The sequence below is a fragment of the Polypterus senegalus genome, chromosome 3 (assembly GCF_016835505.1).
Source record: "Polypterus senegalus isolate Bchr_013 chromosome 3, ASM1683550v1, whole genome shotgun sequence".
Lineage (NCBI taxonomy): Eukaryota > Metazoa > Chordata > Cladistia > Polypteriformes > Polypteridae > Polypterus > Polypterus senegalus.
The window spans coordinates 155,420,007-155,492,095 of NC_053156.1; the positions used below are offsets into that span (position 1 = coordinate 155,420,007).

General features: G+C 38.7%; 1 protein-coding gene across 1 annotated transcript; it reads right to left on the reverse strand.

The window, feature by feature from the left end:
- Positions 1-20,158: 20,158 nt before the first annotated feature.
- On the reverse strand, positions 20,159-35,596 carry LOC120525645 (cysteine-rich venom protein TEL1-like). Its single transcript, XM_039748113.1, has 9 exons — positions 35,516-35,596; positions 35,051-35,119; positions 33,957-33,960; positions 29,722-29,822; positions 29,398-29,488; positions 27,146-27,288; positions 23,440-23,534; positions 22,043-22,125; positions 20,159-21,404 (listed from the first exon to the last, which is right to left on the reverse strand). The coding sequence occupies exons 1-9, from the start codon at positions 35,516-35,518 to the stop codon at positions 21,394-21,396; spliced, it is 600 nt and encodes a 199-aa protein (XP_039604047.1). The 5' UTR covers positions 35,519-35,596; the 3' UTR covers positions 20,159-21,393.
- Positions 35,597-72,089: the final 36,493 nt, after the last annotated feature.

Consider the following 72,089-nt stretch of genomic DNA (forward strand, 5'->3'; position numbering starts at 1 on the left):
AGTTGTCGGCTGTGGTACAAACACAGGACTAGTGGGCCAATTCTGAACCAAGGTGTTTAGCACAACGAGTATGCATATGGTGAGCAAACAACTCTAGGGGTGACCTACAAGGGGAATGATGAGAGTTGCATAGCTTTGATGTCTCATGGTGGTGATGCCAGCCTATACTGGTAAAGGCTGATGGCAGTCAAGAGTTGCACCATGGGTATGAAAGTACAAGAGGCAACTAAACCAACCCCAAATGTGTGCAGAGGGGCCACAAATGTTGGTTTGTGAACAGTTTATGCAGTGGCACATGTGCTCTCACTTGGGCAGAAGTGGTTGTACTGGCACCTGTGGCATGTTACCTTTCAAATTTTGATATTAACTGTACAGCTGCATATGCTTAAACAGATAGTTTGGGACAGGGGTCTAATTAGCAGTTAGACAGAGAACAAGTACAGATTAAGAATTCACACAACAGACTAAATTGCGGTGGGCTAATTTAGTGGAAGGTGTGGACTTGTCTCATTATGAACCACCAGATCTGATGACATATGAAGACTGCAGAGAGCTAAAGAAACAGTTGAAGCAAGCCGGAGCAGATACAAGTCATCAGGAGCACTTCCAAGTTCTTCAGATTGTCTTTGAAATAAAGAAGATATGTAATGGACAAATGGTCATGGACAACTTTTAACACTGGGAGAGCAAATACTGCAAATCAATGCACAAGTTATGCATCAGACTATTTAAACAATTTAAAGACATTCTTTATAAAGACATTGTACAAAACATTCATCGGGGTGGAGTGTTGTGATGTAATATTTTGCATATAATTTGATAAATGTTTTGTATGTCTTTATTTATAATTTAGGCAAAGCAATGTAATTTAGTGTTACTTTGGTGAGAGGCATTCGTGTTTGCCCCCCCTTTTACGACTAAGTCTCTTTGTAATTTTATGACAGGATTTGGGAGATGTGTCTTAAACCAGTTTGGCGAGTGTTTCTTTGCTAAAGTCTTTCTCTCATCCCCCACATAAAGTCAGGTTAGCTTAACAGATGGTCTTGGGGGAGTGGCAGGTGTTAAGATGTTCTATTCCCCCATTAGTCTGAGGTATGGCTGTTTGGAGTTGGCTTGTCTCAGAGGCCTCTAGGTACCATGATGTCCTAATGGCCATAGGGGTTGAACAGAAAACCCATTAATCTGCTTGTTCAACCACATTCTCCGTCTTACTAACATCTGAAAAAGAAGCATCTCTTGCTGACCTGTGATGATGAAGACAACACAATGAAGAGCACAGCTCAGCAGCCATATTGAGGCAGGCTTGAGGCCTGTTCTGAAGAAAGTTGAGCACCAATGATGCCTTAACTGGAGACATTTTAAGTAACTACAAGTCTGTGTGCCACCTGAGCTACACATCACCATTTGATCAGGTTGTATGGTTGCCAATATTCAAATGTACTTTGCATTTTGTTATTATTTATGAATATTATCAGTAATACATTATTTCATGTGTAACTTAACTCCTGCTTGTCTTTTTACTACATCTAATTACCTGAGGTTATAGATATAGAAGAGAAGGTGGGGATAAGTTATTTACAATAATACCTTATAAACAGTGGTAAGTCTGTGAGATTAGGCATTCTAAGGCTACATATTAATAATACAATAGGGGAAAGTAGAGCAATATATATTACTCTACCAAGATAAAACAATGGCTTTCTCATAACTTCATTTTAATTTAATCCTGATGCTCTGCATATTCAATTAATTATCATTACTATTCATGGTGGCTCCAAAATTCGTACTAACCCCTACTCTCTCTTCTGTTCTTTTTCCGGTTTTCTGTGCTGGTGATCTGCACCACCACCACTTAATCAAAGCACCATGATGTCCCTACATTGATGGATTTAAGGCCAGAAGTCCACGTGACCGTCATCATCAAGTCCTTCCATGAGAACCCTGAATACAATGAGGACTGATCATTTATGTTAGGTAAAATGCCTAGAGGAGACAGGGCGATCTCATGGCCTAGAACCCCTGCAGATTTTTTTTTTTCTCTCCAGCCGTCTGGAGTTTTTTTTGTTTTTTCTGTCCTCCCTGCCCATCGGACCTTACTTTTATTCTATGTTAATTAGTTTTCTCTGATTTTAATTCTTACTTTGTCTTTTTTCTCTTTCTTCATCATGTACAGTACTTTGAGCTAGATTATTTGTATGAAAATGTGCTATATAAATAAATGTTGTTGTTGTTGTAGTTAAGGTTTGAAGTAGGAAAGGCTCATGATTAGCACCATCTAGTAGTGAAATTTCAACATTTCTTTACTTGAACAGCCTGTCTCTGGGCAATGATGTCATAAAGCTGTGCCCCAGAGAGTAAAAACCATAGACATAGAATTACTAGACGCCGCATGACCAGCAGCATTGTACATCAACGCCATCTCCATATTGCGAGTGGTACTGCTGTGCAGTAAGGTAATGGATAAAGATGCCTCATGCATGTGCTGCTTGGGCTTGTACAAACCGTTGTACGCTCCAATCCAGATATCGGGGGATTACATTTCATAGGTAAGGCTGAACAATTGTTTTGGTTATATTGGGCCATTAGAAAATCCCATTTTATAATCTTAACTTTAGCTGTGCCAGGCTAAGCTAGCAAAGCTATGCATTTATGTGCTCAACTGAGCCTCCAAACAACGTTTTGGCTAAACGTATTTAGTCACTAACTATGTAGATTGTTGTTAGCTGTTAACATTTCTCAAACTTTGAAGGTTTCCCAAAGGAATCCACCTCAGGAAACAGTGAGATGTAGCCCTTAGACCTGATTTTGAGAAAGCTGTCCTGTAATGTTTGCCGTGCTAGTTTCATAACAGATGCTGTACTGGCATCATATGATCAAAGCTACCACTTGCTCACATTAAAAAAACAAAGGAGGTTTGATGATTCCTTCTGAGGGTACAGTCAAGGTGGTCAAAGTAGCTGAGCGTGTTATCCGACAGTCGACATTAGGGCAAGCTGTCAGTGTATCTTTGATCAATCAATTTGTTCGAGATGAGATTGGTTCAGATAATGTGTTTTTTCTCAAGGAGCACATTGAGGAGACACAGTTTGAAATTCACAACCATCATTTCATGCTCATGTCTTTAGTTGTGTCTGTCTTCCACAAACTAAGGCTATTAGTTTGTGCCAGACTGAATACTCTTAAAGTAAAGAGTGGCAACACATGGAAAAAGCTATGTAAGACAATTCTGTTTCAAGGATTTTATATCCTATACTTGATATATTTAAGTAACCACATTGTGTGTGTGTGTGAGAGAGAGAGAGAGAGATAGAGAGAGAGAGGAATAAGTGAAATGTTTTCAGAAATTATTATGCCAATTTGCATACAATAAAATTGTTTATTTTTGTCATTTAGTGTATCATTTCACTGTTAAAAGAAAGACCAGACTGCCAGTTGCAGTATTACTATTTTGACTTTCAGACATTGGTCAAGTTTTCGTCTCAATAATTAATAATAATAATAATCTTCTTAATACATTTTATTTTATGGGCGCCTTTCTTAGCACTCAAGGTCACCTTCCAATAAAATTAAACAACATTAGTAAAATTAAAGCAAGAGAATGATAAATTAATAAGCAGTAATTGGCAAACAAACCAAGATAACTGACAGTAACAGTGCAAAATTCACAATTGGTATGCCAGTTTGAAAAGATAAGTTTTGAGGTTAGTTTTAAAATGTGTTATTGAATCGAGCTGACGTATATGAAAGGGAAGAAAATTCCAGAGTTGATGGGCAATACGCGAGAATGGTCGAGCTCCCATTGAACAGAGTTTGATGTGTGGTACAGAAAGTAGAGCTGCAGAGGAGGATCTGAGTGAGCAAGAGGGAGTGTAAGTCTGTAGGACAGCGTTTCTCAACCTTTATGTTTTTGCGACCTGAGTTTTCATAACAGTTTTAATTGTGCCCCCTAACGTTTTTTTGAAAGGAGCCCACTAATACCAATTTGTTCGTTTTTAATTAATGATATATCATAGATGCATATTTTATTATACCTACTTAACTTTTATCGACATTTATCTAACTCTATATATATTTTTCTAGTATCAGAATGTATTTTAAGTTAATTTGTTTTGGTTTTAATAGATGTATTTTTCATATTTTTGATTCTTGTTTTCTTTTTTCACATCTTCGCGCCCCCCCCTTTTGTTACTTCGCGCACCCCTAGGGGGGTCCGCCTCACAGATTGAGAACCACTGCTGTAGGAGATCAGTGAGGTAGGGGGAAGCTTTAAATGTTAAGAGCGATATTTTGTATTGTATTCTGTAGTTAACAGGGAGCCAGTGAAGTTGAGAAAGAATAGGTGTAATATGTTCAGTGGATTTAGAACAGCAGGTTATTATCCTGGAAGCAGAATTTTGAAGAAGTTGTAAGCGATAGATAAGTTTTTGTGGGTTGCCAGATAAAATAGCATTACAGAAATCTATACGTGAGGTGACTCAGGCATTAACCAATACTTCAGTACTGTGTTGAGTAAGAACAGGACAAAGTCTAGAAATGTTTCGGAGATATAAGAAGGCAGTCCGAGAAATGTTACTTATATGGGAGGAATTACTTAATAATAATATTAATAATAATAATTATTATTATTATTTAATAATTGACACTATTAGTGTATAAATGGATATAAATAATTCCATTTAAACAATTCGCCAAAATATGTTGCATGTAAACTATACTGTTTTAAACGTTATTGATTTTTCATCAGAAAACCCGGTTTCCACGTCTACCTGTATTAGTTTAAATAGCAGTTTTGCCACTCGCAATATGGCGGATGCACTGATGTATTGTGTCGACTGGGCAACACAGTGAACGCGGCGTCTACCTATATTTGTCTATGGTAAAAACAAATGGAGAGCACACTTTCTTATGCTCTGAATGTTCAGTTTGGCTTTGAAAGCCTTGTCGGTACGTAGAAATGTTTATAGATGTTTATTTCTCTGTATTGATGTAAGTTTGTGAGTTATTTTGAAGGTAAAAAGTTCTAGCAAATTTTACAGCTCAAGCTCCTTTGAATGGCTATGGCAACAGTGCAACAAATAGGCTAGCAAATGGGAACAGCACTCAACCCCAAGCTACTGCTCACAGCTACACATGATCACATCAGGCGCACCCAGATGAGAATACAAATATGTTGGACTTTGTCAGGTTTCTTGCCCAACCTGAAATTATATTTACTGGCCTTATTCAGTTTAATGATCGACCAGAGAATTATAGAGTTTGGAGAGCATCCTTCCTGAATGGCATCAGAGGCCTTTACCTTTCAGCTAGTGAGGAAATGGATTTGCTGGTGAAGTGACAAGGCAATGAGTTGGCAGTACTTGTCAAGCGGAACAGAGCTGTTTATATAAATTATCCACAACAAGGGCTCAGAATCGTATGGGGCAGGCTGTGTGAATGCTATGGTTCTCGAGGAATTTATTGGGAGTTCCTTATTTAAGAGGCTAGAGAGTTTCCCAAAGATTTCAAATAAAGATAATCACAGACTGAGAGAATTTGGAGACTTGCTTATGGAACTTCAAGCAGCCAACGCTGATGGTGATATGTCAGGTCTTTCTTATCTAGACACACTTCATGGAATCAATCCACTAGTACAGAAGTTGCCATTCTAACTGCAAGAGAAGTGACTCACCACTGGCTCTAGATATAAAGAAGATCATGGAGTGTCTTACCTACCATTCAGTTTTTTCGTAAATTTTGTAGTCAGCAAGCAAGGATGTGGAATGAAGAGCCATGGGGACAGATTAGACAGTCTCAAAAACATAATTCTCAGAAAGTCATTGCTGTTCATAAAACAGAGGTCTCATCTCAAAGCATACCTGCTGAACTTTTAACAAAGACTAAAGCAGATTCAGCAAAACAGTGCAGCTCCATAACAAACTTCACCCCCTTCCTAAGTGCCATGGATTTAGGGAGAATCCCCTTGAAGAAAGGAAGGCATTCTTAAAGTCTTCTTAAATTCTCTTTGTGCCAGCAAAGCAGTGGGTCCAGATGGTGTATCGCCACGACTGCTGAAGGCCTGTGCATTGGAAGGCTTTGGAAAACATCTTGTATCACCCCAGTCCCAAAGGTATCACGTCCTAGTGAGCTGAATGACTTCTGGCCTGTTGCTCTGACGTCACATGTGATGAAGACCATGGAGCGGCTGCTGCTTAACCACCTGAGGCCACAGGTCCGCCATGCCCTCAACCCTCTGCAGTTCGCATACCAGGAGAAGGTGGGAGCGGAGGATGCCATCATCTATATGCTACACCGATCCCTCTCCCACTTGGACAGAGGCAGTGGTGCAGTAAGAATTATGTTTTTGGACTTCTCTAGCGCCCTCAACACCATCCAACCTCTGCTCCTTAGAGACAAGCTGATTGAGATGGGAGTAGACTCACACCTGGCGGTGTATACACAGACCTCAATATGTGCGTCTTGGGAACTGCAGGTCTGACATTGTAGTCAGCAACACAGGAGCGCCGCAGGGGACTGTACTTTCTCTGGTCCTGTTCAGTCTATATACATCAGACTTCCAATACAACTCGGAGTCCTGCCACGTGCAAAAGTTCGCTGATGATACTGCTATTGTGGGCTGCATCAGGAGTGGGCAGGAGGAGGAGAACAGGAAGCTAATCAAAGACTTTGTTAAATGGTGCGACTCAAACCACTTACACCTTAACACCAGCAAGACCAAGGAGCTGGTTGTGGATTTTAGGAGGCCCAGGCCCCTCATGGACCCCATGATCATCAGAGGAGACTGTGTGCAGAGGGTGCAGACCTATAAATATCTGGGAGTGCAGCTAGATGACAAATTGGACTGGACTGCCAATACTGATGCTCTGTGTAAGAAAGGTCAGAGCCGACTATACTTTCTTAGAAGGTTGGCGTCCTTCAACATCTGCAATAAGATGCTGCAGATGTTCTACCAGACGGTTGTGGCGAGTGCCCTCTTTTACGCGGTGGTGTGCTTGGGAGGCAGCATAAAGATGAAAGATGCCTCACGCCTGGACAACTTGTTAAGAAGGCAGGCTCTATTGTAGGAGTACAGTTGGACAGTTTAACATCTGTAGCAGAGTGACGGGCATTAAGCAAACTACAGTCAATCATGAATAATCCACTGCATCCACTGAACAGTGTCATCTCCAGGCAGAGAAGTAACTTCAGTGACAGACTTGTCACTGTCTTGCTCCACTGACAGACTGAGGAGATCGTTCCTCCCCCACACTATGCGACTCTTCAATTCCACCCGGGGGAGTAAATGCTAACATTACTCAAAGTTATTGTCTGCTTTTATATGCATTTTTATTACTATTTAATTTAATATTGCTTTTTTGTACTGCTGCTGGATTATGTGAATTTCCCCTTGGGATTAATAAAGTATCTATCTATCTATCTATCTATCTATCTATCTATCTATCTATCTATCTATCTATCTATCTATCTATCTATCTATCTAAAGCAACATGAGATTTGTTACAAATGCTGCAAGTCTGCAGTTCATGTAGCTAAGAACTGTAATGCTGCCACCAGGTGCACAGAGTATGAAAGTGAGGCTCACATCTCAGCACTGCATCCAGGACTAGCTCCATGGTTGTCCATGTCACAAACTCCCACCCCACAATATGGCGGGGAGAGAATTGATAGTCCTAGTGAAGCCAACATTACAACATTACTTTCTCTGTAGAGAGAATCAACCAAGGCGCTTATGTTCCAAGATCTGCCTTGTAAAAGTAAGTCTGGAGGGTCGCTCACAGGAAGCTGTTTTCCTCTATGCAGTATTGGATGATCAGATCAACAGGTCCCTTGTGAGGTCAGAGTTCTTTGATCTCTTCAGCATATCTGGATCCATATCTTCATACACCTTAAAGACATGCACTTTAACTGTTGAAATCACAAGATAGGCAAGCACGCGGCTTCCAAATTGAGTCAATAGATGGAAGTATCACTCTTTGACTACCAACAATGATTGAGTGCAATGACATTCCAAATAATCGATCTGAAATTCCAACCCCAGAAGTAGCGCTAAACCACCCACACTTGAGACACCAGGCGAAGTGGATACCAGAGCTCCACCCACAAGCCCCTATTATGTTTCTATTAGGCAGATATGTCATTAGGCTCAGTAAAGTACATAAGCCAGTAAATGGACCACATAATGCTCCATATGCACAGAAGTTGGATCTTGGTTGGGTGATCGTGGATGATGTCTGTATTGGAGATGTTCACAAACTGGACACGGTAAGGGCCTACTGCACTAACATTTCAGAGAATGGCCAACCTTCATTCTTTAAGCCCTGCCTAAACCACTACATTGTTAAAGAGAGATACTGTGACTGTAAACTGCCGCTGCACATCCTCCATTGTAAGGTCTGCTCCGCTGAAGAAGTGCAGATGATCTTAGATCAAGACTTATTACAAAGAACAAGGGACGATGACAAGGTAGCTTATTCTATTGAAGATACACAGTTTTTCAAGAGTATGGATCAGAGTGTCTTTCAGAACGAGGAAAATAGCTGGGTAGCTCCATTGTCATTCAAGGTTCCAAGGCAACGTCTTCCTGATAACAGGTCTATGGCTGTACAGCATTTAAAGTCATTACAATGCTCCTTTAGAAAGAGTCCTGAAATGAAAACTCATTTTGTTGCCTTCATGGAGAAGATGTTTCAAAATGATCATGCAGAGGTGTCCACTCAGATAAAACCTGGAGAACAATGCTGGTACCTATTTATTTCCCTGTATTGATGCATGTTTGTGAGTCTGTTAAGTATTTAAAGTTATTTTGAAGATAAAAAGTTCTGGCAACTTACCACTGTTATCAGAGTTTTCACTGCATTATAAAAGTATTTATGAACACACCTTTTTCGGACTTTCTTAATAGCTTTGCCAGTGTGCACAGATAATGTTTGCTATTCAAGTGAACATTATTTATTTATTTTTTATACGTTTGTAAGGAATAAGTAATTCTGTCATTAAGTTTATTGTGTGAGTTTGTGCGTAAGAATTTCTCACATTATTATATTTATGGTTTATTGTAATTTTTCCCTATTCCAACTGGCTTCAGTAAAGAAAGCAAACTGGAAACTCTTGTCTTCGCGGTCCATTGGAAGGGAGTTTATCTGACTGTCGACTCAGACAGGGCGCTTGAGGCAGAGGGCAGGATAATATATACCTTGCTTATCATAATCAGTAGAAAGTGCCTTTGGTTAATTAATCAGAAATGCTGGTCAATCTTCTATGGCTCCTTGATACCTTCCTCCAATGAAACTGTTTCTCTCATGAATGGTACCTTGGTTCCAGTTCTTTGATAAGTGTGTGTGTACTACCACTACAATAAGCATACAGGGAACAGAAACAAACTCGTCACCTTTGCATGTTTTAAATATATCCTCCATCCAACTCCCTTATTTTAGGACATGCTTTGAATAGTCCAGGATAATTTAAAACTGCTGAAACAAAAACACTTATCTAAAACCTATTTTAAATTTAAAAATCAAACTAAAACACAACACAGATAGTGCAGATGCAATGCAAGGTGGTGCAGAGATTAGATTGTCGGTTTTACAATTTAAAATCAATTAGACTTAAAGTACAGGTCTGGGACATCAACAAAAGCTTTGGTTGTTAACATCACAAGCACATTTCCTAGAGCATTCTTTGGAAACAGTGGCCAATATGTCATAGATAGTTCATGTGCTGTATTTGGGAAATATTTTTTTATTTTGAAAATAATCAAAAAAAAAAAGCCACAAACAATAACTGCCTTATCTGAAAGCTTTTGTCGCCTGTGCTTTGTTTTTCTGCCTTTTCTCTGACCATATCCCATATCTGAACCCATAAGGTGAATTATTTCAGCACAGTAAGCTGCTCACTTTTCTCTCTGAATCTTCAATTTAAGCTTAATGCTACTCTTTCTCATTGCATTGGTTGTTGCCCAGTAGATAATACAATCACATCTTAGCTCTGTATAAAAACTTTGATTTGATGTCTTGTGTTTTCTACAAAAATGTAATTCTTAATTGCTTTGTGACAGTACTAATTGTGAGAGGTGCAATTCAAAATACAAAATAATCAAACTGACCAGTTATTTAAAACGTCCCCTTGTAATTTTACGGATTTATTTGTGTTTACTTTTTTCATCTGATTTTAGCTGTGTAAAATATCTGATGTTTGTTATCAGTGGGAAGTTGTTTACCTGCTCTGTTTTATGATTAAAGAAAAATTAAAAAACAATAAATAACCTAAGCTCATATTCATGTAGACATTTTAGCACTAATGTGGAAGCTTTGCAACACTTTGAAGCTAAATATACAGTAGGTAAGAAGATAAGGAGAAAAGAGTGCAAAGTTACCACCCCAATGTTACATTTTCATGCATAAGAAGAAAATGTAGCTTTTCTCATTTATATGCTTATTTAATATTTATTTGAACAAAACCTGAGATTTGTGGGATTGCCAGTTGCTTTCTTCTCACTGGAGGTTTAACTGGCGTAAATACAAAGAGAAGAAAGATGTGAGGGGTGTTGGGGTTCCAGCCAGGAATCCTCAGTTTAATTTCTGTAAGGCTACAAAAAACAAAAAGTAAGGTTTGTCATTTTCCTGTCATTAGACAAGTTTCTCTCTGTAGTGTTGATGCTCAAGTTTGTGAGCTAAGCACCCTGCAGTGGAGGCATTACTTTTATAGCAGCAGGTGAGAAGGGGTACGGCTAGTAGTCAGAATGGAGGTGCATCACGCTTCTTCTGTGTCCTCCATTTAAAGGCAGAAATGGAACATGCGTTAGTGACTACACTACCACTCAAACATCTGGCACTTGTAACCCAAGTGAACAGAATAACTGGTTTCAGTGGTGCAAAGGCAATTAATAAGGTTTCTCTAATAATATAATTTATGCCTAATTAATTAAGGATAAGCTAAGGGAGTTGACCATTAGGGCAATGAATGAGTGGGTATTAAAAATGGGGCTCTGCAGTCAAATGCAAATAATAAATTTATAATTAATCATGGGTGGCACGGTGGCGCAGTGGTAGCGCTGCTGCCTCGCAGTTAGGAGACCGGGTTCACTTCCCGGGTCCTCCCTGCGTGGAGTTTGCATGTTCTCCCCGTGTCTGCGTGGGTTTCCTCCCACAATCCAAAGACATGCAGGTTAGGTGGATTGGCAATTCTAAATTGGCCCTAGTGTGCGGGTGTGTTTGTGTGTGTCCTGCGGTGGGTTGGCACCCTGCCCAGGATTGGTTCCTGCCTTGTGCCCTGTGTTGGCTGGGATTGGCTCCAGCAGACCCCCGTGACCCTGTATTCGGATTCAGCGGGTTAGAATATGGATGGATGGATAATTAATCATTTTAGACAGTAACAGCTATTAGCAACACTAGTGATTCTTGACTACATTTGTGGACCAATTGAATTGTATCTGAAATTTAAAAAAGGTATGAATTCCTAATAAAACCATGCACATTTCTTTGTTTCTAGATTTCCAACTGGTCATGTATGTGTTATGGAGTGTATAATCATCATTTTGGGACTGCAGGCTCTACATTTAAAATCAAGCTACAAATTGTCTCTCCCACAGCATGTTCAGATCTGCTGCCATGAACTGTATATAAACTTGTAGCAGTCACAGAGAATGCCACAGGGATGGTGATTTATTTATCTTTTTACATGGGAACTCCAGGAACACACCCAGCCTTGGCCTGACTTGCACTACTCACACATAGGCACAGAAACAACAGGTTTAAACAGTAATCAAACTGAATATTTTAGACAAAACTTGAAGTGTTAAAGGTGAAATCCAACTAAAAAATAAACCAAACAATTCCCTCCTCAGCTCCCACATGACGATCACAAATATAACACAACTCGAAACAACAACAAGCCCAATAAACACAAAGTCCTATACATTGTCCAATTGAAGCAGCAACCAATGATTTGGAATGAAGGAAAAATGATCATCTAGGGAACAGCATGTAAACACAGTCATACCGGTATTCTTGATGCAGTGAAAGGTGATGAGATTGGGAGCACACCCTTTGCAGAAGCACAATAAGCAATCCAACTCCAAGTCCTTGTCTGGAGTACTGAGGAGTGATGGGCTGTTCAGGCCTCACTCAAAATCAGTGTTTAAGTGGATGGTGTGTACATGTGTCCATGCAAGTGTGTGTGTGTTAAACTTAGGGTGTACAAGAGTAGGCCAACTATAATGAATCTAGAAAGTTCTGCTCGCCCTTTTATAATACTCTCTCAATCTCTCACACACCATTTAAATCACTCACCAGACTCATATGTTTGACATGGGAGGAGGAACAGCCCTCCTTAATTCGTTGACAAAGCATCTTTAAACTCCCACACAGCTGTAAATCAGATCAGAAAGGTGTAACAACATGTGGCAGTGCAGAGCTGAAGTGAAAAGCATCAGGCTGAAACACAAAAGCTGTTACAAGTTAAATTAAAGAACAATGACACTTTAAAACTTAAAAATCAAAAAGGTTTTAAAACACCAAAAGGGAATTGCAGTCTGGGTTTGGTCAGTCTGCCACGGTGTATTTATCTATGCCATGAATGGTTTGCTCTCGCTTTTATCTCTTCTGATTTACACGTAATATTTTTACAACAACAACAACAACATTTATTTATATAGCACATTTTCATACAAACAGTAGCTCAAAGTGCTTTACATAATAAAGAATAGAAAAATAAAAGACACAATTATAAAACAAAATAAATCAACATTAATTAACATCGAATAAGAGTAAGGTTCAATGGCCGGGGGGACAGAAAAACAAAAACTCCAGACGGCTGGAGAAAAAATAAAATCTGTAGGGATTCCAGACCATGAGACCGCCCAGTCCCCTCTGGGCATTCTACCTAACATAAATGAAACAGTCCTCTTTGGATTTAGGGTTCTCACGGAAGGGCTTGATGATGATGATGGTCACGTAGACTTCTGCCTTTTAATCCGTCCATCATTGTTGGACTTAAATGAACCTAATGTTCTCATTGTATGCCTGATCTACTGATAGTTATGCTGACATCTTAATTTATTTATCTTAATTTGTTAAGACCTACTGCAAAATGCAGTTTGGTTAAAATAAGCAGAATATGGAACAACATAGAAGTTACTGCTTATTTATACTGTAGAACAGAGTGATTTTCACTGGCTGTTAACATATAAATGTAAAATGCTCTCCATTGAAAGATATGTTCCCTTTGTTAAGTGCTCACGCGATTTTGGTACACGGTGGTGCGCATGTGCATGTAAAAGATTTTTTTTTATAATAAAAAGGAGACTGCAGGGTGTATTTAACCCTGGTCAAGAAGCTTCAGAAAGTGTTGTTATTCTTCCGACATCAGTATATTACCCAAGCGTACGCTGTTAATAGTTTTCTTGCCATTGCAAGGACATTTAGTCTACATGTCAACAGGTTATGGGCCCTGGACATGCATGAGTTAATTGGAAAGAAATTTTGAGTAAAACGGCATGGCGGGTACTGCAGATGCATGGGCTACTGGAATTAAAAAGAGAGAACAGGGTAACTGATGGGGTAGGTTAGTGTTCGATGGAGAAGAGAAGAACTATGAACTGTGGGAAACAAAGTTTTTGGGCCATTTGCGGTTACAAGGGTTAAAAGAGATGATACTGCATGAGCCAGGTGAAGATGAAGACAGAGAGGAAGACAATGTAAGAAATGGTGAGGCCTATGCTGAATTAATACAGTTTCTAGCCTCTCCCTCATTATGCGAGAAGCTGCAGATGACGTCAGAAAAGCACTAAAAATCTTAAGAGACTATTACGCTGGTAAGGGCAAGCCACAAATAATTACTTTGTACATTGAGTTGACCTCATTACAGAAGGCACATAGAGAAAGTGTAAACGATTATATAATATGCGCAGAGAATGCCATTACAGCGCTAAGAAGTGCAGGGGAAACATTAAGTGATGGTCTCCTGATAGCAATGATTTTGAAGGGCCTTCCAGAAACATTTAAGCCGTTTACTGTGTATGTGATGCACAGCAATGAGACTATGACCTTTGCAGATTTTAAAGTAAAACTGAGAAGATATGAAGGCATGGAGAAATACAGTGTTAGTGCATCAGATGATCACGTGTGGAGAGTACAGATACAAGAGAAGCCCAGTGCTCCAGCACAAAGCCGGGCGGATATTATATGCTATAGTTGTGGTCAGAAAGGACATATAGCCAGAGCACGTCTTAAAAAACGTTCTGGACAGACCCAGTGGTGCAGCTATTGCAAAAGTAAGACACACAGAGATGCAAACATGCCGAAGGAGATGGCAGGACAATGACAATGCAAAGCAGATGGCTGAGGAGAACACCGAACACACTTATGCTTTTAAGACAAGTGAAAACCTGAGCCAGCCAAGGCTGAAGCTGAAAGGCTTGATGGTCGATACAGGAGTAACATTCCATATCATTACAGACATCAAAAGGTTTAAGACATTTGATGACAAGTTCCAGCCAGGGAGGCACACCATGGAGCTGGCTGATGGAACCAAATTCAGAGGAATCGCACAAAGGAGAGGAGATGCGGAAGTGGAGCTGATTGACAGCAGAGGACGACAGTGCACAGCAACACTCAGAGAAGCGCTATACATTCCCTCGTACCCACAGGACATTTTCTCAGTGAAAGCAGCGACGGCCAGTGGAGCCAGCGTGATCTTCCAGCAAGACACAGATATAATTCAGCTCAAAGATGGTAATTCATTTGACATCAAAGAGTATAACAGACTGTAATTCTTAAACACGGTATGTGATAGAAACGATGACAGTTGTAAAAGTTGTCAGGATGTGCAGACATGGCATGAAATTCTTGGCCATTGTAATTATGATGACATATTGAAGCTACAACATGTTGTTGATGGGTTAAAAATCCAGGGTAAAGGTGATAAGACCAGTCTTACATGTGAAGTTTGCATTCAGGGAAAATTTGCCCAGAGTGGAAACAGATGTCCTGACAAAAGAGCCAAAGAAGTACTTGAATAAAGTTCACACAGATTAACAGGTCCAATTGACCCAGGATCAAAGGGGGGATATAAATATGTGATGGTATTCACTGATGACTTTTCCACTGTAATATTTATATATTTTTTAAAGAATAAAAGTGGTACCATGGTAGCTTTGGAGAAGTTTATTGCTGGCAGTGCCCCTTATGGGAAAATCAAATGTGTGCAGTCAGAAAATGGTACAGAATTTATGTCTGAAAGCTTTAAATCAGTGCTGACCAAAAATGGTATCAGGCATGAAACTTCTTCACCTTACTTACCTCTTTAGAATGGTACTGCTGAACAACAGTGGAGAACACTATTTGACATGGCCAGGTGCATGCTCATTAAGAGTAACCTTCCCAAAGAGCTATGGAAGTATGCAGTGCAAACAGCAGCGATAATCAGGAACAGGTGCTACTGCAATCGCACCAAACAGACACCATACTTTCTGTTGACAGGGAAAAGGACTAATGTTTCTGGAATGCATAAGTTTTGTTCAGTATGCAGGGGTGGGGGTTGATTTGTTTTCAATCCTATTCTTGTAAAATTTAGCTATTTTTATGGAATGTTGTGTGATTTCAATAAAATCAATAAAATAAAAAAAAAAAGTTTGGGTCAGTATGCTATGCATACAAACAAGACAAAAAGAAGTTAGACAGTAGGTGTGAGAAAGGTATTTTTGTTGGCTATGACAAATATAGCCCAGCCTACATAATCTACTATCCAGATACTGGCAGGGTCCAAAAGCACAGACTAGTGAAATTTATTGATAAGGGTAGGATAGAGCAGAGCACAAACTGACCAGGAACAGATTAATGACAGTGATGATTATGACCTGAGGAGGGATAATACTAGGCAGATTAGCAGAATTATTGGTAGTTCTTACATTACTGATGAAAAGCAAGTACAGGTTCATGGAAGTCAAATTGGAGCAGGTAACCAAGACAATTCACAAGCCAATCCAGGTACACGCTATCCCAGCAGACAGCATAGGAAGCCAGTGTACTTGGATGATTATGTATTTGATATAGATAACAACGACCAAACAACAGTTAATATTGATTATTGTTACAATATTATCCTGAGATGGTTTGTCTTGTTGTGGGTGCGGCAATGCACTGTATCAGTGTGTGCTCCTAACCTCATCATCCTCATTATAAGTAAGGTGCCACAAATATTTACAGAAGCTGTAAATTCCAATCAATCCAGTGAGTGGAAGAATGCAATGAAGGAAGAAATTAACTCATTGAAAGAAAATAAGACTTTCACGCTAACCACCTTACCTGAGGGTAAAAATGAAGTGGGGGGTCGATGGGTGTATGCCATTAAAAACAATCCTGATGTTTCTGAGACATACAAAACAAGGTACTGTATGTAGCTAAAGGGTAGAATCAGGTGGCAAGAGTAGATTATAAAGAGACTTTTTCTCCAACTGCAAATATGTAAAGCATAAGAGTTTTGATCCAAATAACTGCAAAGAATGGTATGTTGTTACATCAGATGGATGTAAAAACTGCATACTTGCATGTGCCGATAGACTGTGGAGTATATATGGAACAGCCAGAGGGGTTTGAGGTTGATTCTGAGAGAGGAGAAAAATTAGTATGCAAATTGGAGAATTATTGTATGGGTTAAAACAGTCAGGCAGGAATTGGTACAAAATTTTACATGATCACTTGTGTAAAAATGGATTCATACAAAATCCAGCTGACCATTGTGTGTGTACCAAAGAAACTGGATATGACAAAATAACAATCATTATTTGGGTTGATGATTTGATACCTGCTGCAAGTGATGAAGAGGTAATGAAAAATGTAAAAGAAATGCTAACAGAGAAATTTAGAATGAAAGACCTGGGAAAACTGAAACATTTCTTAGGAATAAACTTTGAGCAAGTAGATGATTTTGTAAAAATGGTCCAAGAGGGGTATATTAAGAAAATTTTGGAAAGGTTTGACTTGACAGAATGTAAAACAAGAGCAACACCATGTGAGCAAAAGCTAGATTATGACCAGGAATATGATAAGTCAGTTGATCCCAAAAGGTTTAGAGAACTGGTTGGCAGTTTGATCTATTTAATGACATATACTAGACCAGATGTAAGTTTTGTCATCAGTAAGCTATCACAGTACTTGTCCAAACCAAGTACCCAACAGTGGATGACAACAAAACATGTGTTATGATATTTGAAAGGAACTGCTGACTATGCTGTGTGGCAGAAAAGTAATGAGACTGGCAACACTGCAAGCGATCTGGCAACGATGCGCTGTTGTCCTTGCTAGAGCACGTGTATCAGTACCCTCCCATAGCTCAGTGCGAGTTTCAACTCCTTCCGTTAACTACCTGATTTTTGTGACTGCTATTAGCGAAGTTGTGTTTTTGGTTGTGCGTCACACAAAATGGAACAGCAGAATTTGGAGCAACGTTGTGCCATTAAACGGCAAGTGTGACGTTTGAAAAGTTAAAACAGGCCTATGGGGAACATTCTTTATCCCGAGCTCAAGTTTTTCACTGGCACAAATCATTTTTGGAAGGCAGAAAACACGTTGAAAATGAACACCATTCAGGGAGGACTTCAACTTCTAAAACCAATGAAAACATCGAACGTGTGAACACTCTTGTGAGATCAGACCGTCGTTTAACATTAAGGATGTTGAATGAACAATTAAATTTGAACAGATTTACCGTTCATCAAATTTTGACTGAACATTTGCACATGCGAAAGGTCTGTGCCAAAATGGTGCCAAAAAACTGCCCTCTCCATAACAGAATTTTTGACCTCAAAAGGCATTCCTGTGGTTCCCCAGCCCCCTTATTCACCTGACCTCAGTCCGTGTGACTTTTTCCTTTTTCCTAAACTGAAAAATGTCCTCAAAGGACGTCATTTCGGGACTTTAGAAAACATCGAAAAGAGTGTAATGGACATGCTGAAGACCATACCGTTTGAAGACTTCCAGCGCTGCTACCAACAGTGGGAACAACGTCTCCATCGGTGTGTAGCTGCCCAAGGGAACTACTTTGAAGGGGATAACATTGATGTTTGAAAAAAATAAAAACTTTGGTAAATAAAAAATCAGTCATTCATTACTTTTCTGCCACACCTCGTATGTTATAGAAAATGTGAAGATTAATTAAAATTACAAGCCTACAGTGATGCAGACTGGGGAGCAGATGCAGATGATAGATGCAGCCTGACTGGATACTGTTTCAGTCTAAATAAAATGGGGTGTTTAATTTCATGGAAAACAAAGAAGCAATCCACTGTGGCATTATCTATGTGAAGCTGAGTATATGGCACTTACTGCCACAGTACAGGAGGGTATGTATCTCATCCAGCTCTTAAAAGGAATAGATGGTGAAATTCAGCATGAACCAGTGGAATTTATGAGGATAACCAGGGTGCAATTGCCTAGCAAAGAACCCTGTAAGCAGACAGAGGTGTAAACATGTGGACATTAGGTACCACTTTGTCAGAGCAATGTTAAATGATGGAAAAATTACTCTGAAGTACTGTCCAACAGAAGAAATGGTTGCTGATATTATGACAAAACCTGTAACAAAGATGAAATTGGAAATGTGAGAGCAAGTGGGGATGTTAACATATAAATGTAAAATGCTCTCAATTGAAAGATGTGTTCACTTTGTTCAGTGCTTGCGTGATTTTGGTGCACGGTGCTGCGCATGTGCATATAATTTTTTCTTTTTAATAATAAAAAGAAGACTGCATGACTGGTGTATTGACATGGTCAAGAAGCTTCAGAGAGTGTTGTTATTCTTCTGACGTCAGTATATTACCCAAACGTACGCTGTTAATAGTTTTCTTGCCATCGCAAGGACATATAGTCTACATGTCAACAGGTTATGGGCCCAGGACATGCGTGAGTTAATTGGAAAGAAATTTTGAGTAAAACGGCATGGTGGGTACTGAAGACGCATGGGCTACTGGAATTAAAAAGAGAGAACAGGCTAACCGATGGAGTAGGTTAGACCCATAAATAATTGGGATGCAAGCTGGACAACCCTGATTAATTGCAAAGTAACTGAAAGTGTCTATCATTAAGCAAATAAATGGACATAAGGAGCTCCAAGGGGTGGGACTTGCAGAGATGATTTGGCGTAATCAGCTGGTTTTCTGGGGCGCATTCTTGGATCTACAGAGGAATGAGATAAGACAGATAGCGACACCAACCCTTGCGGGAGCTCTGGGGTGGAACCGCATACCTAAACAGTGCCAGCAAGGTGGTCCTCAGATGTGAATGTATGATAATACTTTTATTATGGGCTTATAGTTGTGTTTTTGACATCTAAAACATTATTTATATGGACCAACACATGTCAGGATGTTTCATATGGTAATTCAACTTAAGTGGTAAGCAACACTTCAACAGAGCACTTACATAAGGAGGCTTTATGTCATTCTCTGCTTACATTGTAAATTTGTGATGCACTGCCACCAAAATAGGCCTGTAATGTGTTACATGACAGCTAGCAATAAACAGGATAATAATAAAATATCAAACAATGCAGTCCTTATTTTGAAACACTGTGAAAAATGAACTACTGCATGTACCAAAATATTTACTGTAAATTATATTTATTTATATGTAATGTTAAGTATACTGAAATAACATTAACCTACTTAATGCCAGGGTCACAGGAGAATGGAAGAAGCAATTGTGGAACGCAGTATTCTTGTTTTAAAATTACAAAAATATTATTTTGATAATTTTGATAAGCAGTAAAGAATTCTAAGAGCATAGTGGTTAGTGGTTAAGTTATTACCCAGCAAGACACTCCTGAATTCAAAAATTGCTTATAAATAGTATTCACTCAACCTTGGAAGCTGCCACATTTTATTTATTTTTTTTTTTTTACAATACTTCAGAATTCCTCCTTTAACACATCCTAAAACTGTAAACATTAGGCTAAACACCACACTGTGAATAAGTGTGGATGTGTGCATGAGAATGTGCTGCAAAGGACTAGCGTCCTGTACTGCATTGAGCCCAGAACTTTTGGAAGAGCCCTATAGTGAACCTGAACTGGATTAACCGGTCTTAAAATTGTGTGGGTGGAAGGATTACATATTTAGATTGGGTAAAACAAGAAGTGAAATAATAAACTGATCAAAACTGACACAAAACAACATCATGTAACTTTAATTTAAACACCACTAAATGTCAAAGCAACCCACAGAACATATGTAGTAGAAGCGTCAAAATGAAATTCAAGAAAAGAAGCAAACAGCACATTTGTGTACACTAAATAAAAACAAAAGGGTAAAAAATGAACCATATAAAATAGAAGTTGAACAAACATCTGTCCTTATGTTGTGACCCGTGTTTGATATTTCTTGTCGAGTCCACTCTACATGTACACATACCAATCTGGGACAAGATTTAGTGGTGGTGCCTGAAGTTCACCATGTATGATAACATACAGGTTGTCCAGTGCAGTGCAAGGAGATATCCAGAAGAGGACAGGAATGTCATGAAAATCAAAACTCTACAATCAGTACTCAATATGTACTCAGTTGAGCTATGGTCGACTGTGGGATTTTAATCAATGGGTACAAGAAAATGAAAGCAAACAGGTATTGTATTTTAAAAAACTGGGATATCAATCTTTTGATATTTGTGATTAATAGAATGTGCTTGGGAAATTTAAAAATGCTAAAATATAAAATAAGGCATTATTTTAGTTAAGGGTAACTCATAAAGTAAGTCAAAGTAAATTAAATTTATCTTAAATATTTTGTTTTTTAACTCATTGCTACAGAAAGCTCCTTTCAATTTTTGAAAAACAAGTGAAGAATCAACCCATAACTGTCATTTTAAAGGATTATTTTTCCATTGTTTTCAGGCATTTATTATTCAGTTTACATATATTTGACTTATCTTACTGTTTGTCATCTTGGCTTAAGTCAGGTAATTTACCTGTTGGTAGTCATTGTATTCCAACAAGCAAAGTACTTTAAATCAGCTAAAAGCTTAAAGCACACAAAGAGCCCGTGGTGAAGTGCACATGACAGAGCATCAAGCTTTCTGCTGCCTGTTTCCATTACTGTGAAGAAATACACAGACAGAAATGTGTTTAGCTACAGAAAAACAAAGGAATAGCCATGATGTCTCTGCTAAGGCTTTTATTTATTAAAAAAGCAGGATTTTAAATGCAAATATGAATTTAAATTTCCATGTTGTTAAATCATGTTTTTATTTCTGATTTAAAGTCTTAAAAAGTCAACATTTTATAATAAGAAATTTTAATGGTTGTTACATAAGGCATCTGCTTTGATTATCTTAATTGTACTAAAATAAGAAGACTTTTGTTGCTTTAGATTGGTTATAGGATTTTAGGAAGCAGTTTCTCTTGGCAGACTCAAAGATGAGCTAAAAAAAAAGAAAAAATAAGTATAAGTATGCAAATAAAAAAAATGTACACAGTAGAAGCCAGCTTTACAGGGGTGCAGTTGATATCTGGAGTTTACAGAGCAAATGATTTAAAAGTTTTTAATGAAAAACTATTCTCCCCAGGCTTTAAAATGAAAAGAAAAATTATATACAGCAATAATCTTAAGAGTGGAGCCGTCATCAAGTAATGCTTGGGCTGCTTGACTGCAACAATGCTTATATAATGTAACTTATTTGATATGCCAGCATGAAAATAAGTTTAACACATTATATTTGCAAGCAGAGATAGATAGATAGATAGATAGATAGATAGATAGATAGATAGATAGATAGATAGATAGATAGATAGATAGATAGATAGATTACAGTTCTGATGAGTGAAATCTAAGTGAGGTTCAGAATCCTGCACATATTTAAAAAAGACTCACAAAGTAATATTAAATGTTCAGAGTCAGGTCGGCAATAAATCAAAGACAGTAAAGCTGCTAAGAGAATCCACTCCACCTTAATGCAGTGTAAAAGGATGGCCTCTCAATTTCTGATTTGCTGTTTGAGGGTGATACTGCAATAGTGTTGATTAAAACTACTGTACAATTGAATCATTATATAATACTTACTGCAGAGATTTTTTTCACAAGATTTTGGGCAAGAACTGCATGAAGCACCGAGTGTATATGGATTGGATTTTATAAAATTTCCTCTGTTAAATTCAAAATAAAAAGTAGAAGCCAAGGTTAATATTTTAGCTTTTCTTTACAAGTTACAGTATATACTGTAAGTAAAAATGGGAAATTATGTATTTTAATTCCTATTTTTAGTTAGTGACTATATTGTTGATTTAAAACCTACTATTTTCCTAATAATTAAATTTTGTATATACAGTATTTTAATCAAATCATTTTTGACAAAAAAGTTTGAAATATGACATGAATACATGAAATAATAAGTATAATATATAACAATAAAACATAATAAATATTCTGCTATTATGTGTTCTTAAAAACATTCAGTAACTGAAAGGCTCTAAAATATTACACAAATTCTGTACAAATACCATACACAACCCTTTTGATTATACTCACCATTTCCATCTAAGAATCTCACACATTAAGAAGCATTATTGAAACGAGGAAAATAAAAGATTTTTTGAAAAGCTTAGAAACCTCACTGACATACAGAATGTAACAAACTGGTTGTTTATAATTTCTAATAAAAGAACATGTAGACAAATAAATCAGGAAGTTCAATTCAACTAAATCTTTGCATTTGTGGTGTTTGCAAAGTTCTTAAATTGGAAGTTAGTTATATTTGCAAAGCCTGAGCATTATTCTAAAACCGTATATACTTATTTTAAAATTCATCTATGGCAAGGCAAAATTTGAGCAATGTATGATCTTTTTGATGTCCTGATGAAAAAACTCTGCCAGTCACAAAGTACTGTGGCTATTTTGGAAAACATCTAAATTGCTCCAAGCACTTCTTCTACCAAAGCTTTGGTACAGGTGAAATTGTGATTGTATACTTTATTACTGAAAGGCGTTTTCTAAAGCTTTTTCACATTATTTTAAGATAATTTCCTTCCATCCATTATCCAACCTGCTATATCCTAACTACAGGGTCACAGGGGTCTGCTGGAGCCAATCCCAGCCAACACAGGGCGCAAGGCAGGAAACAAATCCCAGGCAGGGCACCAGCCCACCGCAGGGCTATTTTAAGATCATTTGTACACTTGAAATAAAATTTTTGTTTCTAACCTTAGATATAATTTCACCAAACTTTGAGAGCTGACCTTCCTTATGTGAGACCTATTGTTACAGTCCACAGCTTGTTTGATGTAAAGCACAGGAAACAGCAGACATTTTTTGGTACAGCTTGGGAATTCTTGTCAATCATGCTCAGCTTTTTGCTAATGCAACCTTTAAGAGGACAAGTACTTTTAAAATACCTAATGTTCTTTGAATTAAGTTTTCAAATTTGTTAATGTAAAGCATACTCTACACGATTAAATACTTACGGAGGACAGTATTGGCAGACATAAAAATATTTAAATTGGGAACTGGGGCAGTGAGCAACAGCACAGCCAACCTGATTGGAACTCGCCCATACCAGCTAAAAAGAAAAACAAATACTTTTAATTCACACAAATATTTTAAAGAAGGTGAATACAAAATACATTTTAAATATAAACATTTCAATGTGCTGTGGTGCTTTTTTCATGTATACATGGCTTTTTATTGTTAGCATTTGCCTTTCTATCATCAGCACAGTGGATAAAGAACCAAACACAAGCATAATCATGCATTTTCTCAATGCAGTGCATACTGGAAAGATATTAATGGTTGAAATAAAACAAAAAGAATGTATTGGGTTTTTTTTTTTTACATTGGAGTAATTCAGAACTCTCATTTCAAATTTTGACAGCTTCATCAAAATTTAGCCTTACTTCAATTTTACTTCATGACAAAGGCTTATTTATTGTTACTATTTGTTTGTCACATAAGAATATTTGATGAAAAACAAGAAATGAGAAAGACATTTTGAAAAATTGTGTATTTTTTGACTATCATTAAGTATTTGTACTTTAAGGAGCTGCAGTAGTACAACTAATTGTGGTGTAACACAAACAAATTGTGTGTCAAGATCATTTTACACAGCAGAAACTGACTAAAAGATGGAGTATAGGTAGAAAGTAGTTTGGCACTGTCAGTTATGCTTTAAATGTCATTTAAGACTAAACCTTTTCCTTTGGTTTTGTGTAGCACTGACTGACTAATAGATGCACCTAAGTAGTCCCTATTTTGACATGGTACCTATTTATTAAACTCAAAGAACGTAAAACTTAACGCCCATGCACACATCTACGGCCTCACCCCCGAGTCCTCCCAGAATTTTGCATATTTGAATATATGGTTGAAGGTATTTTGGACCATTCCTCTTTACAAAACATCTCTAGTTCATTCAGGTTTGATGGCTTCCGAGCATGGACAGCTCTCTTTAACTCACACCACAGATTTTCAATTATATTCAGGTCTGGGGACTGAGATGGCCATTCCAGAACGTTGTACTTGTTCCTCTGCATGAATGCCTTAGTGGATTTTGAGCAGTGTTTCGGGCCGTTGTCTTGTTGAAAGATCCAGCCCCGGCGCAGCTTCAGCTTTGTCACTGATTCCTGGACATTGGTCTCCAGAATCTGCTGATACTGAGTGGAATCCATGCGTCCCTCAACTTTAACAAGATTCCCAGTCCCTGCACTGGCCACACAGCCCCACAGCATGATGGAACCACCACCATATTTTACTGTAGGTAGCAGGTGTTTTTCTTGGAATGCTGTGCTCTTTTTCCTCCATGCATAACGCCCCTTGTTATGCCCAAATAACTCAATTTTAGTTTCATCAGTCCACAGCACCTTATTCCAAAATGAAGCTGGCTTGTCCAAATGTGCTTAAGCATACCTCAAGCGAATCTGTTTGTGCTGTGTGCGGAGAAAAGGCTTCCTCTGCATCACTCTCGCATACAGCATCTCCTTGTGTAAAGTGCGCCGAATGGTTGAACGATGCACAGTGACTCCATCTGCTGCAAGATGATGTTGTAGGTCTTTGGTGCTGGTCTGTGGGTTGACTCTGACTGTTCTCACCATTCGTAGCTTCTGTCTATCCAAAATCTTTCTTGGTCTGCCACTTCGAGCCTTAACTTGAACTGAGCCTGTGGTCTTCCATTTCCTCAATATGTTCCTAACTGTGGAAACAGACAGCTTAAATCTCTGGGACAGCTTTCTGTATCCTTCCCTTAAACCATGATGGTGAACAATCTTTGTCTTCAGGTCATTTGAGAGTTGTTTTGTGACCCCCATGTTGCTACTCTTCAGAGAAAATTAAAGGAGGAGGGAAACTTACAATTGACCCCTTAAATACTCTTTCTCATTATAGGATTCACCTGTGTATGTAGGTCAGGGGTCACTGAGCTTACCAAGCCAATTTGAGTTCCAATAATTAGTTCTAAAAGTTTTGGAATCAATAAAATGACAACGGTGCCCAAATTTATGCACCTGCCTGATTTTGTTTGAACAATTATTGCACACTTTCTGTAAATCCAATAAACTTCATTTCACTTCTCAAATATCACTGTGTGTGTCTCCTATATGATATATTTAACTGACATTTTTTATCGTAACAACCAACGATTTATACAGGAAAATAATGACTATTAACAAGGTTGCCCAAATTTTTGCATCCCACTGTATGTGATATTAACCACAAATTAAATTATTTGGTTAAAAAACAAATGCTTTCTATGTACATACGCAGTTTCATTCTCTGAAGGCACCTTTATACTGTAACGAGAGTCACAACGGATTGATTCTCTGCTCTTTTCATGTCTCTTTTCTGCTGACTCACTATCCTTAAAAGGACTGCTTGCCTTTTGCCACACTAGTTGGAAAAAACACCTGCGACTGTGCAGAGCTGTCATTTTTATAGGTTCTCCAGATATATATGATGTAATGACAGCTCATTCTTTTGGTGATTTATCCCTGGCTGAGGTAACTTGCCCAGTGCCATTAAAATATCAATGTGCGTGGAGTTGACTGCTCCAATTACATTTGGAAAACCAGACGTTGCGTTTTCATGTTTCCTAGTTCAACTGCAGTGTAAGGAAATTCTATATGTCTGGATGACAAGCGAATAATACCATCCTATACGGCTGGCATGACTCAGTGATGACTGAGAAATACTAGATCGGTCAGTAAGTTCACGCTGAAAAGCTCCTGTTTTTGAAAACCCAAGAGTGGACAGAACTTTCAAAGTTGGCCTTTTCAATAGGATAGCTCTTGGAAATTGAAATTGACATAGAAGCCTGTCATCATCATCTCTAAATATGCGCTCTCTTCTAATTCTTCCATTTGCGATATCTTCTAACAATGCTAAAGCAGCTATGGTAGCTGAAATGTTTTGGCCATTCCGTGCACCATTATATTGTTACAGGATGATTACAATCAAGTGTATTAAATTTGTAAATGACATGCAATTAATTTCTGTGTATTTGATAAAACCTGCATTATAGATGTGAATCAGAAACATTAGCACAGCTTTGATGCTGGGTGTTACCAGTTTGCAAAACTGAGCAGAAACGTGCATGTGCAAGGTAGTGGGCTACCGTGAAAATATGCGTAGCTTAAGTTTTGTTTTTATACATCTCAAAGTGTTCTAAGATATGCACTCGTATATTTCTAACACTCCATTACATAATGTTAAAGGATCTTGAGCATTATGTCATGAATATTCAGCTAACATTTATTTTGTCACAAATTTCTAAATTGTGGCCTTTTACTGTAAAATTATCCATTAATTTGATGAATCAACTTAATTTAATTTAAGGTTGTAGAAACTGGAGCCCACCAGGCAGAAGGCAGGACTGCCAACCCAGAAGTGGATGTCAGTCCATGACAAGATGCAGTCATGCACACCATTGACAATATAGGTTTTTCAAGTAACCTAACAGAAGTATCTTTGGAATATGGGCACAAAGCCAGAGGATGCAGAGAAAAACCCATGGCAAGCTACATGGATTACATCTCATCCAGGATTTGAACTTGCAGCTCTGGAACTGTGAGCCAGAAGCTTTAACCACCATGCCTAAATCACCTAAATGAATGTATCTATTACTGGATTAAAAGGTTTCTTGGACTCTGTTCTTCTGACTCGAGAATGATAGATAAAACCTACCTGAGTGTAATGCCCAACAACTTTACCAGTTTTTGGGGGTTCTCCAAACACATAATCTTTTTTTTCATCTTCCCATCCCTGAATTGCACTTTCCCATGGTCTTTCATTTGAAGACATGTACAAATTTTCACCACAGCTGTCCTCTAAGTGATGAAGAGACAGGATTAGACAGGAAGAGAAGAAAAACTGTCAGGATGAAGAGTAAATAAATTATATTATTAAGCTTGTGTTAACAAATATATTTACTAACTGACAATTACAAAGCATGAACAAAGTAAAAACTTGGAAACAACTTTGTTTTAGGGGGCTGGGGAGTTATAATTACTCCAAATTGTTAACCAACTGTATATAAAATAAATTTAACTTATAAAATGATCTTACATAAATGCTAAAATAATCGATATGGAATTTATCCATACTGTACTTGTACATGTAAATTACAGTTTAGAGTTTACAATACAAAACAACCAACTGCACTGTACAATAGTGTAGAATAAAATACATTTACTTTTATAATATTTATTATGTACACAAATAAATGCAGAGTAAAATGAACAGGAATTGAATTAGCAACTTAAATAATATTTAATGTTAAATTAAACATATTCGGTGAAATGAAATAGATTTTTTGTCCACATTGCAGGTGCACTGGAGACAACTTATGGGCTTGAGTAAGTGTGATTACCCGCTGAACAAGGGGTTGGTGTTGTGCTCTAATCCTCTCTCTCTTTCCCCCACTTCAGGCGTGCAAATTGCCTACTCTACCACATATGACCTCACTTCCTGTTTCTGCTTTCCCAGAGCTGCCCCTTCCTGTTTACCCTCCATATGAAACAGCACTCAACTTCTGTACTTCAGTTCTGTAAAGACAGGCTTTATTTCATTGCCTAAAAGTCAGGGTTACAAGGTGGAACTGTGTTTTGTGTGTTTTATCTCCGCTATTTATAATGTAGAGCACTTTGTTTGTCCCTGGGGGAAATTAAATCTATCTTGTGTGTGTCTTTATTTGTGTTTGTGTGTGTTCATTTGTTTCTCCTCATCATCAAGTATATGCTCTGGTAGACCAAAGAATCTTTCAGATATTGTCACTTGTAAATTGACAACTATAAATCTGAAGGATATGGGGATAAGAAATGGGCTAAACTGGACCAAAACCAATAGGCATAGACCCTGTAACAAGGCAAACATGATGCAACTTCTTTGAAGAAGATAGGTCCATTTTATCAGAAGTTATCATTGTACATATGTCACAACTCCTTAGTTGTGTTTTTCTTGTTATGTTGATTGTTATATAAATTAGACCACTACTTTTAAGTACAGCTATCTTTGAAGAAAAGTATATAATCACAAAATACAATGCAAAACATTGAACAAGTCATTGGGAGAAGGCCAACACAATATAAGAATAAGTTAAATCTGTCAAGTACTTTGAATAACGTTAACCAACCTTTAAGAATAATGAAATTATGAAGTGAAGTGGTGTAAATCATAAAAAACAATAAACTATTAACTCATGTTTTTACATATGATGTTTCAATTAGAAGAATTAATATCAACATCTCCCAGCAGGGAAACAAGATTTCACAGTTTATGGTATACACCGTTTGAAAGCAACGTACAGCCAATCACATTTTTAGAAAGAAACATTTGTACAATGTGAGCAAAAGCAGGCAGAAATTTCAACTTTTTTATTATACAGTGTCTATAAAAATATTCACTTCTTAGTGATTTTCACATTTTGTTGTTATACAACACTGAATTGCAGTGGACTTGGCTTTTTTGACGGAAAAATACTCTTTAATGTCATAGTGAAAACAGCTCTCTGCAAAGTGGTCTAAATTATTTACAAAAATGTGAAATCTTCCATGGGGGTAATAACATGTTATAGGCAATATATGTTAAAGGTTGAACTTGCCATTTCACCCTTCGGAGCCCAATACAGGACGAGCAAGATGCCTTTATACTCTTCAGTAAATACACTGTTGTTTTGTCACACGAAAGTGCAGACGTTCTGATTTCTCTATTGTATATTGACAAATTCTAATATTTTCAAACCTTAATCTACTTCATGGGTGTGAGGGCGTAAGCGAGTCCCAAGCAGTACTGGCTGCAAAGTAGGAAACAGCTTTGAAAAAGCAGCAAGTCCATCACAGGGCCCACTGACACACACACACACATCCACACTTAAAAAGGCATAAATTTTTAATGATTAGAAATGCAAATAAAACTAATTATTTTGCTGTAAAACATACTACTGATTCTTCTTTGTTCTGAGGGACTATGATTCATCGAGCAGGTTCTGGCCCACCTTTCAGCATTGGCAGCCGCCTCTGTATTCCACTTCTTCAATTATGGAGACAAAAAACAGTGGAAAAGTGAGGACATAATGATTGTAGTCTTGTACAATGAATAATTATTAACCTTTACCAAAAATCAGCTTAAAAACTGGAAAAATGACATGCATTAAATACTCTAATTAAAAATGTTCGGCATGAAGAAAACACTCCTTATCCGTAAGGTATAATATAACACTTAATACAAGCTTTCACTAAATATAACATAGACGCATAACTTACCATTTTTAGCATGTTTGCTGCAGTTGGATGTACCGATCCTCTCACAGCATTATGTTTGTCAACAATGGTCTTCTGCACATTAGGATCAGTAGTCAAAATTTCTGTTGACAAAAAACACATTAATTCTTGTAAAAAAATCAGAGTAAATCATTTTGCATTAAATTTTCCCTTAGTGCTGAGGCTGGGAAAAATACTTTTAGAATGTTTAAAATGTTTTAGACACATAAGGCTGTTATCACTCTACTGTCCTTAGAAGGACAAACTTAAGAGGTACAAGGAAGGTGTATGCAAAATGATAAAAGTGTCAGTTTGTTTCCTTCATCGTTCAGATGTCTTCAGTTATGAAATGGAACCGTGAGTCTAACTGACTCTGCCCACCCTTGTTATGATAAAAAGGGCCCCATGACTATAACCAGATACTCTGTTGACCAAGGGCAGTGAACATACAGATTCACTGAGGAATTAAAACACTGATATATCATAGTGGTTGCCAGCAAGGTGGTTACTTATGTTTAGTATCTAGACATAAGCATAGACATAAGTTTTTCTGATTAAGTATCCATAGGCAGTTTTTATTGATTATGATATATTACGATATATATATATATATATATATATATATATATATATATATATATAGTGAGGTTTCTGAACTGTTTTGGGAAACCAACAAAACCCCTCAACTCCCAACCCAAACAATCGGATGACACGCTAAAGCGCGATTGCTGCGTTTGTGGAAGACTGCTTGTCTGTCACCGAGGCAACTGCAGATTCGCCGCGCCACAGGATGGCACCACAGAAACAACTACAAGCTGATCACAGTCACGCTATACAGTAAGTGCCTGGCGCCTTTGGGTGATGCAAGGAAAAGTATAAATGCAGGGAAATGTATAACTTTGGCACTGACCTGGCCCCAACCCTGCCTGTTTGCTATGTCTGTGTATGGGAATATTGTAGATCCCACTACAATAAATAACCCTGCTGTTCCAATTTCAAGTTGAATAAAGCTGGGTTTGCTAAAGTACTGAGACTCAGCCTCGTTTTTGGGGAGTAAGACAGCGACTCACGTGTCACTATATATATATATATATATATATATATATATATATATATATATATATATATATATATATATATATATATATATACAGTCATATAAAATAGTTTGGGAACCCCTCTTAATTCTTTGGATTATTGTTTATCACTGGCTGAGCTTTCAAAGTAGGAACTTCCTTTTAATATATGACATGCCTTATGGAAACAGTAGTATTTTAGAAGTGAGATTAAGTTTATTGGATTAACAGAAAATATGCAATATGCATCATAACAAAATTAGACAGGTGCATAAATTTGGGCACCCCAACAGAGATATTACTTCAATACTTAGTTGAGCCTCCTTTTGCAAATATAACCTCTAAACGCCTTCTATAGCCTATGATGAGTGTCTGGATTGTGGATGGAGGTATTTTTGACCATTCTTCCATACAAACTCTCTCTCTCTAGTTTAGTTAAATTTGATGGCTGCTGAGCATGGACAGCCTGCTTCAAATCATCCCACAGATTTTTGATGATATTTAAGTCAGGGGACAGTGACGGACTTTCCAGAACATTGTAGTTCTCCCTCTGCATGAATGCCTTTGTAGATTTCAGACTGTGTTTTGGGTCATTGTCTTGTTGGAATATTCAACCCCTGCGTAACTTCAACTTTGTGACTGATGTGTGAACATTATCCTGAAGAATTTGTTGATACTGGGTTGAATTCATCTGACCCTCGAGTTTAACAAGGGGCCCAGTCCCTGAACTAGCCACACAGCCCCACAGTATGATGGAACCTCTACCAAATTTGACAGTAGATAGCAGGTGTTTTTCTTCCACTATCCAAAGCGCTTTTTGTTATAACTAAATAACTTAATTTTTGTCTCATCAGTCCAAAGCACTTTGTTCCAAAATGAATCTGGCTTGTCTAAATGAGCATTTGCATACAACAAGCGACTCTTTTTGTGGCGTGAGTGCAGAAAGGGCTTCTTTCTCATCACCCTGCCATACAGATGTTCTTTGTGCAAATTGTGCTGAATTGTAGAAAGATGTACGGATACACCATCTGCAGCAAGATGTTCTTGCAGGCCTTTGGAGGAGATCATCTGTGGGTTGTCTGTAACCATTCTCACAATTCTGCGCATATGCCCCTTTTACTTGTCCTGCCAGACCTGGGTTTAACAGCAACTGTGTCTGTGGCCTTCCATTTCCTGATTGTATTCCTTACAGTTGAAACTGAGAGTTTAAACCTCTGAGATTTTTGTAGCCTTCCCCTAAACCATAATATTGAACAATCTTTGCTTTCAAATCTTTTGAGAGTTGCTTTGAGGACCCCATGCTGTCACTCTTCAGAGGAGAGTCAAAGGGAAACACAGCTTGCAATTGACCACCTTAAATACCTTTTCTCATGATTTGACACGCCTGTCTATGAAGTTCAAGGCTTAACGAGCTAATCCAACCAATTTGGTGTTGCAAGTAATCAGTACTGAGCAGTTACATGGATTAAAATTAGCAAAATTACGAGGGTACCCACATTTTTGCACAGCCAGTTTTTCACATTTGATTTAATTTCATTACTGCTTCTATAAAACTCTCTGTTCAGAAAACACCCCAGTACTCAGATTTTCCTAGGAAATGAAAGACATACCACTGTTATCTTTTTTGTTGAAAGTAGAGTAAATTATTATGCAGGCTGAAAGGGGTTCCCAAACTTTTTCATATGACTATATATATGTATGTATGTATGTATGTATGTATATATATATACAGTATACACTCACCTAAAGGATTATTAGGAACACCATACTAATACGGTGTTAGACCCCCTTTCGCCTTCAGAACTACCTTAATTCTACGTGGCATTGATTCAACAAGGTGCTGAAAGCATTCTTTAGAAATATTGGCCCATATTGATAGGATAGCATCTTGCAGTTGATGGAGATTTGTGGGATGCACATCCAGGGCACGAAGCTCCCGTTCCACCACATCCCAAAGATGCTCTATTGGGTTGAGATCTGGTGACTGTGGGGGCCATTTTAGTACAGCAAACTCATTGTCATGTTTAAGAAACCAATTTGAAATGATTCTAGCTTTGTGACATGGTGCATTATCCTGCTGGAAGTAGCCATCAGAGGATGGGTACATGGTGGTCATGAAGGGATGGACATGGTCAGAAACAATGCTCAGGTAGCCCGTGGCATTTAAATGATGCCCAATTGGCACTAAGGGGCCTAAAGTGTGCCAAGAAAACATCCCCCACACCATTACACCACCACCACCAGCCTGCACAGTGGTAACAAGGCATGATGGATCCATGTTCTCATTCTGTTTGCGCCAAATTTTGACTCTACCATTTGAATGTCTCAACAGAAATCAAGACTCATCAGACCAGGCAACATTTTTCCAGTCTTCAACTGTCCAATTTTGGTGAGCTTGTGCAAATTGTAGCCTTTTTCCTATTTGTAGTGGAGATGAGTGGTACCCGGTAGGGTCTTCTGCTGTTGTAGCCCATCCGCATCAAGGTTGTGGCATCACAAATGCTTTGCTGCATACCTCGGTTGTAACGAGTGGTTATTTCAGTCAAAGTTGCTCTTCTATCAGCTTGAATCAGTCAGCCCATTCTCCTCTGACCTCTACCATCAACAAGGCATTTTCGCCCACAGGACTGCCGCATACTAGATGTTTTTCTCTTTTCACACCATTCTTTGTAAACCCTAGAAATGGTTGTGCGTGAAAATCCCAGTAACTGAACAGATTGTGAAATACTCAGAACGGCCCGTCTGGCACCAACAACCATGCCACGCTCAAAATTGCTTAAATCACCTTTCTTTCCCATTCTGACATTCAGTTTGGAGTTCAGGAGATTGTCTTGACCAGGACCACACCCCTAAATGCATTGAAGCAACTGCCATGTGATTGGTTGATTAGATAATTGCATTAATGAGAAATTGAACAGGTGTTCCTAATAATCCTTTAGGTGAGTGTATATATATATATATAATATATATATATATATATATATATATATATATATATATATATATATAGAGAGAGATAGAGAGAGAGAGAGAGAGAGAGAGAGAGACAGATGCCTCACCATTTTAAGTAAAAATGATGTTTCAGTAACTACAGTATGGACACCAACACTGTAGTTCCACAAACATATGAACTGTATAGGTAAATGAAAACATGATACTTACTTGACTGTAATTCCAGAAAGTGTACAAAACAACATAAAAAAGGAAGAGAAGAACATAAAAATTAAAATGTTGGATATGAAGGTTAATAAAATAGTATCAATCTGCATACAATATCATTTACTGAGCTCATGAATATTGAAATAAATGTAAAGAAATGAAGACAGTGATGTTCCTTTGAGGTTTGTTTTGAAAATTTCAGCTTACATGGAAAAAATGAATCTGTCCAGCTATTTTTCCTAGACATCCACATAAGCCTAGAGATTACTCTAGCAATATCTGCACAAGGGAAAAAACAATTTTGGACAGGACTGGTTGTCACAGGACACACTCACACTCATTCATTTGTGTTTAGACTTGTTGTAGTATAAAAATTCATGTTCATTAAACAAATGAAATTATTTCAGTTCTGTAATGCTGCAGATCAGCTGTACTGACCACTGTGAACCTGATGGTTCAGTGCTCAAAATGTGCGTCTTCATGGCATTTGTAATTTCAGTATGATGTGATCCTTAGGAATTACATTTTCTTTTAGCTGATAATCTATGACAAATGTTAAAATTGTAATATTATTATTATTATTATTATTATTATTATTATTATTAAATGCTGCACAAAGTTCAGCATTTTGTTCCAATACAAAATTTTAGAATATCCATAATGTAGATACTGCACACCTAGAACAAACCAAAATGTCATGGTGTAGTATTTACTGAAAAGAAATTAATTTTTCATACCCACTTCTTATAAAGCAAAGTTACCAAGCCAGAACCATTTGTGGAATTATCACTAAAAACTCAAAGGGAAGTTTAGAGTCCCTAGTCAATCTAATCTGCATGTCTTTTGGAATTTTTGGGGAAAATGGAATACCAAGAGAAAACTAACCGAGAAATGAGATGAACATGCAGGCTCCAGACAGACTGTGTCCAAAGCAGGCTTTGATTTTGGACATTTGATGCAGCAATGATAATCACTGTACATGGACACCACCCTCATATTAAATATTCAAGACATAAACTATAGTAACTTCTCATGGATCTTGTATTTTCTGGCAAGAATATGTCTATTTCAAAAGAAATGAATTCAGCTTAGTTTACCAGATCATCCCGAGCAGTGGAAATTTGCAGTAAAGTAGTTATTATTCCAGTCAGACTAATGATGGATATCTAGAGAAAATATTTCAAAAAAATATTATAATAATTGAGCTTTTTGTAGTTGTAAATAACATAAAATTGTAAGATATAACTGTATTACTTTTCAGTTTTTAAGTAATGTAATAATAGGAAACATGCCACTTTTTAAAAAAAAAAGTTTTAAACCATAGCAAACATCAAAACTAAATAAAGCAGGTTTAGGTTTTTGTAAAACATTTTGAATTTTGTAAAAGTATTTAAGTAGGCAATGTAAGTAGTTCCCAGCTTCTGCTTATTTATCTGGACATTTTATGAAAAAGCAGAAAACTGTAATTGAGATTCAAAATAACAATGTTAGGTACAGTATATAACCAATTAGAAAAGTTTAAACACTTCAAATAAAAACAAAGTAGTTTTGATTCAGCTTACCATATTAACAGACTGTCAAGGCAGAAAAAGAAGAATCTGTCTCGCAATAACTTTGACAATATGTCCTACACAAACATACAGCAGTATTTATACACTATGAAAACTCCTTGGTAATACACGTGACTGATTAAGTAACATAACATACAGTATTTCAAAATACCTTGCAAGTTTAATGGGATTCTACGGGTGTTTTTTCAGATATGAATTTCCCTGATAGAAAATGATAACATGTTACTAATGGCTTAACTAATAATACTGGTAATCCTATATAATAACAGTTTTGACATTTTCTCATGCTATCATCAGCTGGGCAAAATATGGACAAAATATGTGGCTTACTTTCTAAATAATGACAGAGGAAAGTTGTTTTTTCTTATCACTGAAAGATTTTAGGCCAGACTGCTTTGACTAAAGGTAACCAAAGTCATGTCAAGACATTATTTTAAGAAGTGAGCAATGCCTTCTGGGGTGGTTTTTATTGCTTAAAAAGCTTACACAACAGTCTGCTAAGAAAAGATAACTTCAGGTCATAACTAAGGTAAGCTGCAAATAAGATTGTTCCTTATTTTAGAAGAACATTGTTTAAAATGTGTCTGCATTAGTTTTTATTAGAGAAGTTATATATAAATATATATATAGGAATGAAAGGATACCACATCGTTTAATGGAAATGAAAATTATCAACTTACAGAGGGCTGAATTCAAAGACACCCCGAAAATCAACGTGAAAAAATAATGCAACAAGTTAATCCACTTTTCCGAAATTTCATTGCAGAATCTCAAAATCATACTCAGTAGTTTGTATGGCCCCCACGTGTTTGTATGCATGCCTGACAACCTCGGGGTATGCTGCTAATGAGACAATGGATGGTGTCCTGGGGGATCTCCTCGCAGATCTGGACCAGGGTATCACTGAGCTCCTGGATAGTCTGAGGTGCAACCTGATGGTGTCGGATGGACTGAAACATAATGTCCCAGAGGTGTTCTACTGGATTTAGGTCAGGCAAGCATGGGGGCCAATCAGTGGTATCAATTCCTTCATCCTCATGGAACTGCCTGCATACTCTTATCACATGAGGCCAGGCATTTTAGTGCACCAGGAGGACCCAAGGACCCACTGCACCAGCATAGGGTCTGACAATGGCTCAAAGGATTTCATCCCGATACCTAATGGCAGTCAAGGTGCCGTTGTCTAGCCTGTAGAGGTTTGTTTGTCTCTTCATGGATATGCTTTCCCAAACCATCACTGACCTACCATCAGACCGGTCATGCAGAACGATGTTACAGTCAGCATAACATTCTCAATGGCTTCTCCCGACCCTTTCACGTCTGTCATATGTGCTCAGGGTAAACCTGCTCTCATCTGTGAAAAACACAGGGTGCCATTGGTGGACCTGCCAATTGTGGTATTCTATGGCAAATGCCAATCGAGCTCCATGGTGCCGGGCAGTGAGCAGAGGGCCCACTAGGGAACGTAGGGCCATTAGGCCACCCTCATGAAGTATGTTTCTGATTGTTTGGTCAGAAACAATCACACCAGTGGCCTGATGGAGGTCATTTTGTAGGGCTCTGGCAGTGCTCATCCTGTTCCTCCTTGCCCAAAGGAGCAGATACCGGTCCTGCTGATGGGTTAAGGACCTTCTACGGTCCTGTCCAGCTCTCCTAGAGTAACTGCCTGTCTCCTGGAAACTCCTCCATGCCCTTGAGACTATGCTGGGAGACACAGCAAACCTTCTGGCAATGACACATATTGATGTGTCATCCTGGAGAAATTGGACTACCTGTGCAACCTCTCTAGGGTCCAGGTATCGCCTCATGCTACCAGTAGTGACACTGACTGTAGCCAAATGCAAAACTAGTGAAAAAACAGTCAGAAAAGATGAGGAGGCAAAAATGTCAGTGGCCTCCATCTGTAAACCATTCCTGTTTCGGGGGTCATCTCATTGCTGCCCCTCTAGTGCACCTGTTGTTAATTTCACCAAAGCAACTGAAACTGACTAGCAACCCCCTCTGCTACTTAACTGACCAGATCAATATCCCTAAAGTTTCATTGACATGATGCTATACTCTGCTTAATTTAGTGCCCAAAAGCACCTCAGCCACCATAAACTGGCAAGTAACAATAATAATAACAATAATTACAATAAAGTACACAAATCTCTCCTCCATTCCTCCTCCCAGCAAGCTCTTGTCCTATTGCTTCCCAACTCCAGCACGCTAGATGGGTCTCCAGCAGTCTTTTATATAGTCCTTGACCCGGAAGTGCTTCTCCTCTAACATTCATATGACTTGCCAGCACTTTCAGATCAGATGGTGAACTTGTTTTCTTCTTCAGCCCGGAAGTACGGGGTATGGAAAAGATACGAGTCCCCAGGTCCCCTGGCAGCATCTTCTGGCGGCACCCACGTTATCCAGCAGGGCTTAGAAGCCGAACTCCAAATCCCTTGGTGCTCTGCGCAAATCTGGGGCACCACTATGCTGCATGGAACTTGCCATCTGGTGTCTTGGGGGAGGCAGTGTCCCACAGTAGCTGCCTTCCCCCATCCTTCTCTTCTTTGGACGTCCCAGCCAGGTTGAATATGAATGTTAACTTGGTTCCAGTTCTTTGAGAAGTGTGTATTACAACCATAATAATCATACAGAGAAAAGTATAGACGCACTGATAAGACATGTTCTAATTATTAGTTTAATATGATTACGCTGTGAAAACCAGAACCAGTGTAGTGTACAAGTGATAGGTGGGGATGTTTTCAGCGCAGAGCAAGAAACCGTTCAGATTGATAACAAAATTAAATTATAAATTAGTTGTTTATCTTCCTAGAAATTAATATCAGTGTAATGTTTATGTTTATTGTTATTGCCTCATAAATTTCAACGACTGTGTCTGATGTCGTCACAGAAGGACAGTCTGAAGATTATTTTTGAAGCATTTGTGGATAAAAATCAGAGAATTAATTTTTTTTCATTCATGAGTGATATTTTTCTGAATCTTGCTGCTTACACACAAATTGTACTGAGCCTTTTGGCCAATAATCCTGCTCCTAAAAATGTGCCACCCAGGACACCACTGAGTACAGATGCAAGGTGGTGCAGTGCTTAAATTACTGGTCTCTCAGTTTAAAATCAATTAGAATTAAACTGCAGGTGTGGGACATCAAGATAAGTTTTGGTTGTTGACATCACAAGGATATTTCCTAGAGCATTCTTTGGAAACAGCAGCCAATATGTCACAGACAGCTCATGTGCTGTATTTGGGACATTTTGAAAATAACCACAAAAATAGTGAAGTGCTTCACTGCCTTATCTGGAAGTTCTTATCAGCTCTACTTTGTTTTGCTTCCTTTTCTCTGACCACATCCCTGCCAACTCTAAACCCATAAGGTGACTTATTTGAGTACAGTAAGCTGCTCACTTTTCTCTTGAAATCTTCAATTTAAGCTTTATGTTCATTGTAGTGGGTGTTACATAGTAGATAATACTATCAAATTCTGGGACTTCTTAGCTTTGTATAACAACTTTTATTTGATGCCTTGAGTCTTCTACAAAAATGTAATTCTTATTTGCTTTGTGACAGTACTTATTGTGAAAGGTGCTATTCAAAGTACAAAATGACCAAACTGACTGTAATCTTACGGATTTCATTAGTGTTTACTTTTTTGATAAGTCTTTAGGTAAAACGGTCTGTGTTCAGATGTTTGTTATCAGTGGTTAGTTGTTTCCCCTGCTCTGTTCCATGAATAAAGAAAAAAAAATAACAATAAATAACCTAAGCTCATATTCATTTACCCATTTTCACACTAACGCAGAAGCTAAACATACAGTAGGTAAAAGATAAGCAAAAAGATTGCAAAGTTACCACCCCATTGTTAAATTTTCATGCATAAAAAGAAAATTTAGCTTTTCTTATTTAAATGCTCATTTAATGTTTATTTGAACAAAACTTGAGATTTTTGGTATTGCCAGTTGCTTTTTTCTCACTGGATTGTTTAGCAGCTGTAAATAGAGAGAGATAGATGTGAGGAGTGTTGGAATCCTCAGTTTAAAAACAAAACAAGGCAAGAAAAAAACATACCAAAAAAGGAAGGTTTGTTGTCTTCCTAACATTAGGTGGGTTTCTCTCTGTAATGCTGATGCTCATGTTTATGAGCTGAACACCCCATTCCATTGGAGGTGTTACTTTTGTAGGAGCAGATGAGAAAGGGTACAGCTTGAATTCAGAATGGAGGTGACATCAGGCTTCATTTCTGTCCTTCTCCATTCAAAGGCAGAATGTTAGTGACTACACAGCCAGTCAAACATCTGGACACACAGAAATATTCACGTTTTTGATGGAAATGAATACTTTTTGTTATTAAGATACCATTCAATAAATTTAAAAATATAGGTAAGAGAATAGGCCTACTAATGTTTCTAATGTCTATTAATGCTGGAAATGCTGAGGACTAAGGATAGAAAAAGCAGGGGAACGCCCAGATGCAAAACTGCATAAGAGGATAAGGACATAAAACTATGATGTTTAAAAAACAAAAACTTCTCCTTAATCATACTGTGGATCAGAGTGCTTTGCACCCATAAATACCATAAATAGTTGGGATACCAGCCAGGCCTCCCCATTTAATTGCTGTAACTGAAAGTTTCTAGTGTTAAGAAAATCAAGGGGCACACAGGGGCTCCAAAACACAAAATATTGCTTGTAGTAAAAGGAGGGTTCTAGCTCTTAACTCCATTCTATATATAGTTTGGATCACAACTGAGATGCCACCTAGCAGGGATGGCCAGTTTTATATGCTCTGGTCAGGAAGGGACAGGGCTTGCAGAGATGATGTGTCATAGTCAGTTGGTTTTCATAAGACAGATAGTGACAGCTTCCCCTTTCGCTCCAGGGTGGTACCGCATACCTGAACAGAGCAAGCAAGGTGGTCCTTACACGTGCATTTGTGATAATATTTTTATAATTGGCTTATATGTATGTTTTTGATACTTAAAACATTGCTTATCTTCTTCTTCTTTTGGCTACTCCGTTAGGGTTTGCCACAGTGGACCATCTTGTTCCATATCTTCCTATCCTGTGCATCTTTCTCTATCATACCCATCACCTGCATGTTCTCCCTCACCATATCCATAAACCTTCTCTTAGGCCATCTTCTCCACCCATTCCACCCTGCCTGCACTCTCTTTTTCACCTCTCTTACACAATTCCCCTGTGGCAGACAACCAGGGACTTTGCCCCACCGGGACAGCCTGGAGCAGGAAAGGACCGGGAGAGGGGCAATATCTCCCCTGGGAGCAAGAGGGCAGCTACCCTGATTTCCATCAAGGACCACAGATACAGAGCTGGGACGCTCAACCCTGTGGGGGTCCATGGCCACTCCCAGTGGGCACCTGGATGATTCCCAAGCCCTGGAGGACAGCACTTCCGCCACACCAGGAAGTGTTGCTGGAAGACCATCTCAGAGTACCTGGAGCATTATAAAAGGGGCCGCCTCACTCCATTCGAGGAGCCAGAGTTGGGAGGAGGCAGAGATTGCAAGAGAGCAGTGGAGGCGGCCTAAGAGAGGAAGAGGACTGAGTAATCGTGTGTGAGTTGGTGGAACCAGTTTGTAAATAAGTGTAAATAAACATGTGTGTTGTGGACATTGGTGTCGTGTTTCTCTGTGGTGGGGCTATCTTTTTACACCCCGTACTGTTGATCCCACGTATTTAAACTCATCCACTTTTGCCATATCTACTCCCTGCATTCACACCATTCCACTGACCTTCCTCTCATTCACACACATGTGTTCTGTCTTATTCCTACTGACCATTCCTCTCCTCTCTAGAGCATATCTCCACCTCTCCAGATGGTCTCTTCAACCTGCTCCCTACTTTCGCTACATATCACAATGTCATCAACAAACATCATAGTCCACGGGGACTCCTGTCTAATCACAGGAGGCTGGCTTTAAATGCCAGCCAGGCCATGCTTGCGTGGAATTTGCATTATTTTGAATTGTTTCCTTGAGTTTTCTCTAAAACAGTGATTCTTAACCTTTTTGGCATTTCAGCCAGGATGGAAAAGTAACCAAAATGTTCACCTGAATGGAACACATTAACAAATAACAGTAAATACATATTCAGTATTTACATACAGTATACAACATAATACATGAAATACGCAGGTGTTCACAAAAACTTCACACGTGGGTGTTTATTACTGAATCAAATTTAGAGCCCATTTGTCTTTTTATAAGGTAACCTGGACTTGTGTGATTTTAACAAATTTGTCAAAATCATTGGCAAAGAAAGAGAGTACAGAGAGGAATAATTTACTGCCGGCAGTCTAAAATTCCTGTGTATATACCTATGGCACAAAGCAAGACGAGGGGTTCTACAATTGTGAGCACTTTCTAGTTTTTGGCAATTTGATGTGCAATGAGAGAATAGCTAGAGTGCCTGCTGGCCCTTTGCACAATTTTGCCAGAGTGTCTTTTCGCAAGCCTCAAGATTTTCCCTTTTTCGTTTACAAAAGTCGAACAGTTTACTTCTGTAAGTAGAAAGCTTTGTTTCCAAATACCTTTATAGTTTGGAAGACTTTACGTTTTCATGTAGTAGCACCAGGCCCCATATAATGCATAATCGCCATTGTTTTCTACCATTCATTAGAAGTAAACCTAAAGCTTGGAAAATCTGAGATGCATGTACTTTTAACATTCCAGTTTGGCTCAAATTATCAGCATTAATCTTGTGAGGTTGATATGGGAGTTGGGAGAAAGAGTTGGATCTAGTTTATGCTACAGGACATTTGAGGAACTTGTCCATGTTTATTGGTTATCTTAATGAAGCATGCAGTGCCTAACAGGTTGTTATCTGGGGGGTATTGCAGTACCCCAAAACCAAAACACAACTGTACTGACACAAGTGCCAGGCAGAAATAAAAGATTTATTATAATAATGTACCTCCACAAAAGGCATCTTCATACTAATAATCAAAATCATTACCTTCTTCTTCTCTCTTTTCCTTCTCATTACACTCCTCCTGGTGAGCTTTGTCCTTCTCCACCTGACTACAACTAACCTGGATGCTGCAGAGCGGCTCCTTTTATCTGAGATCAGGGAGTACTTATGGCACCAGGGCATTGATCGTAGGAAGTACTTCCAGGTCAGACAGAAGTCCAAGAAAACAGGGATTATATATCCCTGCAGTGCCCCCGGGCGGCACCCATGGAAACCAACAGGGCTGCACTCCGGGACTCCAATTCCCAGCATGCTCTGTTGGAAGCCTACAGGGTACTGAATCCCTGGTATTCTGCCACCTAGTGTATTGGGGCAGAAAGCACTCATATGTTATGTCGTTTTCTCTCCCAGTCCTTCCACGGCTGGGTATGAATTCCTTTTCCATCCGGCCAGAATGCCAGCCCATGTATGCCATCTATTACACTGCTTATAACGGGACTTAATGCCGGTCACTTCAGTGAGTGAGTGCATATACAGCCTTTCTTTTTTGTATTTTAAGAGGAACAAATCTGAAATCTGCTTTCATTCATGATAAGTGTCTTTGATAGCTGTATAAAATAACCAAATTTACTGAAGAAACAGTTAAAACAGTTTATTTCCATTCATGCACAAATCTGTTTCATCTCACATTATCAAAGGTGATAGCAACAGGATTATTGACAGGATATTAAATCCACTCCCTAATCTAACTGGAAATTGAGGTGATATACAAGCATATATATCTGTATTTTTTGTGACTCAATTGGAAAAGCAATCTACTCAATCCATTATTTTAGAACATCACTATTACAATTGTTTTCTATTTGTCAGTCATTTTATTAAACTCAGCTATTCTCTCTCTTTATGACATGCAATTCTAAAATCACTCAGTCAGCCACACTTACTATTTGGACAAAATTTGTCTTCAGGCTGGCAGTGGATGAGAAGCATGTTCCAGTATTGTTATGATAATGTTAACATTGACTCCCTGCAACACACATTGGATTGGTTCTAGGACAACTTTAGTGGAAAGGACAATAACTTGAGTAAGTGAAAAGTATTAACACATTTTTGTCACTCCTTACAGCAGCACAATTTAAGGTTCATCTCACCATCTATTCTGTTTAGATACTCTTTTATAGATGTCTTCACGTCATTCAGCATGCTTTAACCCTCTAAGTCTCACATAATGATCTGGTAAGTCAAAAATTCAGTACTTTCCAGGTCTCTACTTTTTCTGATTATCCCTGTTCACACTGCAGGTATCAAAATCTCTCAGAATCACTTAAGATTGCCTCCCTCTTCACATTTACGTACTGGAATGGGTGTAGAACCTCAAGTTTACATAAGAAAACAGCTGACATGGTCCCTTAGCACCTCTGACCAGGTGGAAAAGATCCCACGTTTCTGTTTCCTTAGTAAACTGAAACAGGCTCACCTACCTCAACAACTCCTGGTAAACATTTACCACAGCACCACTAAAAGGATCCTCTCCCACTGAGCGATGTGTGGTACAATAGCTGCACAGGTGAATGTGGCTCAGTGGATCATCAGAACTGGCCTCCTGATTCTGGACAATGTCTACAATAGCTGACTGAAGAAGAAGGCTAATGGCATCAGAAGAGACACAATACACCTTACATATTCTCTGTTTGACCTGCGACCATCTGGTAGGTGGTATAGGGTGATCTGATCCTGCACAAACAGACTGAAAAATAAATTTTTCACAGAGCTTCCATGTATTACCTGTCATGTGTGTCTGTATTCTTGTTTTTTATGCTTATGCTGCTGTATGCATTTGAATTTCCCCATTGGATTAATAAAGTTTATCGAATCTAAATGTGAGCTATTTCCCTTTGATATACGATATTGTTGATTTTATGAGAGATGTCACACCCAATTTTGTTGTATGCAAATATAATGACAATAAAGACATCTGTCTAAAATAAATATTTTACTTCACTTGTATTTTGTCAGTTCAATTATCCTCCCCCCTCCATCAAGTCCATACTCTACAAATTCATTTAGAACTGTAGAAAACCTTGGTTAAGGATGGTTAGCATTCTTATTTGTTCTAAAGATGCTTTTGGCCTCTCTTTCTCTGATTCAGAACTTTTATCACCAAGGTTTTGTATAATTCCCTTTTTATCAGGGTTTAATCCTCCTACATTTTCTTAATTGTGTGCCTATTGTTAGCTAATTTAAATTCCATAATAATATATTGTGTGATCTTTCTGTAAAATAATTTTCATTCATTCATTCATTTTAACATTCTATTACAATTTGCCCGACACTTCTGGTGAGTGGTGTCTTGGTTTCAAAACAAGATGGTTCAAACAGTTAACTTCTCTCCTAAAACCATCTCTCCTGATTGGAGTTTAACCTTTTAAGTAACTTTCATGGCCTCTCCAAGACATTCGTTCTTCCAGAGATAATTTCATGACACTGAATTGTGCAATTGTGCACATTTTAGGAGCTACTGCTGCATTTTTACTTTCTCACTTTACTTTTCCTACTCCAGTTACAATTAACTCTTAAAACTAATGGTGCCCGCCATCTGGACTCTATCACCATTAAGGACTCTAATTATTTCATCATCAGTTTCTTCCATGTGAAGCCTGAAAACCATAAAGACTGATTTAGAACATCTTTGTTAGGTAGAATGGCCAGTGGGGTTTGGGTGATGTTTTGGCTTTGGAACCCCTGCAGATTTTTTTTTTCCAGTCTAACTGGAGGTATTTTTTTTCTGTCTTCCTAGCCATTTGACCTTACCTTTTTCTTTGCTACATACTGTACAATATTATTGCCTAATCTTGTTTGTTTATATTTTTATTTAATTTTGTAAAGCACTTTAAGCTACATTGTTTGTATGAAAACATGCTATACAAATAAATGTTGTTGTTGTGCGTAATATCACCCCAGGGGAGGGCGCAGTCACTAACCATGTCGCCTCTTTTTCTCCACATGATGCAACTCCCCGTGAATGACCCACACAGATGAGCCTCTAATGCTACTGAGCCTAGATGGCTAAGATGGCACTTACGACGACTGATTTCTGATCAAGTGCTTGCTTATGTTCAGTTTTTTTTTGGACAACTGCATTAAATGGGGTAGCCATGTTAGCACCCAAACTTTTCTTTGGGATTCCAGTCATCCTTCCATTTATCACAATTCTTGTAGGAAGTGTCACTTGATGGGTCTGGTTTCTAAACTATTTTGCGACTTCTTATCTCTTATCTATCCTAAAGTTTTTGCTACTTAGTCTACAGTCTTTCAATTTGCTTTTCAGTTCTATTAATCCCCATTTAGTTTCTTTCTTACTGATGGCACTTTCTATTTCTTACAATTATTTTAAAAAGGCAGTATTATTTATGGGTTTTACTGTTGCCATAGTTGATGAAGCTTCATAATTGAAATCCTTCCAATTGATAGGCATTAAATATTAGTGTTTATCTTTTATCATTTCATTCACTTGGAGTTTTATCAAGATTGTTTGGTTTTTGTTATTTGGAAATGTTTGCTGTTAAAAAAAATCAATTCAAATTACAGAACCTCCTAACCATGGCAACAGTTTCAACTTCATCTGGGAAAATTCCAGGATGGTCAAATCCATTAAGCAACATATATGATAAAAACTCTGAATTATAAAGACCAAAGTCACCAGTGTAAAAAATACTGCAGACTCAGTCACTTTTCTAGATTCTTGTCGACCTAACTTATCGTCATCCATGTGGTCAGTCCTTGGTTAGATTAGATTAGATTATTTATTTATAAAAGCACATTTAAAACAACAGAGGTTGTGCCAAAGTGCTCTACAAAGTACTATTAAAATAAACACAATGCAAACAATCATGCAGAAGCAGATTAATAAAACAGCCAAATATAACATCCACCACAATCCCATTATACATAATGAAAGGTGGAAGAAAACAAGTGGTTCATTAAGCATCCACCATCATCCATAATGTGAATTACAGCAATGTAACTAATGCCACCTATGAAAGATTATCTGCTACAATTCACCAACCTAACTAAATGGGAGTAACAAAAGACCAACACCTTTAATATAATTCATCCCTGACTCCCCCAGCCCCTTAACACAAATCCCATTAACTAATGTATACGTACCAAGCAAACAAAGGAACTGAATATACTGTAGTCTAAACCAGGGGTGCCCACACTTTTTTGGCTTGCAAGCTACTTTTAAAATGACCAGGTCAAAATGATCTACCTACATTAAAAATTATATATATATATATATATATATATATATATATATATATATATATATATATATATATATATATATATATATATATATATATATACTGAAAATACTTTATACATAAAATATATGTTGTCATACCTTGCATAACTGAATAACCTTTATGGCACAATAACAATTTAATACATTTATGGTTACTACAGTATTTGGATTTAATAATCTTCATGTGGGAAAAGGCTGCCTCGCATAAATAAGTAGAGCCGAATAATGCAGTTAAGGAGGTAGCACGGTTCCTCATGTTTGGGCACTTACTTACTGTCCAAGTGCCCCAGACTTCAGCTGAATGTCATCTTGTTGTGTCAAAATCTCATCCTCCACTGTAAAGGAATTTTAGCTGAAACAGTGTTGCAATTTTTGATGCGGGTGAATCACCCTCAACATCTTCCCTAAATGGATAGCACTTAAATGTAGCAATTGGCTCAAGTAAAGCTGAGTCTTGAAACCGTTCTGTCAAAGTCTGACAGGCAATTTTCAATATGCTCTGTGTAGCGGATGCTGTCAAGTTGTGCACACGCCTTCTATTGCGTCTCCAGCTCTGACGCAAGGTTTTGGATGTTCCCCAAATCAAGGCGCTGCAGCTTTGAGGACAGATGCTGCATTTTTTTTTGAAAGCATTAACTGAGCTAATCATATTGACCATGAAGTTCTCTTTTCCTTGCAGCTGTAAATTAAGCTCATTCAACATGTTGGTCAGATCGGAAAAAAAATGCCTAGTGGCCATTGATCGTTATTAAGTTGCTTGTATTCTACATGTTTAATGACAAGGAGAAACTCCTTTTTTTCCAGCCAGGGGTCTTGAAATCTCAGCAGGAACTTCTCCCTAGCCATCTGTCTCAGCGAAGGCTTCTTTTATTCTTTTATCATCTCTCCATCTTGAAAGGACTTCTTATGCTTAATGATCGAGTGACTCATCTGGAATGATGCTTCGGTGTGGCTGCCTTTGCTTTTGAATTCAGCCGAGTGAAAAATGTCGGCTGTCCGATTAACTGCGATTTTAGTTCCCTCTCCTTTCTCTTTCTCAGATCGCTTTTCGGAAGGAAGTCAGTTTCATAGTTTTTATGAACAGTTCGAAAGTGCCTTTCCAAATTTTCCTTCTTTGGAATAGCAATGATAGATTGACAGATCAGACAAATGCACTTCGATTGTGACATTGTGAGAGAAAAAAATCCTCTTCCAATTCCATATCCAGCCCATACCCTCCCCAAACAAATTTTTTTTTAAATCCCCTCTTTAGTCGATATAAATTTGGAAGGCTAACTAGATCACTTAGATAGCCGAAATTCTGCAGTAGCTCGTGCGTTTGATCATGCGTGCGGGATGACCTGTGTGTTAGAAGAAAAGAGATCTCAGACTGGCCGTCCTGTATGTCAATCAAGTGGCAAATGCCATAGAGAGGATATATACTGTAGACTAACGTTTAAAAAAATTTTTTTTGAATGCAACGCGATCTACCTGCACTACCTTTCCAATCTACCGGTCGATCGCGGTTGATGTATTGGGCACCCCTGGTCTAAACAGTTATAATGTATTATGAATAAGAAACATAAACCAAAATATGCAGACAATGGACATTGAACAGTCTCCCTCCAAATCTCTTTACAGATCTATGCAAACACAAATTGCTATAAATCCAGTTACTTTCACAAAATTACATATAATCAACAGTTAAGATAGTCCAAACAAAAGAAAATGTCCAATTTAGACACAACAGGTGGAATGTATACAACCTAGTAAAGCATTATGTGTGGAATATCCCTGGCATATATAAGTGATTCAGTCTTACTATCGTACATCTTCATCTACAGCTGTTTGAGCTGCTTGCCTGACACTAAGCCTGAGGTGCCATGTCTTTCAGTGTGAACCTCTCCACTGGTGATTCCGTAGTCTTTTTGTCAGCTAGTTGTAGTTGCTGCTCAATATAATGAATATTGTTTTGTGATCAATTTTTATTAATAAAATTAAAATGAAATCAACATTAGAGAACAAGAACCCATACATCTATTACTCCTCAAACTGTTCCATGTCCGGTGCCATACTGCCAGGAACTGAAGAACTGCCAACCAGCAATGTCACTACAACCAATCAAGGGAGTAACTGCATCACTAGTCTCCGCTCATGAAATATTTAAGTTTGGAAGCAGCAGAATCCCAATCATGAATAGAGATACTGAATGCTCCATGAACTTGTGATACAGACAGCTCCAAAAAATCTAATTATAAAAGGTAGACAGTCATCATAATCAGGTCTTGGGTCTTCCATCTAGAAGCAAGAAGTGTAGCAGCTACTTTGCCCAATCATAAAAATTCATGCAGATGCACAGACAGAGAGGCCTGAAAGGTTTCAGAGTATAAGAATATGTAGCAAAAAGGGGGACAGGAACTGACAGCATTGAAGAAAGAGAACAGGATATTTAAAATCAGAAAGTCTGCACAGGAGGACAAAACCAATACATGTGCATAAATATACCTGTGATATCATATGGGCAAAAGTGACAAAAGGGATCTTAACTAAAGTTGATTAAAAATAGCTTACAAGAGGTAAGATACAACCTATTAACAAATTTAAACTGATTAAATTAATGGTTGAGGTTTCTAGATGAAACTTTGATATTTTGGAAATAGGAGAGACTATTAAGAGATAAGAGGTAGAGGTTTAAGGAAAGTCTTACATAACAATGAATAGAAAAGTAAGACAGCCTCTCTGAGTGGAGAAAAAGCTAATAAGAGAAAAGATATGGTCATAGGGTAAAGAAGATGTAAGGCAGAGACCATAGGCCCTAAGTGCTGAAGAAAGCTGCAAATAGTAGAAAAAGGGTGAAGAAGGAAATGTCAAAGCAATCTGAAGATTTTAGAATAACCAAGGCAGAATAACCAAAAAGATCACCCAATGTACTGATATCATGCAGCATCCAGGAAGACAGAGAACTTGGGCAACCACCTAGTAACAACATTAGATTATTAAATCTGGGCAAGTGTATATACCATCTGGGTACACTAATTGGATATTGTTAAAGTTTGCTTCTGAAGTTGTTATTAGTTCATCTTTTTTGTTGCGTCTCTGAGACCCCTTTAAAGGGCTCCCAGTGTCGCCAAAATTAAAGTCCATGACAACCTTCAAAATCTGACTTGGAACAATAACACTTATAGGGGCATTGTTAGGTGATGCCTCATTGTCCGGAATTTCTAAAACAAGCAATATTCTCCTTTATCAAACAGCATCAGGATGCCAAAACAAAACAACAGCACAGGTAACATAAAGAAACACTGAGCAAAATATGTGGCAGTGCTTCAACTTTAAAGCACACCATACATTGCTGGAAGGTGTATGTCTGACCAATATGGATGTTAAAGTCATTTTACTGAATGTCACCATAGTACCACAAGCTGTTCTCCCTCCTGTTGTTGTGTTGAAATTCAAATGATTATACCTCTCTGTTGGTTACGCAAAGTCAAAAATTAGGTAGATTGCAAAGTTTTAGAGTGAAGATGAATAGTTTGGACCCCTCTTTTATTTCCACTGTGTCTCCGTTATGTGACTAGATGAAGCAAAATGAATATTGACAGGACAGGAGAGGCCCAGAACAAAATGTAGGCAAGAGGAAAGGCTATAGGCAGAGCTCATAATTACTCCTTCTTTGAGTTCAAAAATCACTTTTGATCTTTATTTGTCTGAATATCACTTGGATGATGAGTGACAGCACATGCCTGTCACCTGAAGACTCAACATCTAAGCACCCTAGATCGCATACATGTATATCTTTCTTTCTTGTCAGTTAAAATGAATGGATCGTTTATTTAGTCTTATATAAATACTCATCAAGCATAGTGGATCTCAGTTTAACAGGTAATAGAGTAAATATTTTATTCTCATTTCATGATTTTTACTTTGTTAAATAATAATTAAGTTTTCTTTTACATATTTATAGAATGGGCGGCACGGTGGCACAGTGGTAACGCTGCTGCCTCGCAGTTAGGAGACCTGGGATCACATCCCGGGTCCTCCCTGCGTGGAGTTTGCATGTTCTCCTCGTGTCTGTGTGAGTTTGCTCCGGTTTCCTCCCACAGTCCAAAGACATGCAGGTTAGGTGGATTGGTGATTCTAAATTGGCCCTAGTGTGTGTGTGTGTCCTGCGGTGGGTTGGCACCCTTTCCAGGACTGGGTCCTGCCTTGTGCCCTGTGTTGGCTGGGATTGGCTCCAGCGGAACCCTGTGACGCTGAATTCGGATTCAGCGGGTTAGAAAATGGATGGATGGATATTTATAGAATTTCATGATTTTGACTCCAATCTATACTAATAAAAGGCAAAGCCCTCACTCACTCACTGACTCATCACTAATTCTCCAACTTCCCGTGTGGGTGGAAGGCTGAAATTTGGCAGGCTCATTTCTTACAGCTTCCTTACAAAAGTTGGGCAGGTTTCATTTCGAAATTCTATACGTAATGGTCATAACTGGAATGTATTTTTCTCCATATACTGTAATGGAGTTCAGTTTGATGGCCATGGGGGGCGGAGTTGCGTGTCGGGTCATCACGACTCCTACATAAGTACGTAGAGAACAAGGAAGACCTCCAAAGACCGCTGAATAAAAAGCGGCATTTCACAATTGAGAAGGCAGAAAAAGATTATGAACCAAGTAATGCATACAAGCATATTCATAAGTGCAGCTACTGCAGAAACAAAGCACGGCGTGAACCGTAAGTTTACATTAAGTTTATAGACACACTCCCGCTGCCGTTTGTCATGCCTATGACAAATGACTGTATTCACGAGATACAAGTTTACTGAGAAGACACGAGGTATAAATGAGACTTTGGATCACTTTGTAACGGAGTTAAAATTGCTGTAGCAAGAAACTGAACAAAACGTTAATGTTTTACTTTTAATAACTTATAGACTACATTTTATTTTTTTCCCTTGCACTCAGTGAGCGAGGCCAATGGGTGATCAGTTATATATATATATATATATATATATATATATATATATATATATATATATATATATATATATATATATATATATATATATATATATATATATATATATGAATGACCTCCAAAGAGCACGGAGACTTTGATCACGTCAACGTGTCTGCAAAAAGTGGCGTCTCCTGCCCTGGAAAAATACTATTAAAGTCAAGCAGCCGGCGTGCGCACATAGCTGTGCCGGCAAGGCACTTCGCACTTCTTTTGCACGTATACTCTTAACACTGCAGAGGACACAAAACTAATTTTCTTTAATTGCTGCTGATTACCGTCTTTAAAATGTAGCTTACCTGAAACCACTGCAGTGGTGCTCAATGTATCTTTACTCCTTAAAACGTTAATGTTTTACTGTTTAATAACTATACACTACATTTTTTTTTTCCCTTGCACTCAGTCACCACAGCTATACACACACATATAGACACATACATATATATACCAAGGTGTGGCAGAAAAGTAATGAGACTGATTTTTTATTTACCAAAGTTTTTATTTTTTTCAAACATCAATGTTATCCCCTTCAAAGTAGTTCCCCTGGGCAGCTACACACTGATGGAGACGTTGTTCCCACTGTTGGTAGCAGCGCTGGAAGTCTTCAACCGGTATGGTCTTCAGCATGTCCGTTACACTCTTTTGGATGTTTTCTAAAGTCCCGAAATGACGTCCTTTGAGTTTAGGAAAAAGGAAAAAGTCACACGGACTGAGGTCAGGTGAATAAGGGGGCTGGTGAACCACAGGAATGCGTTTTTTTGATTGTCCTTCTGCTCAATTGTTAGGTTTTTCTGCACCATTTTGGCACAGACCTTTCGCATGTGCAAATGTTCAGTGAAAATTTGATGAACGGTAAATCTGTTCAAATTTAATTGTTCACTCAACATTCTTAATGTTAAACGACGGTCTCATCTCACAAGAGTGTTCACACGTTCGATGTTTTCATTGGTTTTCGAAGTTTCGAAGGCCTTCCTGAAAAACTTAATAAACTTGATAAAGTGTTGCCAGTCTCATTACTTTTCTGCCACACCTCGTATATAATTTGTGTGTGTATATATATATGTGTGTATATACAGTATATGTGTGTATATATATGTATATATATATGAAGATATGTTTTCATGTATATATATATATATATATATATACTAGTAAAATACCAGCTTACTGGAGAAGTAGTGTGTTAAAGAAGCAATGAAAAAGAAAAGGAAACACTTTGAAAATAGCGTAACATGATTGTCAATGTAATTGTTTTGTCACTGTTGTGAGTAATGAGTGTTTCTGTCATATATATATATATATATATATAAATACATATATATATAAATACATATATATATTTGCACACACACACATAAACATACATACATACACACACATATATACACACACATATATATATATACATACACACACACATATATAAACATATATATACATATACATACATATCTACATATACAGTACACACACAGCTATTTCGTATCAGTGCCATACGCTGCTTGTTACAACGGATAACTCCCACTCTTACGTTCAAGTCTGCGTGGATATTATGAACTATAGTATTTGTTTAAGTTCTATTTAAATTTTAAATAGAAGGAATTTTTATTTAGTCGACAGAAATATCTTTGGTAGGAATGGTAAAAACAGACAGGAATATTATTCCTGAATAAATCAACTCAAACCTTAAACAACTTATAATATTTTGCTCTCCATTAAAAATATATCCTGTCTAAATTATACAAGTTAAAAATAAAGTAAACGTTAAAAGAACAAACATTCAAATTTCTTTACTCTTATGTAATTTTATATACAAAATAAACTTAGATTTTAAATATCCCAAAAGATTTTGCTCTCCATAAAAATATATCCTGTCAAAATGATACAAATTCAAATATGAACATGCTGCATAACAAAACCTGGAATATAAATAAAATGTGTTCCTTTCAGCAATAACAAATCAAATCATTCAGTTGTCTTTGCTCATATGTCATTTTAGAGCTGGACGCCTGGCATCTTTTTGGCAACAGGTTCGTTTCTGTTTGCTGTGAGGTTCTGTGTTGTGGAGATTCTCAGGATGGATTGCAGGTGCTCATCAGTGAGGCGACTCCTGTGTGCTGTTTTGTTAGTCTTTATCACTGAGAAGAGCTTCTCACACAGATATGTGCTACCAAACATGCACAAGGTTCGAGCCGCATGTAGACGGACTTTTTTTGTTCTTCAAAGTCACCAAAGCGCCGTGCAAACTCAGTGCGCTCAGTTTATCAGCAAAGTGCGTATTTTGGGAACACCGTAGTGACGACTTGGTTCAACATTAGTTGGCAACAGGGAAAGTGGGGCAAGTTGCACTAGTGCATTTGTGTCTCCCATAAAAGCAGCTTCACTTGAAATCACTTTGTGATTGTGCACGGGTAAAACGTCCGCTGAAGTGTCAGATTCTTATTTAATTCTTCTGCTTTCTGTATCTTCTGCATTGCATTCAGGTCTTTCAGGTTACCCTGATGTTTTGTCTCATAGTGCCATCTTAGATTAAATTCTGTAATTACAGCCACATTAGCTCCACAAATGAGACACACGGGTTCAGTAAACATATACTCAGCCTCCCATCGGTTTTTAAAGGCTCTATTTTCAGAATCAACTTTTCTCTTCAGCATCGTGTGAGCTAGCTTCGCAATAACTTGCAGCATCATAAGCTAGACTTGATTAACGCGTAAGTGTTCGGCAAGGCAGCTGAAGCGCTGCATTATGGGATCTGTAGTTTATTGTGTTACCAGCGCTTCATATACCCAGGCCATTAATAACAATAATACAGTATATAAAATGATCTCGCGGGCGGATATAATTACACGCCGGGCCAGATGTGGCCTGCGGCCCTTGAGTTTGACACATATGGACTAAATAGAACTTGAAAAGATATATTTTTTTCAAATGTGATCGTGCAATTCAGATGGAGTTGATGCGCACTACAGCCTGCATGCCGCAATAAGTCATCCTCCCCTCGCTCTTACTTTTTTACCGTTCATCTAATGAATACACTGAGTATGGCTTTACCAAAACAATCATTGATGGCGAATAAAGTATCCATTATTCGAGTATGTAGATCGGGATATATATATACATATATATATACCCTTGTATCGCAGCGGAAAAGTAGTGTGTTAAAAAAGCTATGAAAAAGAAAAGGGAACATTTTAAAAATAACGTAACATGACTGTCAATATACAGTATTTGTTTTGTGAGTGTTACTGAGTGTTGCTGTCATCAAGGATTTGATTATCATTATTTCTTTCAATCAGGTTCGTATTTGTAGGATGTGTTGTGTTCAAGTTACATTCCGTGTTTGTCAATCATTGTAAAGATGACAGGTTTCTTTCATCGATTCGTTTCTTACTGCATCAATAAACAGCTCGTCTTCTTCTTTATCTGAGACCTGACACACTGCATGCACGGGTTTTTTTTACACTGTCTTCCTTTAGCGGGACATTGACTTTTTCCACCGTGTGCTTTGTTTCCACAGTAGCTGGATTTATGAATATGCTTGTATGTATCAGACGCTTCATATTTTTTGCTGCCTTTTCAATTGTGTAATTCGTTTTTTGTTCAGCTCTTTGGAACTGTTGCTTTTTATCTGTGCACTGCGTCAGTTCACGTGAGCCGCTCGGTGTACATGCATCGAAGTTTCCCAGCTGTGCTGGTGCCATCTCGTGCTATGTCCATGGCTGTATTTAATGTTACCTTAGTCCTGGCACATAAAACTTTCTCTCGCAGTTTTGCTGAGTTTGTGCAAACACCACCCTGACCATCTCATCTTCCTCTGCATAAGCACAGTCCTTCACCCGTGAATATTTAGTGGGAGTTTGCTATTGGATTGCCGCTGACAGACGGCCTTTAATGGGCAGGCACTAAATTACAAACGCCAGCAGCAGCCTGTCTATGAACTTAATTTAAAGTGTAGGTTTACATCGTGCTTTGTTTTCTGAAGTAGCAGAACTCATGAATATGGTTGTATATGTCACTCGCTCGCTTCTTATTGTTTAGCTGCCTTCTCAATTATATAATGCATGTTTTCTTCAGTGCTTTTGGAGGTCTTCCTGGTTTTCTATGTACTGCGTGATTACGTGGGAGGCGTGATGATGTCACACGAAACTCCGCCCCCCACGGCGTTCAAGCTCATCTCCATTACAGTAAATGGAGAAAAACAGCTTCCAGTTATGACCATTACGTGTAGAATGAAACCTGCCCAACTTTTGTAAGGAAGCTGTAAGGAATGAACCTGCCAAATTTCAGCCTTCCACCCACACGGGAAGTTGGAGAATTAGTGATGAGTGAGTGAGTGAGTGAGTGAGTGAGTGAGTGAGTGAGTGAGTGAGTGAATGAGGGCTTTGCCTTTTATTAGTATAGATATACAGTATATGTATATGTGTGTGTATATATTATATATATATATACAGTATATATATATATATATATATGTATCTGTATATCTATGTATGTACACTCACCTAAAGGATTATTAGGAACACCATACTAATACGGTGTTTGACCCCGCCTTCAGAACTGCCTTAATTCTACGTGGCATTGATTCAACAAGGTGCTGAAAGCATTCTTTAGAAATGTTGGCCCATATTGATAGGATAGCATCTTGCAGTTGATGGAGATTTGTGGGATGCACATCCAGGTCATCCAGGGTTGAAGAAAAGGACTGTTTACCCTGACCCGGAAGTAATAAAGAACTGTGGACTTAATTCGGCAGGAACACCTCCGGGTCAGGGGCTATAAAAGGACTACGGGCCAGTCCAGACACTGAGCTGAGCTGGGAGGTAGAGGGGCGAAGTGTCAGGGCGAGGAGGAGAGAATAGTTTTGGTGTTGTTGGGTTAGTTTATGAGTAGTGTGGAGGGTGCTTTGTGCACATTATTATTAAACAATAAAGTCTTGGACTTGTATCCGGTGTCTGGAGTCGTACCTGAGGGTTCATGGGAGCACTAGCGCCCACTACTGCCACACTGGCGTAGTTTGCAGGATTTTCTGGCAGTCTGTTGGCAGGGGACCTGAATTTAAAACAAATTTTGTGTGGGCAGACAACCCTAGGAAGGTCACGCATCAACACACGGATGTGCAAACAACACCCACTACGGAGAGTGCTGCTGTTGAGCCTCATTCTATGTCGGAGCACGATGGGGAAAAAGTCCAGGAAGAAAAAGGTCAGTCCCAGCTGAGTACAAAACCTGACGGATGCCGAGAGGGCCTGGACATACCTGAATGGGAGCGAGGAAGACCGGGCGCTAATTCGGGCCGAACAAGCCCGAGTGGCACAACAGTCGGGACGCGGACAGCTACAGAGCGCGTCAGACTCCCTGGGTGGATCGGGGATTCCGCCACCTAATCCGGAGGTAGGTGCAGGGAAAACGCCCGATGTTATGGGGTGCTTTTGTCCTGTTTTGCAGACTCCCGTGTCCAGAAAACCTGCGGCGTGTCAGACGCCTACTTCATGTCCCGGCAAGATGGTTGCGTTTCCCAGAAAACAAGCCAGGACACGAGACGGCTATCGACGCCCCCATATGAGGACAACAGCCTGGTTACCTGCGGTGGATGCCGGGAGGGTGAAGGATGCTCAGAGTCCTCCGGGGATGTCATCCATTCCCCGACGAGTCCGAGCCTCCGGGAAAAGGAGGGGAAGGCGAGTGAAGCAGCGCCAGCGAAAACCGCTGTCAACGAGCAGCGGGAGATGTCTGAACGGCCCTCTGTTGCAGTAGGAGGGGAGGATGACAGTCGGCCAACAATGGCCAGCCGACCCCTGGAGGACTCCAAGACCCAAGAGCCTTTGTGCGACCCAGCTGAACATGTGCCAGGAGGGGATGTGCTCATTGGTTCCCGGCCGGCAGGTAAGGAAGAGGCGGAAGCTGAATTACAGCTGGTTGCATTAACTAACTTTATGGACTTACAGGGTCTCGAGAAATACCTCGAGCCCCTACACCGTTTCTTCCAGGACTTAAATGAGCTGAAGAAACAAGTGGAAGAGCTGGGAGCGACGGCCGAGGCACCGCTGAATGGACTAATGAAATATCTACGGCGACTGGGTTGAGAAGCTCCGGTGGTGATCGATGCGGGAATACAGGTAAGTTTGGCCCGTATCGTAGAGAATAAAGGGACACAGTGCAAGCTGACGCCACAGTTAATAAGTAGCGGGTTTGAAAGCACCGTGTGCCGGACAATGGAGTGTGAGATGATGACTGATCGGTCGGGGGACGGAGCAATCGGCCTGGTGCATGCGTGTAATGTGGCTTTCCGTAGCAGTGCAGACCTCCCGATCCCGACCGGTCTTCGGTGTAGATTATCTCTGGTGACAGGAGGGTCGGGGGAAGCGCTGACCGCACCGGTGCAGCTGAATAGTGCTGTTCATCAGAGCGGTGTGGAGCTAATGACGCCACCTACAAACATCAAAGAGGCTCTCTTTTTTTCATAGAGAGCCTCGCGCTGAGCACAAGCCCCAGATTAAGCAGGAGATCCCCAAAATAAAACGTGGGTCTCCTGACATGACAGAGAGAAGGGCTGAGAGCAGCAAATCGGCCATAAACCCCTCCTTGGCAGAGAAAGGGGCAGAGGTGACGCTGACAGAATTCCCGAGGTGTTTCTGGTCTCCGCAGAGGGAGACACCCAGGAGGACATCGTCGGTGTTACAACTGCCGTCGGCTGGGCCACGAGAGGCGAGACTGTTCCCGGAGGACAGGGGAGCGGGCGGATAAAGGATACACCGTTCCCCCAAGGTTTGCTGGGAGACATGGACAATACAGCCAGGGTCCGGCTGACGCATCCTCCTGGAGGAGGACGTCCCTTGTGGGGCTGGACGCTCCGCCCCAGTTGTCTTCACTGGGGGATTGTGGAGGACTGCCGCTTCGTGCTCCGGCCCTCACCCCCAGGCCACCAGGAGGAGCTCTCCCGACAGCAGGATCGTGCCCCGAGTTCCAGCAGGGCCTCATGGACTATGTAGTGTTTTTACATAGCCCTGCTGGATACCTTAGGGGCCCTATAACTCGTCGCTGTAGGGGGGCTCGTGGGCTCTTGTGTGCCCTATAACCCGGGAGTACGTCACGGTCACGTGACAGGAAGGAACGACGTGCTCCCGGGTTGAAGAAAAGGACTGTTTACCCTGACACAGGAACACCTCCGGGTCAAGGGCTATAAAAGGACTAAGGGCCAGTCCAGACACTGAGCTGAGCTGGGAGGTAGAGGGGCGAAGAGTCTGGGCAAGGAGGAGAGAATAGTGTAGGTGTTGGGTTAGTTTATGAGTAGTGTGGAGGGTGCTTTGTGCACATTATTATTAAACAATAAAAAGTCTTGGACTAGCGCCCCCTACTGCCACAATATATATATATATATATATATATATATATATATATATACCAGCAACACTCATGACAATGACAAAACAATTACATTGTCAATCATGTTACGTTATTATTAAAATGTTTCCTTTTCTTTTTACTTCTCTGCTTCCAAGCGGGTATTTTGCTATATATATATATATATATATAGATATAGATATATATATATATAGCTATATATAGATATATATATATATATATATATATATAGATATGACAGCAACAGTCATATCAATGACAAAACAATTACATTAACAATCATATTATGTTATTTTTAAAATTTTTCCTTTTCTTTTTCATAACTTCTTTAACACACTATTTCTCGGTATTTTGCTAGTAATTCTATGTTTTTTAAAACATGTAGAAAATAAGGATGGGTCGATTAAAAATAAATGGAAACCAACAATATCTCTCTATAAAATATTTGATCTGCTATGGCCTGTGGACAATGGTGGAGATTAAAATTGTAAAAGAGAAAGTCAAAAACAAAGTGCCAGTCCATTGCAGGCTGAACACACACACACACTCCAACCACATACTAGGGCAGGGGTGTCCAACTGCAGTCCTGGTGGGCCACAGTGGCTGCAGGTTTTCATTCTTAATTAGTGAGCTGTTATTACTGCTGATTAAATTGCTTTTCCTTAGTTTTAATTGACATGACTCAGACCCCTTAGTTGTTTATTTTTCCTTAATAAGAAGCCAAACAATAATGAGACACAAAACAAGCCACCACATGACCAGCTAACCTGAAAATAAAGAAAGGTGAAAATATCGGTCATGTTGGTTCTGCTCAGGTCACCAAAACATTTTGACAATGGTCTAAGAAAGAACAGAAAATCAACAATCTACTGTGGCAGAATGAGAGCAGCAACAAGTCATGATATTCAATAACAGCTTTAATTAACAGCAAGAATTGGCTTCTCATTAAGAAACTTGGTTGGAGTGAAATTGGCTAGAGTTTGATGTTCCAATTTAGCTGGTCATCTGTTGGCTTGTTTTACATCTCATTTCTGTTTGTCTGCCATCTAATGAAGAAGAAGATCAATTCAGAGGACTGAATCCTTAAAACAGGACTATTAAAATGAAGGGAAAAGGAGTTAATTAGCAGTAAAAATTGCTTGTTGATTAGGAAAAGGTTTAGAATGAAAAGCTGCAGCCACTGCAGCCCACCAGGACTGGAGTTGGAGACTCCTGCACTAGGGCCAATGTAGTATCACCAATCCACTTAACCTGCACGTCTTTGAATGCTGCTTAATTAGATTTTGCCATATTTTAAAAAGTTTTGAACAGGTGAGAGTTTCGTTTTTTCCAGTTTCAAATAGTATAGAACATCATTTATTCACTGACTTATAAGAGGTGGCCTGGTAGTCTTCCAGTTGAGCAACATAAGTCTACGTGCTAGTATTATGGTTTAGACAATTACAGTCAATTTGTTCTTCTCCACTTTAAGCCCATCTGAAAGTACACCAAATACAGTTCTTAATGGGTTAGGAGTATTTGTGACACCAAGGCTGTCTGACAGTTATTCAAAAATTGTTTGTCCAGAGAGATGTTAATTTGGTGCATGCCGAAAACATGTGGCCAGGTGTGGCTGGAGCTAAATTGCAATGTTCACAGGTTGTATTTTGGCCTGCATACATATTGGACAATTTTAAACAAGATAAGTGTACTCGATAAAAGATTCCAAGTTTGTTGATTGAATGCTTTGCGCATATGGAACTACAGTGTATTCTATGTATGGCTGCCTTCCATTCCTTTTCAGAGATGTACCCTAGGGTCTTATAAAAGGAAGAGACTTTAACATGTTTTTATGTGTTGTTAAGATGCTGCCTCAGTCTTCAAGATTTATATGTATTGCCTCTGGAATAGAAATAGGTGGGAGTCGAGGAAACTTGGGTAGGTTGCTTTTAGCAAAGTTTCTGATTTGAAAGTACTGGGAAAATTACACTTCTGGGAAGTTTTTTTGAAGTGTAATTGTTCATAAGATGGTCAGGCATTATTTACTGTATATACAAATTTCTAAGTGTTTTTAATCCTTAACATTTTCCAAACATTAAATACTGTGTAAGTTTGAGAGGATAGAAAAGTGTTTATCATGTAGAGGTGCCACAGATAAGAGCTTCTCTGTCTTGAAGTGCTTCCTACATTGGTTCCATATTCTAAGTGATCAATGGACAATTGAATTAACAATATATTGATGATAATTTTATTTACTGGGGCACAAAGTAGGGCATATAAAGAAGTATAGCAAGATTTTATTTCTGCTACAGACCAGGCTTGCGTATATTCATCTATCTGGGTCAATGTCCAAGGTCTTTAATGCTTGTATATTTGCCGGCCAGCATTAACATTGAAAGTTAGGTAGCACCATGCCCCTTTCTGCTTTAGGTCATTGTAGAGTCACCTTTTGCATGAGTGGATGCACAAATTCCAAATGAATGAGGTTATAATTGAATCTAATTTCTTAAAGAACAATTTGTTAATCTATATGGAGATGTTCTGAAACAGAAATAGAAGCTTGGGAATGATGCAAGCTGGGGTTAATCATGACAGTTGATTTTCCCTACTAATGTAAGATGGCGTTCAGACGATCTGTTCACATCTTGTTTAATTTTTTCCATGCAGATAGCCAAATATTCAAATTTTACTTTTATAGTTATATGTGATATTTACCCCTAGGTACTGATCTGCTAAAATAAATTGGAAGGTGTCCAGTCTAATATTGTGTGCTAGAGAATTCAGTAGAAAAAGCACACCTTTATTCAAATTAATTTTTAGCCCAGATATCTTTTGAAATTCTGCTAGTCCATTGAGAACTGCTGGTATCGAAGTTTGTAGGTCTGATACTGTATATACTGTACTGTATCATCTGCATATAGTGATATTTTCTGTTCTAGACATTCCCTGGTAATCCTTTTCATCTCTGATACATTTTGAATGTGAATGGTCAGTGGCTCAATGGCAATTGAGATGATAGTGGGCATCCTTTTCGAATACTATGTTCTAGTTTGAAATAATGTTTCTAATAAGAATGGAGGATTCTGGACTGGTATAGAGCAGTTTGATCCATGCACATATATCTGGGTCATCACAGATTTGTGCAATGTGGTGCATTTCAAATGCTTTTTCTGTGTCCAAAGATAACATCTCTGGTGTGTTGGATTTTATGGATGAGTATATTACATTATACAAATGTCAAAGATTAGAAGCTAAGTGCCTACCGTTAATAAATCTGGTTTGGTCTTGTGATATTACAGAGGGAAGCAATTTCTCAGTCCTTCTAGCTAGATATTTGAGAAGTATCTTAACATCATTATTCAGAAGTGAAACTGGTCTGTATGATTCACATTGTAATAAATCCTTATTTTTCTTTGGAAAGACGGTAATTAATGGCGTAAAGTTTGAGGTAGGATTGTGTTGTCTCAAGCTTCTATAAACATTGCTTATAGTAGTGGAGCTAACCTATTTGAAAGTGTTTTATAAAATTCCACTGGTTATCTATCAGAGCCTGTTGCTTTCCCACACTGGAGTGAGTTTCTAGCATCTAGTAATTCTGAGAGTGTTAGCGTTTTATCGCATTTCTCTGCACCAATAGTATCTAACTATGGTATTTGTAATGAATCAAAAAACTCATTAGATTGTGCCTTACCATCTTTAAACTGGGTAGGATATAAGGACTTATAGTACTCTCTAAATGTGTGGATTATATTTTGATGGTCAATGATTTTATCTCGATCTGTGTTGGTAATTTCTGTTATTGAGGTTCAAACTTCCTGGTTGTGGATTTGTTGAGCTATGAGTTTATTAGTCTTCTCTTTGTGTTCATACTATTGATGTTGCAGTTTAAAAACGAGCTGTTCCATTTCCTAGATCAGAGGGGCGTGGTTGGAGATAACAATAGCGTCATACTTGCAAGATTTGATAGAGAGCAATAAATTATTATCAATTAAGAAATAATCTGTTCTTGTCTAACTGTGATGTACTGGTGCGAAAAAGGAATATTCTCTTGAGTTTGAATTTAAAAATCTCCTTGGGTCTGAAAAGTTCTGCTCCATTACAAATGGTGTGATTGTTTTTGCAGTGTTAGATGTTATTGCCACTGTAGTTGAAGACTGATCCATGGCTGGATTTAAAACACAAAGTCTCCAACCATTATAATTTGATCACATTATAATGTGAGTGTTCACATTAGGAATAGATGCAAATATATTTCAGATCGCATCTCTATCATCCACATTAGGTGCATAGATATTTATCAAAATTACAGATTGAAATAAATTACCCATCACCATAAAATATCACCCTTCAGAATCAGATACTATGTCTGATACTACAAATGGGACTATTTTGTGAATTAAGATTCCCATACCCATAGTTTTCTTTGTATAGCTAGAATGAAAGATTTATCCAGTCCAATCTCTTTGCAACCAAATCTGGTCCTTACTTATTAAATAAGTCTCCTGTAAAAATACTACTTTGGCATTTAGACCTGTTAGATGGGAAAATACTTTTTTCCCTTTTGATCATGATTGAGACTTTTTGACATTCCAGCTCACAAAGTTCGCTGGTCAGAGAGACACTGCTTCTGACCTTTTGAGGACAATGTGCAAACTTAAGTGAAAGTAGTCTGTTGTTTAATATAGTAGCTTTAACCTCAATTTCATATTGTGCCTATGGAGCTTATTATCAAGTTGGCAATTACAGTAGAAAGAAAAAATAAGAAGTTAACTTGTTCTCTCCACCCCCCAGTCATCCCCCATTTTTCCTCCCCAAGTGAGGCTAGACCACACTTTGCAAAGTCCCAGTCCTCTGACAGAGACTGAACATGTCCAAAACAAAACACCAGCAGTGGTTCAAGCAAAAATCAAAATTGAGATGATAGTACAGTCCAGATGCAATAAACCTAGGGTATGATGTTAGACAGTCCTCTTAAGCAAAACAAAAAAAAGTCTAATAACACTGTAACTAGTTAAATATATATATGGCAGTCCTTTTTTGTGCAGTGTTATGCAGCGCATTAAGCTGCTCTGTGGCAACAGTTCTCTATCCCTCACTTACCACTAATGCAAGAAAGTAGCAGCCTACTGAATGTGGGTGTGGGTACTTAAGAGCCTTAATGAAAGTTAAAGATAAGCTTATTTTATGTAATTGTTGTGATCTGAAACTTAAGAGATCTGCTTTGTTTTTGTACATAATGTGCCATACAAACTCTTACAGCCTCAAAACAACTGTAGAACCATAGACAAAAGACAAACACATAAATGTAAAACACCACCCAAGCATAAATTCATCCATTTTCTGAATCTACTTATTTTAATAGAAAGTTTTTGGCCTGTTCTGAGAGCTTGGGGTGTAAGTATGACATTATACTCTAGTGGCTGCCACAACGTTGAAGGCCTATTCGCATACATGCACACATACTCATCTATTATCCATTGTTTAAATTAGCTTACTTAATTATTCAGTTGCAGTGTGTGGTGGTTTGTGTCAGCAGTACTGGGTGGAACATATGAACCAACCATAATTCACACATGGCAAACAGCCACTCACACCAGATTAATTTAGAATCACCAGTTCACATACCATGAATATCTGAACAAAAACACACACTGAAAGTACAAGGCTCAGCAGTACATGAAAATGACAAGTTTTATGAAAATAATTATATTGTATAATAAAAGTTATCAAACTGCAAGTCAAGTTCTTTAGATATTTAAAAACTGGACAGAAATCATTTTCCATCCATCCTGCCAGTTATGGATGTGTCTTTGCAGAGTTTTGGGGAATTTGAGTCTTGGCAGGCTTTTAGACAAGACAGAAGCCATTGATTGGGACACAATTTCATTACGTGAAACAGTCACATAGACACAAGTCAACTCACAATGAGAATCTATAGCTACTAGTTATGATAACAGGTACTTATTTAGGACGTGAGAAAAATCATTTGCGCAGCCCATCTCCTTTAAATCTAACTTAATTAGTGGATGGTTCTGGGTTTGAATCTTGTCAACCGTTTGTTTTCATTTGAAATCTTAAAGACACCAAATCCTAAACAAATCCTAAATTCTTAAGTTAGTTATCAACCTTAAATTTCCCTTGTGACTGTTACTGTGTATCTGGGGACAAGTGTGACCAACTGTAGACTTGCACCCATTGACGCAAGAATAAGATAGGGTCGCCAACAAAGAAGTGACCAGGGGATCTTCGTATTATTGGGCTTGAGGAATTGTGTGCAAATTAATAAATATTAAACAAAAAAGTAGGACAAGAAATTTGATTAATGTAGTTGGGGTTAGATTTGTTGAAAGCAGACTTAAACAGTAAAAAAGATAGCTGGTTATGTAGTGCAGACAATACAGTTAGACCTCAAAATCCAGATGCTTAGCAAAAATGCATTTTAGTGTAGTTGGTAGGAGTGAAAAGAAAAAATAATTACAGTGGAGCTAATAGAAAGAAAGCTGTTTGTGCCTGTCACACTATCGCAGGTTGGGAATAAACCTAGCATCATTAGCAGAACATATTTATCAAAAAAAGCACATTTTGTTTGCTTCCTATGTTTCATTTGAAAATACTTAAAACCTTGGGTTTCATTCATATTTCTTAATTACAAATGACTATAGTATTAACATTTGTTTATATAGATAGATAGATAGATAGATAGATAGATAGATAGATAGATAGATAGATAGATAGATAGATAGATAGATAGATAGATAGATAGATAGATAGATAGATACTTTATTAATCCAAAGGGGAAATTCACATAATCCAGCAGCAGTATACTGATACAAAAAACAATATTAAATTAAATAGTAATAAAAATGCATGTAAAAAGCAGACAATAACTTTCAGTAATATTAGCATTTACTCCCCTGGGTGAAATTGAAGAGTCGCATAATGTGGGGGAGGAATGATCTCCTCAGTCTGTCAGTGGAGCAAGACAGTGACAAAAGTCTGTCACTGAAGCTACTCCTCTGCCTGGAGATGACACTGTTCAGTGGATGCAGTGGATTCTTCATGATTGACAGGAGTTTGCTTAGCGCCCGTCGCTCTGTCACAGATGTTAAACTGTCCAACTTTACTCCTACAATAGAGCCTGCCTTCTTAACAGGTTTGTCCAGGCGTGAGGCGTCTTTCATCTTTATGCTGCCTCCCCAGCACACCACCTCTGGTAGAACATCTGCAGCATCTTATTGCAGATGTTGAAGGACGCCAACATTCTTAGAAAGTATAGTTGGCTCTGACCTTTCTTACACAGAGCACCAGTATTGGCAGTCCAGTCCAATTTGTCATCTAGCTGCACTTCCAGATATTTATAGGTCTGCACCCTCTGCACACAATCACCTCTGATGATCACAGGGTCCATGAGGGGCCTGGGCCTCCTAAAATCCACCACCAGCTCCTTGGTCTTGCTGGTGTTAAGGTGTAAGTGGTTTGAGTCGCACCATTTAACAAAGTCTTTGATTAGCTTCCTGTACTCCTCCTCCTGCCCACTCCTTAAGCAGCCCACAATAGCAGTGTCATCAGCGAACTTTTGCACGTGACAGGACTCCGAGTCATATTGGAAGTCTGATGTATATAGATTGAACAGGACCGGAGAAAGAACAGTCCCCTGCGGCGCTTCTGTGTTGCTGACCACAATGTCAGACCTGCAGTTCCCGAGACGCACATATTGAGGTCTGTCTGTAAGATAGTCCATGATCCATGCCACCAGGTGTGAGTCTACTCCCATCTCTATCAGCTTGTCTCTAAGGAGCAAAGGTTGGATGGTTTTATGTTTTTGTATGTAGTTTGTTTTTTTAATAATAAAGATTCCATTTCTGCTATTATTTTCATTTTCTGATGTATAATTTAAGCTAATTTATTAACACTTTTGTTTTTTTTAATTACGTGACTTGTTTTGAAGGCCACTGTCATCATGTTGATAATGTAACTGAGGCTACAATTTAAATACAGCAATATTCACACTTTGTCATCACTTGGTAGATAAAAAAACCTTTTGACCTTCATATGCAATAATTATTTTTATTTTTAAGTAGGTCCTAACATTACAATTTTGTGTTTTAGTTATGACCCTCTCCAGGATCTCACTTTCAAATTTCATTTTGCACTTTGATTGTCGTCGTTTACTCTTGTTTTAGTTTCTTTGGCTTCCTTTCCCTTTCTCTTCTTTTTGATCACGATTTCTTGTTTCTCTTAGAAAGGTGATACTGAGTGGAAGAGACATCAGGGACTGACAGTAACTTCTTCAGTGAGGCACATGTACATACTGTGGACATTTGGTATTTATTAAATTAGCAGAACACAGATCCTGCTTCTCAAATAAATCAGATACTGCCTTAGAGCCACTAACAGTAAATGGTAATGATAAAATGGCACCCTCAAGTGGTAAGTTTATGAAATGACACAAACTAAAAAATGAAAATGGAATTAAAGACTACAACGTGTACATGCTTTATGTCTTTAGAAGAGAGCAGACAATCCCAAAGCAGATGTTTTAAGATGAGGTGTACATGAACTATCAGAATAAATATCTGAAAACAACTGCTGTGGTTGGAAACAGTGTCACAACTTACACAACAGTGCATAGTGACATGAGTGTGGATGTAATCTTGATGTTAGTTGTTTCTTGTTTGTTGTGAGAAAATATTTATATGAATTATCCACGTATCCTTTTTCAAACCTGGTCCATGCCAGCAGTACCCAATGCTACTGGAAAAGGCTTCAGCACCTGGTGACCTTGTAGTAAAAAATGCAGGTTCCAAAAATGGATGAGCAACTAATTACATTGGTCTGCACCTCCCACACAAAAAATGTTATATTTTATAATTATTGGTAGGCTGCATCCATTCCTGAAATTGGAATTTCTCTATCACAAACTGTTTCCAGAAGATAGCAGAGTTAATAAAAGAAAATTGCATTCTGAAAAAAATTTGATTTTGCAAAAATAAGTTACATATGTTTTATGGCATAAGTGTTTTTCACTTTCAAAATATTGCTTGAAATACATTTTGAGCTGTAACGTGGCAGTCTTCCTCATTCTTACTATGGAAGCAACCAAAAATCAAATACAGTATTTGCTACACATTTCATACACTCAGACAGTATTTCTATTGTTTGTTCCCTCTTCTTATTTCTTCAAAATAGCCAGAAAATGTATATTTAGAAGGCTAGAAAGATGTGTTTTATTGTCCAGGAAAGAGAATTGATTGAAATGGTTTGAACATTGGGAGCGGTTCTACTAGGACATCACTGAAAAGGAGAGACTTTATTGTAGGAAGAGGAGTGAGTGTCTGTTAGCAGGCTTCTGTTGGCCATTCCAACATGAAGCACTGGTCCAGTTGTTGAGGAAGACTACTAAATTAATTTTCATTTTTTAAATCTGTTTTAAGTAATTAACTTTCCCAGTAAGGGGCTAGTAGATCCTGAGACTGCATTGGCAATACAAAGTAGAAATTACCCCTTGGTAGGAAGCTAGTCCACTGCCGGGCACACTTACTGTATACAAACACCTACATTCACAGACTATTCTAAAGATGCCAATTGAATGTATCTGGACTATTGGAGGAACCAAAAGTTGAGGAACCTGAGGAGAGCAGTCCAGTTTCTAAAAGAAAGCAATCAAGACAAGAATGAAGGTGGGATCCAAGTGCTGTCACCTAACTCGCAAAATGATCAGGCTGGATCAACAGGGTTTACAGAAAACAGGAATGAACAAGCAGAAAATAAGAATTAATAATTGATTCATACGCTATTAACAGCTACTGTATATAAAATTAAAAAGTAACCTGTATCTTGTTAGGCATGTTTAATACTACACAGCACAGCAGTCATTATTCTATTTAAGCTACGCCTACAAGATTGCATGCACCACACAGACGTTCTTTTAATTCTTCAGTAAATGAGTACCACCAAGCTCCTCCTCTTAAACAATGAGAACCTTTTCATTTACAGTTAAAAAGATAAACGGTGCCTTCTGCTTTTAAAGTATGTCTTCAGAAAAAAGGCATCTTATTATGGTGTCTGAATGGAATGCTATTTGTGCACTCATTTGGTAACTGAGGACCCTATCGATTAGGGTCGCCCTACGAAAACATTTTCAGAATAAATGTTAATAATACTCTTCATGCTTCATGAAACTTGTAGATCAGAGGCAACTTCTAAAGCATCCAAGTCTTTCTTTCCAGCTTTGTACTGTTACTCCACTTCAAGGTGTTTCTAAGACGTGGCATTATCGACACCACAGGCCTGACTCATAAATGCAAGCTTGAGTCAGCCTGGTATTTTTAGCTCAGATAAAAGCTGCATTATTCTTACGTACTTTAGAGGAGTCCACTGTGCATTCAGTCTCTTTGAGTGAAATGTAGCAGAAGACCAAAAACGGCAGCCTTTTCAGATTTTGTTTTTCAAGTGGGTTGAGTAAAAGGATGGATGGATAAAAACTGAAATGTTCAGTTAAACCAAGCGAGTGTTCTGTTTCAGCTTGTCATTTGAAAGTTTCACAACTTTGAAACGATTATTCATGTGTTTTGTAATCACTTACAAAGCTTGTGTGTAAGTGTACATCAATAAGTGGCCTGGGGACAAGAGGAGCACAGTCCTTCCAACAAATCTGCCACAGTTGACACACCAGACATGAAGCATAAAAGCGGCAGACCTCCTCATTGATTCCTGGCCAAAAGTGGGCACCTAAGAGGTGGGCGTGAGTCAACTCATAAAACCTCCTGCCAGCAGGTTTTAGGGACTAGCAACAAGAAGCGCACCTTATCCTCAGGTTCAGCTACAAGATATAACAAATCATCATTTATGACAAAATGCAGTCCCTGTGGCAAGAGAATGTTGGTACGTTACCCATCAATCAGAGCTACTTGATTTTTGGGAAACTTAAGGGAATCATCATTCCACTATTCTCTTTTAAAAGAAGCAGGAGTTTGGCTGAACTGAAAATGTAACTGCAAGAGTGTGTCCGCAACAACCTCAGGGGACATGGCAGTCGGCCGTGTCATCCCATCACTGGTCTCTGTTGAGACGTCAGAACAAGTCAGCATGACCTCTGCTACATCACACTAGGTAGCTACAAGACCACGCTCACAAGCCAGCTTAGAGCATGACGTGAATACAGCTTGAGATGTATTTTCAGCATCTGTTATAAGGTCTAGTGAATTTTCAGATGTAGTGTGTTCTTCTTCGCTCTTAGTATCCGACCAGTCCCACCCCAGTTTTATACAGTAGGGTGGACTGTGCATAACAGCCATCCTAAGCATGTGGGTAACACCTTGGTATTGCACAAGAGGTGGACCTATACCTTTGAGTTTCCTTGTGGATACAGGTTAATCTGGTCAAGTCAGTCACCCACTGTTGCAGAAGCATGTAACAATGAGCAACAATTGAAATGTTATTGCCGGAAGCAATCAGGGCTCACCACTTGTATAAGGAAGGGACAAAGAATTAGCAAATGCACAATACCTCTCTCTTTGTGCTGAACTGCAGTCAATCGTCTTGACAAAACGAGGGCAGTTGGGGATGGAATGCAAGAGTTCCTTTCACTTGAAACAGCGAGGGGGATACATTGACTTGTCCAGTGGCTTTGTCACTGACTCCATTAGGTGCCAGGTGGAAAATGCTTTGGCGACGCATTCTGTTGGAGGAGGGGACCGAGCAAGCTTTTCCAAATACCCGAGTTGTAAACCTGCCCGATGCTGCTGAAGGCTTGCTATGAGGCTTTCCATGGAAGTAATTTCTGGCCTCCGGACAGCCTGTGTGAGATGTTCGGGGAGGGCATTGAGAGCAAAGTCGCACACGACTTGCTCCACAATCTCTGTAGTGGAGTGTTGTTCTGGTCTCAGTCAGCACCCAATTTTTCCCCAGAAGTCAAAAAACTTGCAGTGCCCTTCCCACTTAAGGTCAAATTGTTACTCCCTGCAGATCCTTGCCCGTTGGTCCAGGGTTATGCCATACCTCAGCAATACGTCAGCCTTTAGTTGTTTATAATTTGCAGTAGCCCGCTCATCAAGGTCATTTTAGGCTCACTGAGCTTGTCCCTTCAGGAATGGTGCCAGTATGTGTGCGTATTCCGTACGCTCTCAGTGGTGTCTGGTTTATATTCTCTCAAACATCATAGAAAAAAGTCTCTATATTGTCCCCTAGTTGTAAGGGTGCCAAAACCTAGGTCGGAGCAAATAACCGGTTCTGTAGGAGAGCCATATGTGTTTGGTCCCATGCCCGTGTCTTGGTGAGATGAGTTCATTATTCTCCTAAGTGCATTTTTAAAGTTTGCAGTACCCCCATAAGACGCAAAAGGTCATTCTGTTCTTTCTCTCCCAGCACCATCCTTCCAGCTATGCTATTGTAAAAATAGAACAGGACTCGTAAAAAGGGGTTGGACAAGGTGTGCCTGTATATTGTTGAAATAACAAGAAAAAACAAAAGAAACAGAATTTCAAAAAAGAGCAACAAAATAACACCTTTCCAGATGTGAATTTAAAGCTGCACGATAGGACGATAGGGGAACTTACAGTCTTTAGTGCTTCCATCAGAAACAGGCGAGTCCAGGAGGCTGGACACCAGAAGTGACATCAGAGAAGGCAGGGCTATCAATCTTCTGGTCTGCAGAAGGAGAATAAGAGAAGGCATAAGTACGCAGCTCCAACGACTGGTTCAGTGGGTAATTACCATTAACTGAACCCGTAAGGTGTCTCCCTAATGCACACACATCAGAAAAAGAGTTGGGGAATCCACAGTGTATATTGCACACACTGCCAGGCAAACAAAATAACAGCACCAGAGAAATGTCTGGTTCAGCGTCCAAATAGGGACAACAAAAGAAGGGAAGGTGCTAGGATTTTAAAGTCATGGGGAGGAAGAGGCAGGTCCATGGGTTCTCAAGGCGGAAGTGAGGTCAATAGGAGGTGTGGCTGGGAGGATTTGGAAAGTATTCAGTCCCTTTCACTTTCTGCA

What these genes read in the sequence shown, in the direction of transcription:
- LOC120525645 (XM_039748113.1), bottom strand. An exon ending in CAGCAAACATGCTAAAAATG is followed by an intron (nt 29,489 to 29,721) that starts GTAAGTTATGCG and finishes CCATAATTGAAG; the next exon opens with AAGTGGAATACAGAGGCGGC. An exon ending in AGAACAAAGAAGAATCAGTA is followed by an intron (nt 27,289 to 29,397) that starts GTATGTTTTACA and finishes TTCATCACTTAG; the next exon opens with AGGACAGCTGTGGTGAAAAT.